The sequence below is a fragment of the Zea mays genome, chromosome 9 (genome assembly GCF_902167145.1).
Source record: "Zea mays cultivar B73 chromosome 9, Zm-B73-REFERENCE-NAM-5.0, whole genome shotgun sequence".
NCBI lineage: Eukaryota > Viridiplantae > Streptophyta > Magnoliopsida > Poales > Poaceae > Zea > Zea mays.
The window spans coordinates 143,382,248-143,453,420 of NC_050104.1; the positions used below are offsets into that span (position 1 = coordinate 143,382,248).

Here is a 71,173-nt window from a genome sequence, read left to right on the forward strand (position 1 = left end):
ATGGAGTTGGTGGAGGGCGAACTTGGGAGATTCGCTATGATAAGGGGGGAGGAGCCAACCCAAACATACAACCGGCTCAAAACCCTTGTCAACAAGATAAGAAGCTATGGAAGCACGCGATGGACGGACCACGACGTCGTCCGCCTAATGCTAAGGTCCTTTACCGTTCTTGATCGTCATTTGGTGAATAATATTCGTGAGAATCCCAGGTACACCAAAATGTCGCCCGAAGAAGTTCTTGGGAAGTTCGTAAGCGGGCGAATGATGATCAAGGAGGCAAGATACGTGGACGACGCGTTGAACGGTCCTATCCATGAGCCTCAACCCATTGCTCTCAAGGCAACAAGGAGCAAGGAGGCGCTACCAAGCAAGGTGGCGCAAGTTGAGGTGGCCGGGCTAAATAATGAGGAGATGGCCCTCATCATTAAGCGCTTCAAGACGGCGCTTAAAGGTCGCAAGGGACAGCCAAGCAAGACCAAGACAAAGGAGAAGCGCTCATGCTTCAAATGTGGTAAGATCGGTCATTTCATTGCTAACTGTCCCGATAATGAAAGTGACCAGGAAAAAGGGGACAAGAGGGAAAAGAAGAAGCATTACAAGAAGGCCAAGGGCGAGGCGCATCTAGGCAAAGAGTGGGACTCGGACTGCTCCTCCTCCGACTCCGATAATGAAGGACTCGCCGCCACCGCCTTCAACAAGTCATCTCTCTTCCCCAACGAGCGTCACACATGCCTTATGGCAAGGGAGAAGAAGGTATGTACTCAGAACTCTACCTATGCTTCTTCAAGTGAGGACGAATCTAGTGATGAGGATGAAGTAGATTACTCATGTCTGTTTAAGGGCCTGGATAGAACCAAGGTAGACGAAATTAATGAATTGATTGATGCCTTGAATGATAAGAATGTGCTTTTAGAAAAGCAAGAGGATTTGTTGTATGAAGAGCATGACAAATTTGTAGAGGCACAAAAATCTTATGCGTTAGAAGTTAAAAGAAATGAAGTGCTTTCTAGTGAACTATCTTCTTGTCATGAAACCATTGCTACTTTAAAGAGTGTTAATGATGACTTAAATGCTAAACTAGAAGTAGCTAGTAAATCTAATTCTTGTGTAGAACATGTTGAGATTTGCACTAGGTGTAAAAATTTCAATGTTGATGCTTGTAGTGATCATTTAGTTTCAATTTCTAAATTGACTGAGGAATTGGCTAGTCTTAATGCCCAACTCAAGACTAGCAAGAATGAATTTGATAAACTAAAATTTGCAAGGGATGCCTACACGATCGGTAGACACCCCTCAATTAAGGATGGACTTGGCTTCAAGAGGGAAGCCAAGAACTTAACAAGCCATAAGGCTCCCATTCCCGCTAAGGAGAAAGGGAAGGCCCCTATGGCTACTAGTGTTAAAAAGAACCATGCCTTTTTGTATCATGATAGGAGACAAACTAGAAATGCTCATAGGAGTTATAATGCGTACGATGATTTTTCTCATGCTATGTTTGCTTCTAGTTCTTCATATGTGCATGATAGAAATGTTGGTAGAAGAGATGTTGTTCATAATATGCCTAGGAGAAATGTTGTTAATATTCCTAGGAAAGTTAATGAGCCTTCTACAATATATCATGCTTTGAATGCTTCCTTTGCAATTTGTAGAAAGGATAGGAAGGTAATTGCTAGGAAATTAGGGGCAAGATGCAAGGGAGACAAAACTTGCATTTGGGTCCCTAAGAATATTTGTGCTAACCTTGTAGGACCCAACATGAGTTGGGTACCTAAGTCCCAAGCCTAAATTTGCCTTGCAGGTTTATGCATCCGGGGGTTCAAGCTGGATTATTGATAGCGGATGCACAAACCATATGACGGGGGAGAAGAAGATGTTCACCTCCTACGTCAAGAATAAGGATTCCCAAGATTCAATCATATTCGGTGATGGGAATCAAGGCAAGGTAAAAGGGTTAGGTAAAATTGCAATTTCTAATGAGCACTCTATCTCTAATGTGTTTTTAGTAGAGTCTCTAGGATATAATTTACTATCTGTTAGTCAATTATGCAATATGGGATATAACTGTCTATTTACAAATGTAGATGTGTCTGTCTTTAGAAGAAGTGATGGTTCACTAGCTTTTAAGGGTGTATTAGACGGCAAACTGTATTTAGTTGATTTTGCAAAAGAAGAAGCCGGTCTAGATGCATGCTTAATAGCTAAGACTAGCATGGGCTGGCTGTGGCATCGCCGCTTAGCACATGTGGGGATGAAGAACCTTCACAAACTTCTAAAGGGTGAACACGTGATAGGATTGACTAACGTTCAATTCGAAAAAGATAGACCTTGTGCAGCTTGTCAAGCAGGTAAACAGGTGGGAGGAGCGCATCATAGCAAGAATGTGATGACCACCTCAAGACCTCTGGAGCTGCTGCATATGGACCTCTTCGGACCCGTCGCCTATCTGAGCATAGGAGGGAGTAAGTATGGTCTAGTTATTGTTGATGACTTTTCCCGCTTCACTTGGGTGTTCTTTTTGCAGGATAAGTCTGAAACCCAAGGGACCCTCAAGCGCTTCCTCAGGAGAGCTCAAAATGAGTTTGAGCTCAAGGTAAAGAAGATAAGGAGCGACAACGGGTCCGAGTTCAAGAACCTTCAAGTGGAGGAGTTCCTTGAAGAGGAAGGGATCAAGCACGAGTTCTCCGCTCCCTACACACCACAGCAAAATGGTGTGGTAGAGAGGAAGAACAGGACGCTCATCGACATGGCGAGGACGATGCTAGGAGAGTTCAAGACCCCCGAGTACTTTTGGACGGAAGCCGTGAACACGGCTTGCCACGCCATCAACAGGGTCTACCTTCATCGCCTCCTCAAGAAGACGTCGTATGAGCTACTAACCGGTAACAAACCCAGTGTATCCTACTTTCGTGTATTTGGGAGCAAGTGCTACATTCTAGTGAAGAAGGGTAGAAATTCTAAATTTGCTCCCAAAGCTGTAGAAGGGTTTTTGTTAGGTTATGACTCAAATACAAAGGCGTATAGAGTCTTCAACAAATCATCGGGTTTGGTTGAAGTCTCTAGCGACGTTGTATTTGATGAGACTAATGGCTCTCCAAGAGAGCAAGTTGTTGATTTTGATGATGTAGATGAAGAAGATGTTCCAACGGCCGCTATGCGCACCATGGCGATTGGTGATGTGCGACCACAGGAACACTTGGAGCAAGATCAACCTTCTTCCTCAACAACGGTGCATCCCCCAACTCAAGACGATGAACAGGTTCATCAACAGGAGGCGTGTGATCAAGGGGGAGCACAAGATGATCATGTGATGGAGGAAGAAGCGCAACCGGCACCTCCAACCCAAGTTCGAGCGATGATTCAAAGGGATCATCCCGTCGACCAAATTCTGGGTGACATTAGCAAGGGAGTAACTACTCGGTCTCGATTAGTTAATTTTTGTGAGCATTACTCCTTTGTCTCTTCTATTGAGCCTTTCAGGGTAGAGGAAGCCTTGCTAGATCCGGACTGGGTGTTGGCCATGCAAGAGGAGCTCAATAACTTCAAGAGGAATGAAGTTTGGACACTGGTGCCTCGTCCGAAGCAAAATGTTGTGGGAACCTAGTGGGTGTTCCGCAACAAACAGGACGAGCACGGGGTGGTGACAAGGAACAAGGCTCGACTTGTGGCAAAAGGTTATGCCCAAGTCACAGGTTTGGACTTTGAGGAGACTTTTGCTCCTGTGGCTAGGCTAGAGTCTATTCGTATCTTGCTAGCATATGCCGCTCACCATTCTTTCAGGTTGTTCCAAATGGATGTGAAGAGCGCTTTCCTCAACGGGCCAATCAAGGAGGAGGTGTACGTGGAGCAACCCCCTGGCTTCGAGGATGAACGGTACCCTGACCATGTGTGTAAGCTCTCTAAGGCGCTCTATGGACTTAAGCAAGCCCCAAGAGCATGGTATGAATGCCTTAGAGACTTTCTAATTGTTAATGCTTTCAAGGTTGGGAAAGCCGATCCAACTCTTTTTACAAAGACATGTGATGGTGATTTGTTTGTGTGCCAAATTTATGTCGATGACATAATATTTGGTTCCACTAACCAAAAGTCTTGTGAAGAGTTTAGCAGGGTGATGACGCAGAAATTCGAGATGTCGATGATGGGCGAGTTGAACTACTTCCTTGGGTTCCAAGTGAAGCAACTCAAGGATGGCACCTTCATCTCTCAAACAAAGTACACGCAAGATCTGCTAAAGCGGTTTGGGATGAAGGACGCCAAGCCCGCAAAGACTCCGATGGGAACCGACGGACACACCGACCTCAACAAAGGAGGTAAGTCCGTTGATCAAAAAGCATACCGGTCCATGATAGGTTCTTTGCTTTATTTATGTGCTAGTAGACCGGATATTATGCTTAGCGTATGCATGTGTGCTAGATTTCAATCCGATCCTAAGGAGTGTCACTTAGTGGCGGTGAAGCGAATTCTTAGATATTTAGTTGCTACGCCTTGCTTTGGGCTCTAGTATCCAAAGGGGTCTACCTTTGACTTGGTTGGATACTCAGATTCCGACTATGCTGGATGTAAGGTCGATAGGAAGAGCACATCGGGGACGTGCCAATTCTTAGGAAGGTCCCTGGTGTCATGGAATTCTAAGAAACAAACCTCCGTTGCCCTATCCACCGCTGAGGCCGAGTATGTTGCCGCAGGACAGTGTTGCGCGCAACTACTTTGGATGAGGCAAACCCTCAGGGACTTTGGCTACAATCTGAGCAAAGTCCCACTCCTATGTGATAATGAGAGTGCTATCCGCATGGCGGAAAATCCTGTTGAGCACAGCCGCACAAAGCACATAGACATCCGGCATCACTTTTTGAGAGACCACCAGCAAAAGGGGGATATCGAAGTGTTTCATGTTAGCACCGAGAACCAGCTAGCCGATATCTTTACCAAGCCTCTAGATGAGAAGACCTTTTGCAGGCTGCGTAGTGAGCTAAATATCTTAGATTCGCGGAACTTGGATTGAATTGTAGCATACATGTGTTTATGCCTTTGATCATGTTCATTCTGCATTTTGTTGTTTATTGAGGTGCTCAAGTTGTACAAACACTCCCTGAACCTCACAAGTCCGTTGCAAAGTGATGCACATGTTTAGGGGGAGATGTGTTACAACTTGACCCTTTGAGACTAACCATATGCTTGAGTTTGCTTGATTTAGTCTCGAAGGAGGATTGAAAGGGAAAAGGTGGACTTGGACCATGAAAGACTTCCACTGCACTCCGATGAGAGGGTAACTTATTCCAAGTCCATCTAATGAACTCTTATTGCCATTTGCTCTTAATTGGAGATTTTTGGTGAGGCAATGGGGTTAAAGGGCCAAAGTTGATTCCGTTTTGGTGCTTGATGCCAAAGGGGGAGAAAATAAAGGCCAAAGCAATAAATGGATCAGCTACCACTTGAGAAATTTTGAAAATAGTGAAATAGAGCTTTTTGTTTGTCAAAACTCTCTTATTGTCTCTTTTGTCAAAAGTTGGTTTCTTGTGGGGAGAAGTAATGATTATGGGAAATAGGGGGAGTTTTTGAAATCTTTGATCAATCTCTTTTAGAATGACTCTCTTTATGCTTCAACATGTGTGTTTGACTTAGAGATAGAGATTTGAGTTTGATTTGCAAAAACAAACCAAGTGGTGGCAAAGGATGATCCATATATGCCAAAAATGAATCAAAATAGATTTGAGTTCTATTTGAAGTGATTTTGCACTTGTTCTAGTTGCTTTATGTTGTGTTGGCATAAATCACCAAAAAGGGGGAGATTGAAAGGGAAATGTGCCTTTGGGCCATTTCTAAGTATTTTGGTGATTAAGTGCCAACACAAGTGCTTAAATGTGAATCTATGCCCATGGATGAACAAAGTGCAAATCACAAGTAAAGGTATGTTTCTAAGCCTTAGTACATTGGTTTTGTGTACTAATATATTTGTCTAAGTGTTAGAAACAGAGAGAAGAAGAAAAGGAGAATGTTGGCTGTGTACAGCCAACAGGCTGTTTCGGTCTGGGGCACCGGACTGTCCGGTGGTGCACCGGACAATGTCCGGTGCGCCAGGCTGCCTCGACCGAAGACGCCGCTCTCGGGAATTTGCCGACGGCGTACGGCTAAAATTCACCGGACTGTCCGGTGTGCACCGGACTGTCCGGTGAGCCAACGGTCGGCCGAGCCAACGGTCGGCCGCGGAATCTGCGCGCGACACGTGGTCTGGCCAACGGTCGGAAGGAGGCACCGGACTGTCCGGTGTGCACCGGACTGTCCGGTGCGCCAGATCTGCAACGGTCGGCAACGGTCGGCTGCGCCTGTTAAGGAAAGAAATCGGGCACCGGACAGTGTCCGGTGTGCACCGGACTGTCCGGTGCGCCCGACGACAGAAGGCAAGGATGGCCTTCTAGATTTGTTCTCAACGGCTCCTAGCTGCCTTGGGGCTATAAATGGGACCCCTAGGCGCATGGAGGAGTAATACCAAGCATTCCTACAACATTCTTAAGCACCAAGACATCGATCTCGCGCATTCGTTTCATTGTGATAGCATATAGAGCTCTTGTGGAGTTGTGAACTCTTTGAGTTGTGTTGCGAGCTCTTGTTGCTGCTTGTGTGCGTGTTGCTCTGATCTTTTGAAGTCTTGTGTGCGTTGCTCATTCCCTCCCTTACTCCGTATTTCTTTGTGAATCTTAAGTGTAAGGGCGAGAGACTCCAAGTTGTGGAGATTCCTCGCAAACGGGATATTGAAAGGCAAAGCAAAACACCGTGGTATTCAAGTTGGTCTTTGGACCGCTTGAGAGGGGTTGATTGCAACCCTCGTCCGTTGGGACGCCACAACGTGGAGTAGGCAAGCGTTGGTCTTGGCCGAACCACGGGATAAACCATTGTGTTCTCTCTGTGTTTGATCTCTTGTGGTACTGTGTTTTGTTGAGACTCCTCTCTAGCCACTTGGCAATAATTGTGCTAACACTTAACAAGTTTTTGTGGCTATAAGTTTAAGTTTTACAGGATCACCTATTCACCCCCCCTCTAGGTGCTCTCAAGTAGGTTTGCAAGAACCGAACCTCGGTAAAACAAATCCTCGTGTCTCACTTGTTCATTCGCTTGTGATTTGTTTTGCGCCCTCTCTCGCGGACTCGTTTCTTTATTACTAACGCTAACCCCGGCTTGTAGTTGTGTTCATATTTGTAAATTTCAGTTTCGCCCTATTCACCCCCCCTCTAGGCGACTTTCAATTGGTATCAGAGGCCGGTGCTTCATTAGAGCCTAACCGCTCGAAGTGATGTCGGGAGATCACGCCAAGAAGGAGATGGAGACCGACGAAAAGCCCACTACAAGCCACGGGAGCACTTCATCGGAAGAGTCCCGCACCAAGAGGAAGGAGAAGAAGAAGATCTCCTCCAACAAAGGGAAGGAGAAGAAATCTTCTTCTCACCACAAAGAGAAGAAGGAAAAATCTTCCTCCCACAAGTCGCATCGGAAAGGAGACAAGCACAAGAGGATGAGGAAGGTGGTCTACTACGAGACCGACACTTCATCAACATCAACCTCTGACTCCGATGCGCCCTCCGTAACTTGTAAACGCCAAGAGCGTAAGAAGTTTAGTAAGATTCCCCTACATTACCCTCGCATTTCTAAACATGCACATCTACTTTCCGTCCCATTAGGCAAACCACCAACTTTTGATGGTGAAGATTATGCTAGGTGGAGTGATTTAATGCGATCCCATCTAACCTCACTCCACAAAAGTATATGGGATGTTGTTGAGTTTGGTGCACAGGTACCATCTGTAGGGGATGAAGACTATGATGAGGATGAGGTGGCCCAAATCGAGCACTTCAACTCTCAAGCAACGACAATACTCCTCGCCTCTTTAAGTAGAGAGGAGTATAACAAGGTTCAAGGGTTGAAGAGCGCCAAGGAGATTTGGGATGTTCTCAAAACCGCGCACGAGGGAGATGAGCTCACAAAGATCACCAAGCGGGAAACGATCGAGGGGGAGCTCGGTCGGTTCCGGCTTCGCAAAGGGGAGGAGCCACAACACATGTACAACCGGCTCAAGACCTTGGTGAACCAAGTGCGCAACCTCGGGAGCGTAAAGTGGGACGACCACGAGATGGTTAAGGTTATTTTAAGATCTCTTATTTTCCTTAACCCTACTCAAGTTCAATTAATTCGTGGTAATCCTAGATATACTAAAATGACCCCCGAGGAAGTAATCGGGAATTTTGTAAGTTTTGAGTGCATGATCGAAGGCTCGAGGAAGATGAACGAGCTTGATGATCCATCCACATCCGAGGCTCAACCCGTCGCATTCAAGGTGACGGAAGAAAAGAAGGAGGAGTCTACACCAAGTAGACAACCAATCGACGCCTCCAAGCTTGACAATGAGGAGATGGCGCTCGTCATCAAGAGCTTCCGCCAAATCCTCAAGCAAAGGAGAGGGAAAGACTACAAGTCCCGCTCCAAGAAGGTTTGCTACAAGTGTGGTAAGCCCGGTCATTTTATTGCTAAATGTCCTATATCAAGTGACAGTGACCGAGGCGACGACAAGAAGGGGAGAAGAAAGGAGAAGAAGAGGTACTACAAGAAGAAGGGCGGCGATGCCCATGTTTGTCGGGAGTGGGACTCCGACGAAAGCTCAAGCGACTCCTCCGACGACGAGGACGCCGCCAACATCGCCGTCACCAAGGGACTTCTCTTCCCCAACGTCGGCCACAAGTGCCTCATGGCAAAGGACGACAAAAGGAAGAAGGTAAAATCAAGATCCTCCACTAAATATGAAACCTCTAGTGATGAAAATGCTAGTGATGAGGAGGATAACTTGCGTACTCTATTTGCCAATCTTAACATGGAACAAAAGGAAAAATTAAATGAATTAATTAGTGCTATTCATGAAAAGGATGACCTTTTGGATTCCCAAGAGGATTGTCTAATTAAAGAAAACAAAAAACATGTTAAGGTTAAAAATGCTTATGCTCTAGAAGTGGAAAAATGTGAAAAATTATCTAGTGAGCTAAGCACTTGCCGTGAGATGATTGACAACCTTAGGAATGAAAATGCTAGTTTAAATGCTAAAGTTGATTCACATGTTTGCAATATCTCAATTCCCAATCCTAAAGATAATAATGATGATTTGCTTGCTAGGATTGAAGAATTAAACATTTCTCTTGCTAGCCTTAGAGTAGAAAATGAAAATTTAATTGCTAAGGCTAAAGAACTAGATGTTTGCAATGCTACCATTTCCAATCTTAGAGATAAAAATGATATTCTTCATGCTAAGATTGTTGAACTTAATTCTTGCAAACCCTCTACATCTATTGTTGAGCATGTATCTATTTGTACTAGATGTAGAGATGTTGATATTAATGCTATTCATGATCATATGGCTTTAATTAAACAACAAAATGATCATATAGCAAAACTAGATGCTAAAATTGCCGAGCACAACTTAGAAAATGAGAAATTTAAATTTGCTCGTAGCATGCTTTATAATGGGAGACGCCCGGGCATCAAGGATGACATTGGCTTCCAAAGGGGAGACAATGTCAAAATTAGTGCCCCTCCTAAAAGATTGTCCAACTTTGTTAAGGGCAAGGCTCCCATGCCTCAGGATAACGAGGGTTACATTTTGTACCCTGCCGGTTATCCCGAGGACAAAATTAGGAAAACCCATTCTAGGAAGTCTCACTCTGGTTCTAACCATGCTTTTATGTATAAGAGTGAGACATCTAGCTCTAGGCAACCAACCCGTGCTAAGTTGCCTAAGAAGAAAATTCCTAATGCATCAAATGATCATAATATTTCATTTAAAACCTTTAATGCATCTTATGTTTTGACTAACAAATCCGGCAAGGTAGTTGCCAAATATGTTGGGGGCAAGCACAAGGGCTCCAAGACTTGTGTTTGGGTACCCAAAGTTCTTGTGTCTAATGCCAAAGGACCCAAAACCATTTGGGTACCTAAAGTCAAGAACTAAACTTGTTTTGTAGGTTTATGCATCTGGGGGCTCAAGTTGGGTACTCGACAGCGGGTGCACAAACCACATGACAGGGGAGAAGAAGATGTTCTCCTCATATGAGAAAAACCAAGATCCCCAAAGAGCGATCACATTCGGGGATGGAAATCAAGGTTTGGTCAAAGGATTGGGTAAAATTGCTATATCTCCTGACCATTCCATTTCCAATGTTTTTCTTGTTGATTCTTTAGATTACAACTTGCTTTCTGTTTCTCAATTATGTCAAATGGGCTACAACTGTCTATTCACTGATGTAGGTGTCACTGTCTTTAGAAGAAGTGATGATTCAATAGCATTTAAGGGAGTGTTAGAGGGTCAGCTATACTTGGTAGATTTTGATAGAGCTGAACTCGACACTTGCTTAATTGCTAAGACTAACATGGGTTGGCTCTGGCACCGCCGACTAGCTCATGTTGGAATGAAGAACCTTCACAAGCTTCTAAAGGGAGAACACATTTTAGGATTAACAAATGTTCATTTTGAGAAAGACAGGATTTGTAGCGCATGCCAAGCAGGGAAGCAAGTTGGCACTCATCATCCGCATAAGAACATAATGACGACTGACAGGCCACTGGAGCTCCTACACATGGATCTATTCGGCCCGATTGCTTACATAAGCATCGGCGGGAGTAAGTACTGTCTAGTTATTGTGGATGATTATTCTCGCTTCACTTGGGTATTCTTTTTACAGGAAAAATCTCAAACCCAAGAGACCTTAAAGGGATTCTTGAGACGGGCTCAAAACGAGTTTGGCTTAAGGATCAAGAAAATAAGAAGCGATAACGGGACGGAGTTCAAGAACTCTCAAATCGAAGGCTTCCTTGAGGAGGAGGGCATCAAGCATGAGTTCTCTTCTCCCTACACACCTCAACAAAATGGTGTAGTGGAAAGGAAGAATAGAACTCTATTGGACATGGCAAGGACCATGCTTGATGAGTACAAGACTTCGGATCGGTTTTGGGCCGAGGCGGTCAACACCGCTTGCTACGCCATCAACCGGTTATATCTACACCGAATCCTCAAGAAGACATCATACGAACTCCTAACCGGTAAGAAGCCCAATATTTCATATTTTAGAGTCTTTGGTAGCAAATGCTTTATACTTGTTAAAAGAGGTAGAAAATCTAAATTTGCTCCTAAGACTGTAGAAGGTTTTTTACTTGGTTATGACTCAAACACAAGGGCATATAGGGTCTTTAACAAGTCCACTGGACTAGTTGAAGTCTCATGTGACGTTGTGTTTGATGAGACTAACTGCTCTCAAGTAGAGCAAGTTGTTCTTGATGAGATAGGTGAAGAAGAGGCTCCATGCATCGCGCTAAGGAACATGTCCATTGGGGAGGTGTGTCCTAAGGAATCCGAAGAGCCTCCAAATGCACAAGATCAACCATCCTCCTCCATGCAAGCATCTCCACCGACTCAAAATGAGGAAGAAGCTCAAGTTGATGAAGTAGAAGATCAAGCAAATGAGCCACCTCAAGATGATGGCATTGATCAAGGGGGAGATGCAAATGAGGAAGACAAGGAGGATGAAGAGCAAAGACCGCCACACCCAAGAGTCCACCAAGCAATCCAACGAGATCACCCCGTCGACACCATCCTCGGCGACATTCATAAGGGGGTAACTACTCGATCTCGTGTTGCACATTTATGTGAACATTACTCTTTTGTTTCCTCTATTGAGCCACACAGGATAGAGGAAGCACTTCAAGATTCGGATTGGGTGGTGGCGATGTAAGAGGAGCTCAACAACTTCACTAGAAATGAGGTATGGCATTTAGTTCCACGTCCTAACCAAAATGTTGTAGGAACCAAATGGGTCTTCCGCAACAAGCAAGATGAGCATGGTGTGGTGACAAGGAACAAAGCTCGACTTGTGGCCAAGGGATACTCCCAAGTCGAAGGTTTGGATTTCGGTGAAACCTATGCACCCGTAGCTAGGCTTGAGTCAATTCGTATATTATTAGCCTATGCTACTTACCATGGCTTTAAGCTTTATCAAATGGACGTGAAAAGTGCCTTCCTCAATGGACCGATCAAGGAAGAGGTCTATGTTGACCAACCTCCCGGCTTTGAAGACAGTGAGTACCCTAATCATGTCTATAAGATCTCTAAGGCGCTTTATGGGCTTAAGCAAGCTCCAAGAGCATGGTATGAATGCCTTAGAGATTTCCTTATTGCTAATGGCTTCAAAGTCGGTAAAGCCGATCCTACTCTATTCACTAAGACTCTTGAAAATGATTTGTTTGTATGCCAAATTTATGTTGACGATATCATATTTGGGTCTACTAATGAATCTACTTGTGAGGAATTTAGTAGGATCATGACACAGAAATTCGAGATGTCTATGATGGGGGAGTTGAAGTATTTTCTAGGATTCCAAGTTAAACAACTCCAAGAGGGCACCTTCATCAGCCAAACGAAGTACACTCAAGACATTCTAACCAAGTTTGGGATGAAGGATGCCAAACCCATCAAGACACCCATGGGAACCAATGGGCATCTCGACCTCGACACGGGAGGTAAGTCCGTGGATCAAAAGGTATACCGGTCGATGATAGGATCGTTACTCTATTTATGTGCATCTCGACCGGATATTATGCTTTCCGTATGCATGTGTGCAAGATTCCAAGCCGACCCTAAGGAAGCTCACCTTACGGCCGTGAAACGAATCTTGAGATACTTAGCTTATACTCCTAAGTTTGGGCTTTGGTATCCTAAGGGATCCACATTTGATTTAATTGGATATTTGGATGCCGATTGGGCGGGGTGCAAAATCAATAGGAAGAGCACATCGGGGACTTGCCAGTTCTTGGGAAGATCCTTGGTGTCTTGGGCTTCAAAGAAGCAAAATTCGGTCGCTCTTTCCACCGCCGAAGCCGAGTATATTGCTGCAGGCCATTGTTGCGCGCAATTACTTTGGATGAGGCAAACCCTGCGGGACTATGGTTACAAATTAACCAAAGTCCCTTTGCTATGTGATAATGAGAGTGCAATCAAAATGGCCGACAATCTCGTCGAGCATAGCCGCACTAAGCACATAGCCATTCGATATCATTTTCTTAGGGATCACCAACAAAAGGGAGATATCGAGATTTCTTACATTAATACTAAAGATCAATTAGCCGATATCTTTACCAAGCCTCTTGATGAACAATCTTTTAACAAACTTAGGCATGAGCTCAATATTCTTGATTCTAGGAACTTCTTTTGCTAGATTGCACACATAGCTCCTTTATATATATCTTTGATCATATCTCTTTCTTATGTTATGACTAATGTGTCTTCAAGTCTATTCCAAACCAAGTCATAGGTGTATTGAAAGGGAATTGGAGTCTTCGGCGAAGACAAAGGCTTCCACTACGTAACTCATCCTTCGCCGTCGCTCCAAGCAACTCTCCGTTCTAGGGGGAGAAAACATGAGCACCAAGCAAAAGGACTTCGTCTTTGGTATAATCTTAACTCATTTATTTATGACCAAAGAGGAAGATACCACTTCGAGGGCTCTAATGATTCCGTTTTTGGCGATTCATGCCAAAGGGGGAGAGAGTAAGAGCCCAAAGCAAAAGGACCGCACCACCACCAATTTCAAAAACTTAAGTGTTGAATATTTTCAATTGGTATCCTATTGTGTTCAAAAGGGGGAGAAAATAGTATTTCAAAATGGTATATCAAAACCCTCTTGAACACTAAGAGGAGAATCTCTTTTAGGGGGAGTTTTGTTTAGTCAAAGGAAAAGCATTTGAAACAGGGGGAGAAAATTTCAAATCTTGAAAATGCTTCTCAAAAATCTTATTCATTTGCCTTTGACTATTTGAAAAGATCTTTGAAATAGATTTACAAAAGAATTTGCAAAAACAAAACATGTGGTGCAAATGTGGTCCAAAATGTTATATAAGAAAGAAACAATCCATGCATATCTTGTAAGTATTTATATTGGCTCAATTCCAAGCAACCTTTACACTTACATTATGCAAACTAGTTCAATTATGCACTTCTATATTTGCTTTGGTTTGTGTTGGCATCAATCACCAAAAAGGGGGAGATTGAAAGGGAATTAGGCTTACACCTAGTCCCTAATTAATTTTGGTGGTTGAATTGCCCAACACAAACAATTGGACTAACTAGTTTGCCCAAGTGTATAGATTATACAGGTGTAAGAGGTTCACACTCAGCCAATAAAAAGACCAAGTTTTGGATTCAACAAAGGAGCATAGTGGGAACCGAAGGCCCTCTGGTCTGGGAGCACCGGACAGTGTCCGGTGCACCAGAGGACTCCAACTCGAACTCGCCACCTTCGGGAATTTCCAGAGGCACTCGCGCTATAATTCACCGGACTGTCCGGTGTTCACCGGACATGTCCGGTGCGCCAAGGAGGAGCGGCCTCAGGAACTCGCCAGCTTCGGGAAACTCCAACGGCTAGTCCGCTATAATTCACCGGACTGTCCGGTGTACACCGGACTGTCCGGTGCAACTCCGGAGCAACGGCTCCTCCGCGCCAACGGCTGCCTGCAGCGCAATTAATGCGCGCTCTGCGCGCGCAGAAGTCAGGCGCGCCCATGCTGGCACACCGGACAGCAAACAGTACCTGTCCGGTGTGCACCGGACACCCAGGCGGGCCCACAAGTCAGAAGCTCTAACGGCTAGAATCCAACGGCAGTGATGACGTGGCAGGGGGCACCGGACTGTCCGGTGCGCCATCGAACAGACAGCCTTCCAACGGCCACATTTGGTGGTTGGGGCTATAAATACCCCAACCACCCCACCATTCATTGCATCCAAGTTTTCCACTTCCTAACTACTACAAGAGCTCTAGCATTGAATTCTAGACACACCAAAGAGATCAAATCCTCTCCAAATTCCACACAACGTCATAGTGATTAGAGAGAGAGATTTGCTTGTGTTCTTTCGAGCTCTTGCGCTTGGATTGCTTTCTTCCTTCTTGATTCTTTCATTGCGATCAAACTCACTTGTAATTGAGGCAAGAGACACCAATCTTGTGGTGATCCTTGTGGGAACTTTGTGTTCCAAGTGATTGAGAAGAGAAAGCTCACTCGATCCGTGGATCGTTTGAGAGAGGGAAGGGTTGAAAGAGACCCGGCCTTTGTGGCCTCCTCAACGGGGAGTAGGTTTGCAAGAACCGAACCTCGGTAAAACAAATCCTCGTGTCTCACTTGTTCATTCGCTTGTGATTTGTTTTGCGCCCTCTCTCGCGGACTCGTTTCTTTATTACTAACGCTAACCCCGGCTTGTAGTTGTGTTCATATTTGTAAATTTCAGTTTCGCCCTATTCACCCCCCCTCTAGGCGACTTTCAGTGTGTAGGGAGCGGAGAACTCGTGCTTAATTCCTTCCTCTTCAAGGAACTCCTCCACTTGAAGGTTCTTGAACTCGGACCCGTTGTCGCTCCTTATCTTTTTCACTTTGAGCTCAAACTCATTTTGAGCTCTCCTGAGGAAGCGCTTGAGGGTCCCTTGGGTTTCAGACTTATCCTGCAAAAAGAACACCCAAGTGAAGCAGGAAAAGTCATCAACAATAACTAGACCATACTTACTTCCTCCTATACTCAGATAGGCGACGGGTCCGAAGAGGTCCATATGCAGCAGCTCCAGAGGTCTTGAGGTGGTCATCACATTCTTGCTGTGATGCGCTCCTCCCACCTGTTTACCTGCCTGACAAGCTGCAGAAGGTCTATCTTTTTCGAATTGCACGTTAGTCAAACCTATCACGTGTTCTCCCTTAAGAAGCTTGTGAAGGTTCTTCATCCCCACATGTGCTAAGCGGCGATGCCACAGCCAGCCCATGCTAGTCTTAGCTATTAAGCATGCATCTAGACCGACCTCTTCTTTTGCAAAATCAACTAAATAAAGTTTGCCGTCTAATACACCCTTAAAAGCTAGTGAACCATCACTTCTTCTAAAGACAGACACATCTACATTTGTAAAAAGACAATTATATCCCATATTGCATAGTTGACTAACAGATAGCAAATTGTATCCTAGAGACTCAACTAAAAACACATTCGAAATAGAGTGCTCATTTGAGATTGCAATTTTACCTAACCCTTTTACCTTGCCTTGATTCCCATCACCGAATATAATTGAATCTTGGGAATCCTTATTCTTGACGTAGGAGGTGAACATCTTCTTCTCCCCCGTCATATGGTTTGTGCATCCGCTGTCGATAATCCAGCTTGAACCCCCGGATGCATAAACCTGCAAGGCAAATTTAGGCTTGGGTTTTAGGTACCCAACTTATGTTGGGTCCTACAAGGTTAGCACAAATATCCTTAGGGACCCAAATGCAAGTTTTGTCTCCCTTGCATTTTGCCCCTAACTTCCTAGCAACTACTTTCCTATCCTTTCTATAAATAGCAAAGGAAGCATTTAAAGCACAATAAATTGTAGAAGGTTCATTCACTACTTTCCTAGGAGCATGAATAACATTCTTTCTAGGCATATGATGAATAGCATTTTTCCTAGACATATTTCTACCATGCATATAGGAAGAACTAGAAGCAAACATGGCATGAGAGTCAAAATCATCATAAGCATTAAAACTCCTATAAGCGTTTCTAGTTTGTCTCCTATCATGATACATAAAAGCATGGTTCTTTTGCACACTACTAGCCATAGGGGCCTTCCCTTTCTCCTTGGCGGGAATGGGAGCCTTATGGCTTGTTAAGTTCTTGGCTTCTCTCTTGAAGCCAAGTCCATCCTTAATTGAGGGGTGTCTACCAATTGTGTAGGCATCCCTTGCAAATTTTAGTTTATCGAAATCATTCTTGCTAGTCTTAAGTTGAGCATTAAGACTAGCCAATTCATCATTAAGCTTGGAAATTGAAACTAGGTGTTCACTACAAGCATCAATGTCAAAATCTTTACACCTAGTACAAATTACAACATGTTCTACACAAGAATTGGATTTATTTGCTACTTCTAATTTAGCATTTAAATCATTGTTGACACCTTTCAAAGTAGAAATAGTTTCATGACAAGTAGATAGTTCAAAAGAAAGCATTTCATTTCTTTTAACTTCTAAAGCATAGGATTTTTGTGCCTCTACAAATTTATCATGTTCTTCATACAACAAATCCTCTTGTTTCTCTAAGAGTCTATCCTTCTCATTCAAGGCATCAATCAACTCATTGATTTTACCAATTTTATTTCTATCCAATCCCTTGAACAAGCTAGAGTAATCTATTTCCTCATCGCTAGACTCATCATCACTAGAAGAATCATAAGTAGTACCGTCTCGAGTACATACCTTCTTCTCCTTTGCCATGAGGCATGTGTGACGCTCGTTGGGGAAGAGGGATGACTTGTTGAAGGCGGTGGCGGCGAGTCCTTCATTGTCGGAGTCGGAGGAGGAGCAATCTGAATCCCACTCCTTTCCGATATGTGCCTCGCCCTTGGCCTTCTTGTAATGCTTCTTCTTCTCCCTTTTGTTCCCCTTTTCCTGGTCACTTTCATTATCGGGACAGTTAGCAATGAAATGACCAATCTTACCACATTTGAAGCACGAGCGCTTCTCCTTAGTCTTGGTCTTGCTTGGCTGTCCCTTGCGACCTTTAAGCGCCGTCTTGAAGCGCTTAATGATGAGGGCCATCTCCTCATTATTTAGCCCGGCCGCCTCAACTTGCGCCACCTTGCTTGGTAGCGCTTCCTTGCTCCTCGTTGCCTTGAGAGCAATGGGTTGAGGCTCGTGGATTGGACCGTTCAACGCGTCCTCGACGTATCTCGCCTCCTTGATCATCATCCGCCCGCTTACGAATTTTCCGAGTACCTCCTCGGGCGTCATCGTCGTGTACCTGGGATTCTCACGAATATTGTTTACGAGATGAGGATCAAGAACGGTGAAGGACCTTAGCATTAGGCGGACGACGTCGTGATCCGTCCATCGCGTGCTTCCATAGCTCCTTATCTTGTTGACAAGGGTCTTGAGCTGGTTGTATGTTTGGGTTGGCTCCTCCCCCCTTATCATAGCGAATCTCCCAAGTTCGCCCTCCACCAATTCCATCTTGGTGAGCATGGTGACGTCGTTGCCCTCGTGAGAGATCTTGAGGGTGTCCCATATCTGCTTGGCATTGTCCAAGCCGCTCACCTTATTGTACTCTTCCCTGCACAAATATGCTAAGAGAACAGTAGTAGCTTGTGCATTTCTATGGATTTGTTCATTTATAAGCATAGGGCTATCCGAGCTATCAAATTTCATTCCATTCTCTACAATCTCCCATATGCTTGGATGGAGAGAGAATAAGTGACTGCGCATTTTGTGACTCCAAAATCCGTAGTCCTCCCCATCGAAGTGTGGAGGTTTGCCAAGAGGAATGGAAAGCAAATGCGAATTCGAACTATGTGGAATACGAGAATAATCAAATGAAAAGTTCGAATTGACCGTCTTCCTGTAGTCGTTGTCGTCGTCCTTTTGGGAAGAAGTAGACTCATCGCTGTCGTCGTAGTAGACGATCTCCTTGATGCGCCTTGTCTTCTTCTTCTTCCCTTCCTTTCGTCTATGACCCGAGCCGGAGTCGGTAGGCTTGTCATCTTTGGGCTCGTTGACGAAGAACTCCTTCTCCTTGTCGTTGATCACGATTCCCTTCCCCTTAGGATCCATCTCTTCGGGCGGTTAGTCCCTTTTTTGAAGAGAACGGCTCCGATACCAATTGAGAGCACCTAGAGGGGGGGGGGGGTGAATAGGTGATCCTGTAAAACTCAATACTTATAGCCACAAAAACTTGTTAAGCGTTAGCACAGTTAATGCCAAGTGGCTAGAACGAAGATCTTGCACAATATGATAATCACAAGAAGTTCAACACAGAGAAGACACAGTGATTTATCCCGTGGTTCGGCCAAGACCAACGCTTGCCTACTCCACGTTGTGGCGTCCCAACGGACGAGAGTTGCACTCAACTCCTCTCAAGTGATCCAATGATCAACTTGAATACCACAGTGTTATGCTTTTCTTTTCAATATCCCGTTTGCGAGGAATCTCCACAACTTGGAGCCTCTCGCCCTTACACTTGAGATTCACAAAGAAATACGGAGTAAGGGAGGGAAGCAACACACACAAATCCACAGCAAAATGCGCACACACACGGCCAAGAAACGAGCTCAAAAGACTATCTCAAAGTTCTCACTAGAACGGAGCTCGAATCACTGAGAATGACAAACGAATGCGCAAAGACTGAGTGTGGATGATCAAGAATGCTCTAAGGTTGCTTGTGTGTCTTCTCCATGCGCCTAGGGGTCCCTTTTATAGCCCCAAGGCAGCTAGGAGCCGTTGAGAGCAAATCTGGAAGGCCATCTTTGCCTTCTGTCGTCGGGTGCACCGGACAGTCCGGTGCACACCGGACACTGTCCGGTGCCCGATTTCTTTCCTTAACCAGCGCTGCCGACCGTTGCAGATCTGGGAGCCGTTGGCGCACCGGACATGTCCGGTGCACACCGGACAGTCCGGTGCCCCCTTCCGACCGTTGGCTCGGCCACGTGTCTCGCGCAGATCGCGCGGCCGACCGTTGGCTCACCGGACAGTCCGGTGCACACCGGACAGTCCGGTGAATTATAGCCGTACGCCGTCGGCGAATTCCCGAGAGCAGCTACTTCGCGCCGAGTCTGCCTGGTGCACCGGACACTGTCCGGTGGACAGTCCGGTGTGCCAGACAGAGCTGAGTCTTGGCTGTACACAGCCAAGTCTTTTTCCATCTCTTTTCTTTTCTTCTTCTCTCTGTTTCTAACACTTAGACAAGTATATTAGTACACAAAACCAATGTACTAAGGCTTAGAAACATACCTTTACTTGTGATTTGCACTTTGTTCATCCATAGACATAGATTCACATTTAAGCACTTGTGTTTGCACTCAATCACCAAAATACTTAGAAATGGCCCAAGGGCACATTTCCCTTTCACTAGGAGCGGTCCTTTTATAGCCCCAAGTGACCTAGGAGTCATTCGATATTCATTTGAAAGGCTCTGGTTGTCTTTTATCCGCTGGTACACCGGATACTGCACAATAGCTGATTTGTTTCCTTCTCTAGCAAAGTCGGCCGTTGGTCACTCGACACACCGGACAGTCCGGTGGCGCACCAGACAGTCAAATACGACATGGTGACCGTTGGTCGGACTGACGTGGCTTGCGCAGGTCATGCGATCGACCGTTGACTAGGCGCGCGGAGGATGGCACACTAGACAGTCCGATGATTTTTAGTCGCGACGCCCTGGCTAAGACCCGAGAGTGACTTATTCACTGGCTGAACAGTCGGTGGCACGAGGTCATCACACACCATGATGCCTAGGATGGCAGTATGGAATTCCGTGTTGGGGAATGGGTTCCCATCTCCATCCCCAGTGGGGAATTTTTCATTCCCGTCCTTGCTAACGTTCACCGCGGAGCTTTTTCTTCCATCCTAATCTCTGTCGGGGGATTTATTCCTATGGGGAATCTGTCCCCGTTAGGAAAAATGTAATATTTAAAGATAAATTCAGTTTTATTATGGGGTTTTGGCATGGCTCCAGGGCAAAATTCCAAGGAAGAGTTGGCCAGTGCCAGCCAAACACGCAAACTTTAGAGTAGTGAACTCCATGGAGTTTTGAGAGATGTAGTATATTTTTTAGAGTACCTATTTTGCCACTCTAAAATCCTTAAAAGTAACTAAGATGTGGAGTTTAAAGGTATTTACTCGCCACCGTCACTAGTTATGAGAAAACAATCTAGAGTCCACAGCGGAGTTGCTCTTAAGGCCTTGTTTGGATAGCTCTATCTTCAGAAAATTTGGTAAAGTTGGTGAAGTATGTCATTAGGTGTTCTAGGAAATCGTGAAGCTGGAGCTCAGTAAGTATTTAGAATATATTTAGATAAGTCATTTTGTTTATTATTTAAAATAATTTTTTAAACTATTTAAATTGATATTATAAACTACAGCTCCACACTGAAGTTGAACCTGAAGTCATCCCAAATACCACCAAAGTGAAGCGGAGCTATGCCAAACAAACACACCCTATATCAAATAAATACGGATTGAACAAACAAGATTAAAATTATACAAGGCATCTACTTGAAAGTTTAGTTTGCTATTTTTACTAGGCTATACATTGAGTTTTCAACATAATTTTAACACGTCAATAGACTAATTTATATCAAAGGAAATTCACAGAGAGGAACGGAGCAGGAACTAGATTTTCTGTTTTTATCCCATGAAGACTAAAGTACCTCCACAGAAATCGGAGCGGAGGATCTGAGTCCCATTGCGATCTCTACCCGCCTCCACTCGCTTGTGACCTATATGCCCCAGACCCACTGCACCATAGGCCTTCACGACGAGCCTCAACAAGCCACGCCGCAATCCCTGAGGCCATCCAGCATGCTTGCACGCATGCCGGTCGCTAATGCTGTAATGCATCAAAGTTTTGCTGTGTCGATGTGGTCGTGCTCGCATATCCATGATAATCTCTAGTACGCGTGTCTACAATACTAATCTAAATCATGTTGTCGGTCATGGATGGATGAAATGAAAACTAGCTATTTTCTTTTGTCGATACAGACTACTTTTCTTTCGTCTTTGGATTTTGTATATTAATGAACGGAAATTAGTTGGTTTGTATAGACATTCCTAATAACAGCCGACGAAAATTAGCCTGGCCAACTTATGCTAACAATTACAAACACATATTCATCTGAATCAAATATATTCGTGTTTATAAGTCTACAACTATCCATCTTCTACCTCCGTGTCGTGTTTATTTGTTGCGAGCGATCCCGGTTCCAACAGTGCAATCGGTGTACGTAGTTAAGGTATCCAGAGAGTGACCATCGATCCGGCCATCGAGGACGGCTTGAACTGTTGCGGCATAAAGAACCAAGCGGCCTTCAGCATCCAACCGGAATAATCGAGCCAATGGATTCGGCACTCCGGTACTGGCTACGTGCGTGCGTACCGGCGTCCGGCCCAGGAAGCACACAAAAAAAGGGCCCGATCGATGGTCACCGGACGAGGTTAGCATCATGGGTTCGCGTTAAACAAAACTGGTTTTATTCTTGCTAACCTGATGGTCTTCGTCTTGGTGTAGTGGGCATGATTAGCTCGCCGACTCCTCGAGTGCACGGACGCGGAGGGCAAGGCCAAATGGCCGACACGGCGGCCGCGCCACTTCTTCTTCCTCTTCTTCCTCTTACCTTCTTTGCTGTTGGCGTTTTCTGCCGGTGCTACTGGGCACGGAATCTTTGCCGCTGTTCCAATGGCTGCGGCCTGCGGGGCAATGCTGACCCGAACAGTAGTTTCCCGCCCTTCCTGCAATGTTTTCTGGGAGCTATAGCTCGTTGTTAGCAGGTGCTTTCAGTTAAGCAGCAAGATGACATGATGGCCACGTCGGCGTTACTGTGCGTGACATGATTTTATTCCGTCTCGCAGTGTCGGCGTTACTGTACTGTACGTGCGAGTCATCTCAAGCTGGAAGCGATCGATGGTTTTTTGACTCGGCCGGTCTCCTCCGCCGGCCAGTCACTCGGTTTGGCTAAGCTGTCTGGCGGGGATGTTTTGGTTGGGCCTTTTTACTCTGTGGGCCACTCGACCGGTCAGGTTTGCAACTTGTTAGCCTCGACCAGCAGAAGCTGGGCCAGCCGCTACCCAGGATTGCATTTGCTTCGGCAAAGGGTTGCCAGCTCGTCAAAACCTAAGCGTTCTGTCCACTCGCCTGGTTCTCGTCAGTCGCCAGTTCAGCCGCCAGGTCCGCTTCGTAGGACGTACGCCGAGGTTCTCAAGTCGACTGCTCTCTCTGGGAAAATGGCTAAGGAAGGCGCCGAGGGGGATGGCTGGAGAGTGATGGATCGCCGTCGTCAACAGGTACGAGGTCGTTCCTCGGGTGCTGGCATCTGGTCGCTTCGCGGTCGTGCAAACTGGGAAGCCCGTGGTCGTGGTACCTGGCGTGGCCGTGGCGGTCGGTTCGTCGCGTCTGGTTCGTCGCTGGGCCTTGATGCCAGGGTGGCTGTTGAGCGCAGTAGTGGTGTTCAGTCCGAGGCAGCTAAAAAAAGGGTGGCCGACGTTGCATCTGGGGTATCGGACATGGGGAAGAAACGCCGTGAAGAGCTTTGTTGCGAAATTTGTGAAGACAATCATGTGCCTGAGGAGTGTCCGGTATTTAATGGTCCAAAACCGCAGGCAGCTCTCTGTGGTTTTGCGGGAGGTGAATCTGGTTTTTTTCAAATTCCTACCTGGGGAGCAAAGGGGGTATTACCAAGGTCGGATGGTGTCACGGCCTTCATAACAGTGAAGGAAGGGAATGTTACTGCCGAACTCGTTAAGTCTGAACTCTCTAGACTTATTCCAGTGAAGTGGAATTGGTCGGTCCAGAAGCATGCAGATGGTTTTATAGTGACATTTCCGTGCAGAGTGGAGCTTCAACGTATGATTGCTATGAAATATGTTCATACGTTGGGAGGAGAAGGTATCTTAGTAATTCAAGAGGTTAACCAAAAAATAGAACCGATATCTTATCTGCAGAAGGCCTGGGTGAATGTGTACGGGGTTCCTTTTGAGATCCGCTCATTTCTTCCTCTGTGGGCAGTTGGTTCTATTTTGGGGGCAACTCAGAAAGTGGACATGCGCTACACTCGGAAAATGGGGGTGGTTCGAATTTTGGTTGCAGTGACGGATGTGAATCATATCCCGGAATCCGCAGAAATAGTGGTTGGTGAAGGATTATACGAGATATTCTTCAAAGTTGACAAGGTCCTTAAAGATGGTAGATGGATTGACAATAATAATACGGGTACTCGAGACAGAGATGATAAGGAACAAGGTGAAAATGATGATTTTACTGAGAATCATGAGAATGATATTTTTCAGCCAGAGGAAGCAGTAGAAGACACTGTCATGGAGGATAATTCCTTACATAGTGACCCTATGAAACCACATGATGAATCTTCAGATATGGGGATAGGGGTTCAGCACAGGAAACCGTTCATTAATGACTCAGTGACATTGGAGTCAGAAGTTTTGACTTCGGTTGAGCCAACAGTTTTGAATTTAATGACCTCTACTTGCGCTGATCAGCATTTACAGCCAGCTCCTGAGGAATATGGACTGGATTCGGTGATTTGTATTGCCGATCATGCTTCAGATGGCCTGGAATTGTCAACAGGAAGGGTTGGCGTTGATGGAAATCTCAGCAGCTTGATTGATTTGGCTCCAGACTGCTCGGTTCTTGCTAGTGGATCCATCAGTGAAGAGGGGCTGTCTGTGTCCAAAGTAAGTATTCCATCTCTGGAAGCAACAGTGCCATTTGCTGGGAGAGAGATCAACTTGGCTTTTGATGATATTAATATTCCTTCTGCGGCTGACAGCTTGCTCATCGAAAAACATAGTAAGTATGCTGCTGATTTACTTAATTACCCAAAGGTTCTAGCGGCATCTCCTTCAGTACTCAAAATACCATGTCATGTGTCTGATTTTACTGAAAATACATCATTTGAAACAGAGACACGTGAGAGTACCATTCACCTGGGACATGTTAATTATTTTACTGATGTACCCCGTTCTGTCCTCCAGGTATTATGTAAAGAATTTAATATTAAAGCCAATACAAAAAATACTGAAATGAGACAAGCACTATCCTTTAGGGCTCAATCTGACAATCAAATTCTGATGGCATTGCAGGAGGCACTTAAGTCTAATTCTCTTACTAAGAGAGTAAAGACTGAAAAACTTAATCAAGGGGGTGTCATGTTAAGTGCCAGGAGGACTAACACAGATGAAGATATATTGTCCAAAGCTCAGCGTCTGGCAGCAAAGCGTAATTTAGAAATCAGTGAGTCTTCCTTCATTTCTTTTGATCCAAAAATAATTACTTCAAAATGTGAAAAGATTGGGATTTCTCTTGGTAATACTGAAAATGAGGTGCTGCATTCTGTGGTTTCTATTAAAAATATTGAGATTGTTAGGCTCACGGTTGCTGCAAAATTACCACCGCTTAATAGGGTAAATTCTTTTAATAATGACGAGGAAACCGAGGTAGATGCTGAGTTATCCCAAATTTCTGAAAGCTGGGATGATGAAGCTGGGTTGGGTGCTTTAGATCGATGTTGTGAGCTTACTGTCGCGCCACGTAGAAAGAAAGCAAATAGAGCTTTTTTAAATGGAAAGGTTAATCGTCCTTCCAAAAAGCCTATTACACCCTCTAAAATTAGTTTAAAATGAAGGGTATTTTTTGGAATTGTAGAGGTATGGGGGATTTGGCTAAACATAATTACTTATCCCAACTCTCTAGAGAACACAGACTTGACTTTATTGCTCTCATGGAGACGGGGCGTAGCTCGTTCTCAGAATCTGCTCTGCGACATTTTAGCGGGGGTGTCGATTTTCTCTGGCACCATATGCCACCTAGAGGGAGATCAGGAGGGATGGTGTTAGGTGTGCATCCGGGTGTCTATGACATCGGAGCTATTGACGAAGGGGATTTCTATTGTAAGTTTCGACTTCGAAATAAGGAAGATGGATTCATATGGGCCCTCTTTGCTGTGTATGGTCCAGCTCAAGAAGATTTAAAGAATGATTTCTTAGCTGAAGTTGCTGGTGTGTGCGGTGCTGAAACACATCCTTTTATTATAGGGGGGGATTTTAATATCATGCGAAGAGCAGAAGAAAAAAGTAATGATAATTTCAGCTACCGGTGGCCTAATTTATTTAATGCTATCATAGCAAACTTAGAATTGCGGGAAATAGAAATGGTGGGACGACATTTTACTTGGGCAAACGGTTTGGTTCCACCCACGTTTGAAAAGCTAGATAGGGTTTTAATGAGTCCGGAGTGGGAACTTAAATTCCCTAATGTTACAGTTCGTGCGCTTGACAGATCTCGGTCTGATCACACACCATTATTATTGAATGGCAAAGTCTCCACGAGCCTGGGAAATTACTATGAGTTTAAATTTGAATTAGGATGGCTTACTAGAGAGGGATTTCATGACATGGTTACTTCGATTTGGCAAAAAGAAAATAAAGGAGAAACCGCTATACAGATATGGCAGAACAAGATTAGGGCCCTTCGGCAATATCTAAGGGGGTGGGCAAAGAATTCTGTAGGGTCAATAAAAAAAGAGAAGCAACAACTTTCAGAGCTGATTAATGATCTCGATAAAAAAGCGGAATTTACTTGCTTATCGCCTAATGAGTTGAATACTAAAGCTTTTGCTAATGATAGACTTGCCAGTATTTTGAGAGAGGAAGAAATTCGTCACTTCCAGCGGGCTAAAGTCAAACACCTCCTTGAAGGGGACGATAACACAAAATATTTCCATTTAGTGGCTAACGGCAAGCACCGGAGACAAAGGATTTATTCTTTGGAGAATGATGACGGCACATGTATTGTTGATGAGGAAGAGCTTAAAAATCACATAACAAATTACTACAAAAGTCTCTTTGGGAAGCCAAATGCATCATCAATCGAACTTGATGAATCTATTATCCATGACATACCTCAAGTTTCGGATTCAGAGAATGAAATTTTAACTGCTAATTTTACTATGGATGAAGTTAAAATGGCAGTATTCAATATGGAACATAATAAGGCTCCTGGCCCTGATGGCTTTCCAGCTGAATTTTATCAAGTTTTCTGGGAAGTTATTAAGTATGATTTGTTTGCGTTGTTTGAGGACTTTCATAAAAATTCTTTACCGGTTCACAGCTTAAATTTTGGAGTTATTACTCTAATTCCAAAGAAAGACAACGCAACTAAAATCCAGGACTACAGACCTATTTGCTTACTTAATGTTTCATTCAAAATCATTACTAAAGTTCTTACAAATCGAATAGGTCTAGTAGCAGACAGAATTGTCAGCCCCTCTCAGACAGCTTTTATGCCCGGTCGAAATATTCTTGAAGGGGTTATTATTCTTCACGAATCTATTCATGAACTACAGAGGAAAAAGTTAGATGGAGTTATTCTTAAATTAGACTTCGAGAAAGCTTACGATAAAGTGAAATGGAAGTTTCTACAGCAAGCGATGCGTATGAAGGGTTTCTCTCCATCTTGGTGCGCCTGGATCCAAACAATAGTTTCTGGAGGTCATGTTAGAGTTAAAGTAAATGATGGCGTATGTCCTTTTTTTGGTACTTACAAGGGCCTTCGTCAGGGGGATCCTTTGTCGCCAATATTATTTAATATTGTTGCTGATATGTTGGCAATTTTATTCACAAGAGCGACAGAGGATAATCAATTCAAAGGTATTGTTCCGCATTTGATTCCGGGGGGTTTATCTATCCTTCAGTATGCCGATGATAATCTCTAGTACGCGTGTATACAATACTAATCTAAATCATGTTGTCGGTCATGGATGGATGAAATGAAAACTAGCTATTTTCTTTTGTCGATACAGACTACTTTTCTTTCTTCTTTGGATTTTGTATATTAATGAACGGAAATTAGTTGGTTTGTATAGACATTCCTAATAACAGCCGACGAAAATTAGCCTGGCCAACTTATGCTAACAATTACAAACACATATTCATCTGAATCAAATATATTCGTGTTTATAAGTCTACAACTATCCATCTTCTACCTCCGTGTCGTGTTTATTTGTCGCGAGCGATCCCGGTTCCAACAGTGCAATCGGTGTACGTAGTTAAGGTATCCAGAGAGTGACCATCGATCCGGCCATCGAGGACGGCTTGAATTGTTGCGGCATAAAGGACCAAGCGGCCTTCAGCATCCAACCGGAATAATCGAGCCAATGGATTCGGCATTACGGTACGGGCTACGTGCGTACCGGCGTCCGGCCCAGGAAGCGCACAAAAAAGGGCCCGATCGATGGTCACCGGACGAGGTTAGCATCATGGGTTCGCGTTAAACAAAACTGGTTTTATTCTTGCTAACCTGATGGTCTTCGTCTTGGTTGGCATGATTAGGTCGCCGACTCCTCGAGTGCACGGACGCGGAGGGCAAGGCCAAATGGCCGACACGGCGGCCGCGCCACTTCTTCTTCCTCCTCTTCTCTTCTCTTCTTTGCTGTTGGCGTTTTCTGCCGGTGCTGCTGGGCACGGAATCTTTGCCGCTGTTCCAATGGCTGCGGCCTGCGGGGCAATGCTGACCCGAACAGTAGTTTCCCGCCCTTCCTGCAATGTTTTCTGGAAGCTATATAGATCGTGACATGATGGCCACGTCGGCGTTACTGTGCGTGACATGATTTTATTCCGTCTCGCAGTGTCGGCGTGCGAGTCATCTCAAGCTGGAAGCGATCGATGTGGGCGTGTCGTGTCCCTGCCATTCATTCATCAATTCGCTCCCAGATCCGCAGACAGGCACGGCACGCGGTGCCGATCCTCAGCGATCGTGTCACGTCGTGCTGGCGAGCAGTGAGCCAGTGACTGACTGACTGCAGAGTGAAAGTTCACGCAGTGTCCGAGTCGACGTAACGGCGGAAAAAGGTCAAACGGCAACAGGCACTTGTATCGAGAGGCTTTTCCTTTCTCGTGATAACCATAAAGGCCGAAGAAGCAAGACCGATCTCGTCTGACAATGCCATTGCAAAAATAAGAGGACTATATCCAAGTTCACCGCACATAAATATAAATACTGTTTGATTCACTGCCTAACTTACCATATTTTACCTAATTTTTTCATCTAATGTTAGTTATTCAATTCGAACGACAAACCTTAAATAAAGTGTGACATAATTTGACACGAACCAAACATACATAATCTGCTAATGGCTGCTGCTACTTATCTAAGTTCACAGCAAGATGATATAAGTTTCCAAACTAACATAAAGAAAATCTCTCTAAAAAGAAAGTAAAGAGATAGAGCAGAAGCAAATGAACTGTGAGGTATGAGGATGTGCATTCACGCTTTTCTCATCTGACATTTGGACCAGAAACCCCAGCTTTTACAGAGTGTATCCGGGGTGCATGGTCCACGCAGAAGGGAGGTTGCCGTTAGCAAGCTGCACAGCATCGTTAACACTACATTCATTTTTTTTTTGGTTCCTGTGCTCTGCAGGCTGCAGCTTATAACTCAATTTTTTTCAGCCTGTGTATGGAAGCAGTATGGCAGCAAGATCACATGAATGAACGCACCAAACATCTCCCATAAATTATTCGTAGGACGCCAGCCCCCACCTCCCTCCATGCCCGGCATGACGCATGGTCTCTCTCTCGCTTCGCTCTCCCCTCCTCTTGCCATGGTCCATGGACATGGGGCATATTTGGTTCAGTTTTTTTCTGACCAGCTTTTCTGAAAATATGGCTGTGAGGAGAATCTAGCTGTGGGGAGAATCTGAGTATCATTACGATTACGTATGGAGAAAGATAAAGTTGTTTATAGGGCTTAGGATCTAGAAAGTGACGGATTTCTACTATTACAACGACTCAACCGATTATGTGTTTATGTTGATTTTGGATGATTTTTGCCCCAACGAATTTTATAGAAGCTGCCTGAAAAGCTGAGCGTTTGGCAGTCTGTAGCAGCTTTTGTTGGCCAGAAGCTGCCAGAAGCCGAAACAAAAAGGCCCATGGCCCAGAGGTCCTCACTCCTCCATCATACGCATAGCATTACCTCAAAAAAGAATAACTTATAGGCATAGCACGCTGGCAGCTGGTACTACAAAAACAAAAGCAGGCGTCATTTTTCTTTGCCTCCCTCTCCACCTTGTTTGGCTGCCTTCTTCTTCTCCCTCCCTCCCTCCCTGTACGAGCTGAGCAGCAACGTGACTAGTTTTAATGTAGAACAAACATCACAGCGAGGGAAAAAAAAACTCTTCCCTCACTCAGAGATTCGCCACAAGACCACAACATTTTTTAGTTGTTTCACTTACTACTGAGCAAACATCACAGTTTTTTTTTTTGTTGCTATTTTCCTTCGCATCTTGTAGACAGCCCTTCCTTCAGTGTGCTACAGACAATTAGTAGGTTCATCCAGCAGAAAAACGGAATCCTCGTTTTGTTCTGGTCACTCTCGGTTCAATCTCCCAAAACGATCCCGCCTTCAGTAGCAGCAAGCTTCCCATCTTTCAAGCAAGGTGAAGATTCAGCAGCGGGGAAAAAGGTTAGGTCTCCAGCGATGGCGGCGGCGCTGGAGTGCTGGTCGGGGCGGCCGAGCACCGATGAGGAGACGGTGGAGCACGTTCTCATGAAGCCCCACGGGCGTTCAGATGACTCCCTCCCGACCTGCGCCGATTCTGCCCGCGCTGCCGGCGAGCCGACGCCGACGCCGACGCCGGCGCCCCCCAAGAAGTGGCAGCGGCTGGGCCGCAACTTTGCCGGCGCCATCGCCGCGTTCAAGAACACGCTGAACCTGGATGGCGGCGGCGGCGGCAGCGGCCTCCCCCGCGACCCATCACCGCGAGCCGAGAAGCCGCCACCGCTCCTCCTCCGTGGCCTCGCGCAGCTCTACTCCCGCGGCGCCGCCAACCAGCAGCTGCCAGAAAAGCTCGTCGCTGACCTCCGCCGCCACTTCGACGCTCTCCCCAACAGGTCAGTGTCCCAAAGTCGCCACCTTTCTGCATATTTTTCCCCCCTTCTACCACTACCCAATTCTGCAACAAAAGCGAGGTGTATATTAGTCAACAGACTTTTTTTCCTCTTTGGGTGAAATTTTGCAATTCTATAGAGAGATAAAACATTCCAGTGCCTCTATCGATGACACAAATCTGCTGCAACCCGAGATTAGTTTCGTAAGCAACTAAGAGACGGATCTCTGTTCTGCCATCTTTGTTTTTAACTTCCAGAGATCACAGACTTTCGTTACCGTGTTTATGATTAAATCAAGCACGTAATTTGATATCTAATAAGCTAAGGTGACAGTGCATCTCTCTCTGGCTCTGCTGAATGGTTGCTGACATGCAGAAATTTCGATTTTGCAGCTACGCACAGGCAGGATATGACATGAAAGATGTCCTCCTGCATGCCCGCCTTGCAGAGCAGGCGACAGGTGAGGATCAGCCTGCAGTGAACATTGAGGAAGTTCATGGCAGAGGAAGTTGTGAAGAAGGCACTGTTTTCCAGCTAACATTTGCTTGCACAGCCCCGCTCTCATGGCAGTCAATGTCAGGATCACTAGACAGCCCTTCGTTCTGTTGCAAGAAGATCCAGATCTTTGAGAAGAGAGGGCTGACACTTGGCGTCGTCATGATACTTGTGCAGACTGGGAACGAGGCGCTCTTCAAGAACCAGGTTGAGTCCGCGCTGAAATCGGTAGTAAAGAAGCAAAGAAAGAACAGTGGTGGTGTGAAGCTACCATTTGGGCTCTGCGGTTGTCAAGAAGAAGGATCAAGAAACTTCGATGAGGAGTCGATGTTTGATCCAGATGATGGTCGGGTACTCGACAATGAGCCGGCGCACAGACCACAGCTTCCCACTCCCCTACCACAGGCATCAGTCTTCGTCTCAGTAGATGAATGGCAAACCATTCGCTCCGGTGGCGAGGAGCTTGGTCGCTGGATGCTGCGTTCCGAGGAGATCGAGTTCGTTGATTGGTTTGGCGCGAATTCATTCAGGGGTGTCTATAAGGGAAAGAAGGTTTGGGTCAACAAACTGAGGGGCTGTGACATGGGGAGTGCTTACGATGTCGAGATTCGTCAGGACTTGCTGCAGTTGATGAGCTGTGGCCAAAGGAACATCCTACAGCTCCATGGCGTTTGTTTCAGTGAGAACCATGGGCTATGCATAGTAACGAGGATGATGGAAGGAGGATCGGTTCATGATATTCTTGTGCAGAGAAACAAGAGGCTGTCCCTCCGAGACACGGTTAGGATCGCTCTCGATGTCGCTGACGCAATGGCCTTCATGAACGGCTATGGCATCGCGTACCGTGATCTCAATGCTCGGAAGATCCTGCTGGACAGGCAAGGGAATGCTTGCCTTGGGGATATGGGCATTGTTACCCCTTGTAGTAATGTTGGTGAGGTCACCGAGTACGAGACATCTGGGTACCGATGGCTGGCTCCAGAGGTTAGTTTTCTTGACTTGATTTACTGAAAATTCATACTGTTGTCTATAAAGCAGTCTTTCGGAAAGTAAATGCTCAGTTGTAGCTGCTAGGGGTTCTTGCTGAACGAAGCTGCTCTATTTTTTAAACTTCTAGTTTCCATCTGCTATATATTATGGAATGACCAAGAGGTGTTACGGTGCCTTTCTTCTACAAGTTCATGTTTTCTTGTAGCACATTAGCCAGTCAGTTACAGTTTTTTTTTCTTTGTTCTTTGGCAGTCACTAACACAGTAAAAATTGTTGGAAAAGGCAATCATCTAGTCGACAACTATGCAAACAAGTTATCTACTATCTCATTTTATACCGATCTATCCTTGCTGAAAAAGTTTAGTGCCATGGTGTCAACAGATCATTGCTGGAGATCCTGAAACCGTCTCCGAGACCTGGATGAGCAACGTCTACAGCTACGGAATGGTGCTCTGGGAGATGATCACCGGAGAGGAGGCCTACTCCACCTACTCGCCAGTGCAAGCAGCTGTCGGGATCGCTGCCTGCGGGCTGAGGCCGGAGATCCCCAGAGACTGTCCTCCTTTCCTGAGGTCACTAATGAACAGGTGCTGGGACAGTTCCCCTTTGAAGCGCCCTCAGTTCTCTGAGATCACATCCATCCTACAGAGGCAGAATGTTAGATAGTTCTTTTTTGCCCCCCTCCCTCTCTTCCTTTTCCTTCTATATCATATGCTATATATCAGTTTGGCTTGGGTGTCTGCCTAATCATGCAGGAAACTGCATCTGAGAAAGTATAATATATATGCGCAGAGGCTTGTTATTTATATTATTGCTCACATCTCTTATCCCCTGAAAATATCAGTCCATCTTGAATTAGTCCACACAAGTAGACGTGGACATGAGAGGGCGTGAGGGATTTGATGCCAGGATCTAGGGGGGAATGATGAAGGACAGTGTTTAGAACAACCTGCATAGTGCTTAGAGCTTGTTTGTTTGGAATTATAATCTATCCAGATAATAAATGAGATTATATAATCTAAACAGATTATAATCCCAAACAAATAGACCCTTAGTATTAAGAGATAGGACCATGCACAGCAATGCTGAATCTACTGGAGGCGGGTCTTTGGGACAAGTCAAGATCTGTTGAGATTCCCACGGTCTGACCTGCTCAAGATTGCAACGTGGCGAAATCGGGGTCAAAATCGGGGAGCCGCTCACCTCTCATGTCCACATCTGCTTCTACTCCATCCGTGTGATTGGTTACCCGCACCATTTAATCCTGAGCCATCGTATGCATTGACTTTATGCAATCACATGTTTAGTTACCTGTATATGGTAGATGTTGGTTGCATGAGTAGATGCAAAACAATTTATTTTACATCTATTTTTCTGCATCAGCTGCTACGCCCAAAACACGCGTACCTGGCTGGCCAGGCTCGCACCCGCCCGGCTTAGCGCGGCCGGGGAACCAATCAGCCCGCATGTGTCTGCCTGCCTGTGCTCACGCCATGTGCTTCCATGGCCATGGCGACCTCCCTATAATTGGCGTCTCGTTTTTTTGGACCAGTGGCCACCTACGACTTTTGTCATGCCGCATCCTGATAAACGTCTCTGATTCCATTTTCGCCATGCCCTCCATCTGGGGGATCCTCAGTCCTTTAGAACGTGTAGATGATTGTGCCACCCACTTAGGGCTTAGTTATTATTATCCCATATGAATTAAATAAGATTAGAAAAAATATGAAAGATTTTAACTTGTTTAAAATTTAAACTCATTCAATCATATCCAATTCACATGGATTGAGAGCAAAACGATCAAACACTTATTATTTGTAGTGTGTTTTACTCCATCCTAGTCTTCATAGATGTGATGAGGTGATCTACCGGCGTGAATTCATGCCTTAAATTTGGCATGATAGTTCTATTCTTCCTATCTATTCCATGAACCAAACAACAACAACAAAAAAGAATAGTTAGACATTGTACTAAGGAGATGTTTGAATGCATTAGAGCTAATAGTTAATGGTTAAAATTAGTTGGAGACATCCAAACACATTAGCTAATAGTTCAACTATTAGCTATTTTTAGTAAATTAGTTAATAGCTAATTACAATAGCAATTTTTTAGCCAACTAATTATTAGTTCTAGTACATTCAAACAACCCTAAATCATTCACCAAACCCAACATGCTGCACCTGCCGCCGTGCATGGTGCCATCCAACCAGCTGAATACGGTGCGTAGATCTGAGGCTGTGCGCAACGCAGCCCCCTCGTCATCCCCCTCCCCTTGCATGGGGCTGTAGGGGGCACTCCACGGCCGCAGCGGTGCCCCCTACAGCGCCCCTACGCGCCGACTCCCTTCTCTCTCCCCCCAAATCTAGCGTGTTACTGTTCATCACCCTACACACTGTGTTGTGGGTCCACGAGTAATTGTTAGTAGATAAAAAATTGATAATTGATATAAAAAATGATATTTTATAGTTGTAGTGGGGTATAGGGGAGTATTTAGGGGGAACCGATGCGGGAGATGAAAAAATAGGGAGGGAAATAGGGAGAAAAAGTGATATAGGGGAAAAAATTTAGAGATAACGGTTGCGGATGGCCTGAGTGACTGAGTCCACACTTGGACACGTACTGATGAGGCGAAGGCTCCCAAAGTAGAAGCTATTGCTGTACTGTACTGCACTAGAACCTACAGGGATGCCTAACACGTGATAAAAAGACGGCATCGCGAAGGGCCACGCAGCTATCGTCTCTCGCTGAAACGCATTGACGCCTTCTCACCTCAGAACCAATCGCCCGTTCGCTGGCAAGCGCCAATCCAGCAACTGCAACACAATCACCAACTTCAGACGACATGATGTACTCCCTCCGTCCAAAACAGTGCAGGACTCCCAACAAATATAAATCTGACCAAATCTATTTGAGGAACATTATTAATATTTATAATAAAAAAACGGTACATGACTCCAGCAATTTTAAATTTGACCAAATCTATTAGAGGGAACATCACTAACATTTATAATACGAAATAAACATTATAATAAATATCATCAAATGCATAAATAGTGTTTCTTTTCTGTAAACATAATCAAACTTAGAAAAGCTCAATTGTTGAAAACCTATGCATTTTTTTTGGGACGGAGAAAGCACATTGTAGTGGTATAGCCTTGTGACAGAAACAAGGTCTAGAAAAGGATATCAGATTAATATCTTAGCACACCCAGGACAGAAATAACGGCAAGTCTGCCAAATGTATTCTGTGAACCACTAGGTGAAAACATCATCATCATCACCATTCACCATCTTAGAGCATACGGCTAAGTCACTTCAAGTTTGAAAAAAAAATATTGAGGGGGACAATTGTGGTGAATAGCTCCTTGGTGTGCTATTCATCCACCATTAAAAATTCCATGAGGACAACAAACATGGGAGATCATGAACTCGGTTTTTCAGCCTTTCTTTCCTTATTTGCAAAGATCCCTGGAAGTAAAGCTCTCAAGATCTACTCGGAAATGGGGCAGGATTCCTCAAAAGCTTGCTGCTCCTTACGGCAGAAGTCGAATTCGTTGGTGTAGTAATACATGCAACCAGCATATTCATCCATTTCCTTGGGACACTTTTGATGAAGTTCTTTCAACCTGGGAGTGTAAATATTAGTAGTCAAAGATGGCATAGGAAGGACAGAAGTGATATAAGTTTAATGGAAACCACAATGTTAAAGCAAACAATGTCGAACAAAAAAAAGGTTATACAAGGGAATATAACCTAGAAAATACATGTAGCGTTAACAAACAATGCTTAGAAAGAAGCTGTTATGAATCCTGCTGCGATGCGCATGACGGGGAGGCGTACACCACGAAGGGTGAGTTAGTAGGGTGGATCGAGTGGAGGAGCGCAGGGAATAGGGCACGCAGTGTGGCGGCTGAGGAATACGATCACCAGGGGGCGTGGGGGTCGCCACCGTGATCAAGCAGCCACCCACGCAGGTGCGACTTCTTTGATAAAAAAACCCTATTACAATCTGAGGCACCCTTATAGCTCCGGGGCCTAACAACTCAGGAGATTATTAAGGAGATAAGCTCCAGGGAACAACTCCGGAGATTATTAAGGACATAAGCTCCAGGGAGGATAAGCCTCCTTAAACTTCTCTAACACCCAGCCGCCATCTAACAAATGGTTGGGCCTAATTATTCTGGCACCTGGCATATTGCCGGCCCACAAAAGAGTCTATAACAGAAGCATACTCTACACATGCTATTCAACTAAAAAATAGCTACACCATTGGGTGGTAATCTGCACTTCATTTCAGAATTAGACAGGATAATAGGATGCCCCTCCCACAAAATACCCAAAAGAAAATGAAATTCCTGGTTGATTTTGGGATGAAAAGATAGGTCTGCATGTTATCAATTACTACATTCTAAAATATGTTGGTTTAGTTTTGTTCTAAATAAATCTTCTTTAACTTTGATTAGGTTTACCGAAAAATATATTCCATCTACAGTACCAAATAAATACAATAATACATTATCAAGACACATTTCAAGGTGGATTTAATGAAACTAACTTTATGTTGGATATTGGAGCATTTTTCTACAAACTTGGTAGAAATTAGAGAAGTTATACTTAAGACAAAACTAAAACAACCTACATTCTTTAACACATTGATTACCAAACAAGAAATAATAAAAACACATACTCAATGCCTCAACAAGTGTCGTATTGTTGAACATGCACTTCTTTGGTGCATGTTCTCCAGCTTTTAAGAATGACAGGTGGCCTATGCAACTCAATACTCCGGAATTGAGGATCTGGTAGATCTCAATAATATGTCAACACTGATAATGTACTTTTCTTTTTCTTACTTTATGTCCTGTGTAACCTATAAGCATTAACTCCCTGGTCTCAATGCCCAAGAAGAAGGAAAAGACAGCACTAATTCAACCACTTCAGGTTTCTAGTCGATAAATTGATAAACTATAAGGGGTTCATTTTGACAGGAGCCAAACAGAGTAAGATATCAAGCCAGGTAGAAATCACTAGTTCTTCATGTTATAAAAACATGTGAATATGTGATGATGTTGAATGAATTTGCGAAAGCCTTTTCTCATTCCATTTCCTCTCAATAAAATGTACTGTCTAAAAGAAAGTATAAAGTTGGTTAAGGCACCAACAGTTCCTCCATTGCGATTCATGGTGTTAACGCAGTGTCATCACCATCTTATCAATTTAAACTCAGTGTCATAAACTAGTATATCCCTGAAGGTGGATTCTTGTTGACTTCAGTGCAAATTTGCATTTCTGAGTCACTAGGGCAGACCCACTGCAGAGGTTCCCACAAGAGTGAGGTCTAGTGAAGGGATAAATTGAGGCTGAAGGGATAAACCGAGGCAAGCCTTCCCCCCACAAATGTGGAGAGGCTGCTTTGCACACGCGACCTGATGACTATGTGAGATAGCTCTCACCACTGCACCAGGCCTGCTCTTTATCCCTGAATCACTTGCTGTCATTATATTTAAATTCACTTGTTGTGGATTTTCCACAGTATAGTAGTGTACTCATGGTGACATATGATTTTCGGGCCACAGAAGAACAATCTAATCACAGGATGAGTATCAACGGTGGATAAAAATTTAACGAATGCAGCTCAGATCAATTAGGCAGAAATGTGACCTTAGCTGCAAACAGCAAGTGTCATCACGCTAATTTTCTTACTAAAGAGCAATGTGGAAAGCAATTGCAAGGAAGATCTACAAAGCAGAGAAGTTCTTAGCCTTCTACTGGAAGAAGTGGTTGTGTGGCACAACTAGGGTTTCCGGCAATTGGTTCTAGCTAGCCAAGCTTCCAGTTTGGGACAGTTGCACCAAATCAACCATTGTAAGATGATATGGTAGGTACCAGTTATATGCATTTTAGCTGTAACGACCAAGTACAGAGTTAAGGATTACAGTCTCTTGTTAGCTATAATTTTATCATCTTGGCAATGCTTTCTAAGGGCTTCACCTATTACATTTTCTCCTCCTGAAATCTATTTGATTATGGTCAATAAAATAATAGTCAAAATGAGATAAAGGAAAAACTAAAAGCAGTATGGTTCAAGCAAACGTGTACTGTTGAAAATGAGCATACCAGAAGCAGAATATGAACCTGAGACAACATTCAGATATAGAAAAGAATTTGAATATCAAGTAACAGAAATGTTACTAAGCTAAATACCAGGTTTTGTGTGCCTGTAGCCTTCCTATCATAGAACTTAAGGGGAACTCACTAAGGATATCGCAGTATTTATTGGCTGCAACTGCAAAGAAGGGCTGTTGTTTGGATGAAACCAACCTAAACAATCAAGGTACAAAAACCTTTGCTAAGTTTGATGGATGGCCCTGAATCCAAATGAGCTGTGAGCTGTCTAACAATGAACATAACCAGTTCAAAGTGCTCTAGCTAATCTGTCCAGCCCCTAGCGGGGGCTAAAGGCTACAGTAGCATCTGGCCATAGCTTGACATGTATAGGTTGCCGATTATTCTAATTTGCTAGTTCATTGGCTACAACCACGTATTAAAACCTGCCCTTATGGGCATGCTTGGGTCTTTTTAGTTTCCTTCTCGTCTTCTAAATATAATGACCCTCAGCTCTCATGCGCGTTGAAGAAAAAAAAACTAGTGCATCCTTGCAATGCAATAAAAAATCTCTAATACTGTATTATATATGAACATAATTCATAATTTTCTATCTTCGTCGAAGTTATCAAATCATGTCTCTGCATAGCATTTGCATATACTGCTGATGGTTACCCTGATAAGGGATGGCAAAAAATGCACACTAGTTACCAGATAAGCAATGCCAGGTAGCTGTTCAACTGTATCATCAGTAACCTCACAAACCGCTTCGCTAACGTACCGAAGCCTAAGGAACAGAATGATGGAAGCGAGTCCAATCGAGCAGCAGGGGATCGGACGGCGCAGGTAAGGGGAGAACGTGGCAGACGAACTCACAGGCTAAGGACGCAGCTTGTGACCTGGCGACCCTTCTCGAGGCACTTCTCAGGATTAGGGTCCTTCTTCTTGCAGTTGAGGAAGGCGACGTTCTCCGGGCGGCACCGGACTGCGATGTGCTTCGACGCTGCCATCAGCACCGACGACGTCGGGATCGGCTCCCCCAAAGCGTCTACGGGCGTGCTGCTCGCCGACATCGCTGCGTGCGTGGTGGCTTCGCCGGGGCTCCTGGTCTTGGAGATCTGGGGAAGGAAGTGGGAGAAGCCGAAGCGAGACGGCCACACCTGACGGGAAGGGAGGACGAGACGGACTGACCACTGACGGCAGGGATGAAGGTGGGGACAGGTGGTTCCTGCCTTCGTGGGCTTTACCTGGGCTCATTTGAAAGTTTTAGAGCAACCTACCAGGCCTCGAAAACCCTCGGTCTCGCGTAGAGGTAAATACTCGTCGGTTAGGAGCATTATATTCCGATACACCCATCACAAAAAATTATACGGATCCAATTATCCGTATACAATAGTGAGTATAAAATCTTACTCATACTCATGCCCGCACGGTTAATTTTACCTGTCGGGTAACCCGTACTCACTAAGAAGATCTCAAATTCTAATATTCTGATTACTCAAAATGTCAATAAATACAGAAAATAATTTCAACTTAAAATATAACAAACCATACGATTACATAACTTGATAGTTAAATAAATAATAGTCGAAGAAAGGTTTTATTTTAACCAAGATGGGCTTTATTAGATAATAATAGTGGTATTATACGGGTATATTTTACCCACGAGTATGTCGGTATGGGTAGTACCACCATATATGTCTATCCAACTGGTAGAGATTTTTGCCCAATAACATACCCACGGGTATAGAAATTATCCTATACCTACCTACATATCAGGTAAAATCAATCGTGTAGTCGAGTTTTGGGTACCCATTGTCATCCCTAATCTCGTGAGAGTCCCTATTTCTCAATTTCTAAGAAAAAAGTAGCTAAAACCAGTTTTTGACTGGTAAATATATACTGGCCTTATTTGGTTTGGTAAAATTACTGTGATTTCCACCACTTCCGGACCTATCCATGTGGTCTTTTTTTGGTTTCTACCCAATTTTAATATTTAATGATTATTTAAAAAATTCAAATATACAAATATGAGTTCAATCTATATCCAAAATTGACAGCAAAGAAAAATGAAGAGAATAATTGAATCAACTACTTTTAAAATAAAGTAGGGGTAAACTTGCTTTTGTCTAAGGAACTGGGTTTCAAACACACACATACACTTTTTTCATAAAACAGTTTACAGAAACTAGGGATGGAAACCAGTTTCTTATAAACCTTATAGGAGGTTGAAAATATACCATGTGTGCAAAATTGCATACAGGGAGTGGTATTGTACTTGTACATGTCAGGAAGGTTAACACTACAACATACCGACATGCAGGCATTCCAGCCAGGTGAGCAATAGAAAGCATGTGTGGGTTGTTTTTGCTGCAATAGCTCTTTCACGAGGCAATTGCTACTGGTATTACCTTATTCCACTGAGGTTGGAAGGGCAAATCCCTTGCGCTTTGTGCTCACCAGTCACCACACAGCCGCATGCCTTGCAAACGTTGGCTAGATCGGGCGTATTTCAAAGAGCCTCCGGACTCCGGTGGAGATGATTGCTAGAGAGCTCAACCGCACGCGATGGTAGCACACCTCGTTTCCTATGGGCCGGATTACAAACAAACTAGTGGGTTAATTAGCCTATAATCTACTAGGTGAGTGCCCGTGCGTTGCAACGGCAACATATAATATCGTAATGAATTATGTACAAATGTGTGTTTCATTGTTATAGTAATATGTTCGTGCTTTGAACATAATCATATTTGATACAAATAAAAAATATATGTGCTATACACATTTGGATCTTCTATACACATAGGTGAGTGCCCGTGCGTTGCAACGGAACCGTATAATAACACGATAACAATATATATTATAGGTATGTTCCCGTGCGTTGCGACGGAAGTAAAACATTTGTATGAAACATTGATACGGAACGACAAACATCACTATAATATGCAAATCCGTGTGGAAAACATTATCAATGTCACACAAATTATTTCTAAAAAGTTAATTTATAATTTTTAATTACAGACAAATGTGTCGACAACCGTACACTAATCAGCTAATCCTTTTTAGCGATATCGATAAGTCTCTGTTGTATATTTGCAGGGATGGCATATCGGCACGAATTATCCTCATAACTTAACAGATCAATCACAAAGTTCTTTCGAAGAGTCTTTGCATCCTACAGACAAAGACATAAGAGAACAAAACATATTATCTTGTAGAACGAGATAGCTGGAATGTAAGTTTTGAACATAAAACGAACGTACTACACTCACCCCAACAAATTTCAGTCGTCTGTCATCACCCCACATGGCCATAGCTTGTAGAACGAGGTAGCTGGTATTAAACCTATAGAATAATATTTGGGCAACTATGTTTTATACAATGATTATCATAGAAAAAATTTAAACTGCTGAGAAGGTGGTACGAAGAAAATACCCTCTTAAGTCAATTGGAACACCAGTCTGAATTGTATGTTCCCACTTAAAGATATCCTCCGCCCATCCAGAACGTTTCTTACTGTAAGCAATCTTATATTTTTTTGAGGCCATGATAATCGCTTCCGCGAACGTCTTGTATGGCATGTGTTTACACCAATCTCGAGTCGGTGTAAAGTCGATAAAAGTCACATGCTTTTTAACATGATCTATTACGAAAAGGGCGTGACATCCATTGAATTTCCATGACATAAGAACCTGCAAAATATCAGTCATTAGGATCCTACAACAGAAGTGTCCTTTATAAATACATTCGAAATGAACACATACTTACATATCTACAACCCGTGATATAATAATTCATTGATGGCCAACAATCGAGTGTTTTGGCTAATTCTTCTGTTGTAGGATCCTGATGGTACTTTGGAAGTTTACCATAACCAACCATTCTTCCATTCCTGCATCAATTAGCAAAGTTCAACTGCTAGAAGAACTGAAATAGAGAAGAATATTTAGCTACATAGGAGACTTCATCGCAGGCCCTCACATAAAATTCCAGATTACATAATATTCTTCCTAGTTTAATACCACAGTAAGGTAGTATACTCTTTCCATGTACATATAAAAAACAATAGGTATCATACTATTTAGTGATGTGCAAATCAAATTAACATGGGGAAATCAAAGAATTAGCAAAGCCTCAGTTAGGGAAACATGCAGACAACACATGAGTTGATCAAATCACATGTTTTGGTCACTGATTGGTATACTAATAGGAGTTGCTATCAGTAAAACAGAAACTGCATTACCAGGTGCCAAAGTTCATTTGTGCCAAAGTTCATTTGAGTTGCAGGACAAAGTTCTTTCAGCAAGTTTTAGAGGTCAACATTATTTCTTTCACTGGGTAGAAATTTTGCATCTATGATAAATACATTTCCAACATAAACTTTATAGTTGGACCCTCAGAATGTTGATGCTCTAGTAGCACTGGCAATCAAACCTTCTGCAGAAAATCTTTAGGTCGGAAGAGGAAAAAGGAAGAGCTCTGAAATTGAACAAGGAACGTCGTCTAGCCCAGGTAATGCTAATGCGAAATGCCCTCTTCATCTGAAGAACTCTCCTTAAAGTCACCCTATTTTCTTCAGCATCAAACAGTAATAATTAAAATAATTCTATGGATACCTCAAACCTGGACACCTAGTTCCCCTCACAGAATAAGGATTCCTGCCTGGAGCTCTAAAACTGTAGTTTCCCTCACAGAATAAGTTGCAAAACTAAGAGGCGAATCCGAGAAATTATCAACCTCTAGCAACTAAAAACATGCCTCCCAATAATATACCCACAAAGAAAGCAAATTACTTCCTGCAAAATGTATAGGTCCAACGTGGGAGAAATGTACCTGGGAGAATTGACAATGACTGGAAGAATGTGAGCTACACAATCTTGTGGCTCCAACAATTTACCAAGAGCAGCACAACCTTCAACAGCAGGAGGTATGATATCCCTTATTGCAACAATCTGCACCGAAAAATGAACTCACTTCAGAAACATCATTCTCACAGCTAGAGCCTAGAAGTCATACTTGAACTTAAAACTTAAACAGCTGAGGCACCTCGAGCTCAAGTTACTTGAACTTAAAACTTAAACCAACAGTTCAGGGCAAGTTTAAAAGCACACACTAAAAATCCGTGGTAAAAACAATGTGGTACTGTAGAAGGTTTGTTCGTTATGCAACAAGAACAACAGTACAGATTGCCACGGACATTCTAATCCGTGGTAAAAACAATGTGTTATGCAACAAGAACAACAACTGAGGCACATCTGGAATACAACCACAATTAGAATGTCCGTGGATTGATTTTGGTTGTTGCACAACACAATGAGAACTGCAAAAAACAATGTGGTACTGTAGAAGGTTTGTTCGTTGTTTACTGAGAATCAGGGACTAATGAAACATGATGCAGTTGATTAAGGAATTTAGAAGATAATAAGCACCAACTAACAACAAGAACGTATATGCCTCCATAACTCCATGGAGAACGAAATATTCAGCAAAGTCTGAAATGAAAGGGGATGGAGGAGCGCGACTGGTAAAAGTTTACGAACCTTGGTTGAATCTGTGGCTTGGGGATCAGTGGTTGAATCTGCGTCTTGGGGGAGAGATGTGGGGGATCAACTGTAGGCCTCCCCATTTGTAGTCGTAGGTGGGCAGAGGTTGCTGAGGTCGATGCAGGAATGGAAGGGGATGGAGGAGCGCGTTGATGGCAGAAGGAGATTCGGCGTGGGGAGGAACTGAGCGCGCCATCGAAGGTTTTGCCTGCGCGCGCAATCGACGGCGTGCTGATATCGCGTATGGGTCGGCGCGGATCCTCGGCCACCTTCTGCTATCGGAGACGGGGACAGTGGAGAGGAGGGTGGGGCGGATCGGCATGGGGAGGAGGGCACGCGCAGGCAACGATCCAACCTTCTGCTATTGGAGATCAACGCGCTCCTCCATCCTTCTGCTATTGGAGACGCGCAGGCATGGCGGTGCACAGATCGTCCCCAACGTCGATGTCGCGCGAAGAAAAGGAACCATGACGACAGTGCGCGGATCCTCGCCAACCTTCCACTATTGGAGACGGGCGGAGTAGAGTAGGGCGTTCATGGAAGGTTCGGGTATGGCGGACTGGAGCGGAATTTCCTTGGAGCAGCAGCGCGGGCGACGGACTGGAGCGGCGTTGATGGCGGGGAGGGCGTTGATGGAAGGTTTGCGGATGGCGAACTGAAGCGGACTTTCCTTGGAGCAGCAACGCGGGCGGCGGACTGGAGCGGCGGGGATGGCGGGATCAGTGAGGCTGAGGCGCAGAGAGCGCGGGCGTTGATGGCGGGATCAGAATTTCCTTCCTTGGAACAGCCGCGCGAGCGACGGACTGGAGCGGCGGGAATGGCGGGATCAGCGAGGCCGGGGCGGCGCAGAGAGCGCGAGCGCGAGAGGGAGCGGGCTGCAGGCAGAACCGTGCACCAAAAAAGTGTGTACGTCTACACTATGGTCTTATATAGTAGTAGAGATATAGGAACGTCAAATCAGCTCCAGATTGCTGCATTGGCCATCGATGGCGGCGAAAGGAACGCGTGCACATTTCGAACCGAAGAACAAAGCGCAGTGGTGAACATGAGCGTCAGAACGTGTAGAGCTGACCATATATGAAGATTGAAGACAGAAATAAAATTCATCGGGATAGTCATGGGCTCGTTCGTAGCTGGACTGCTGGAGGCACGACGGGGCCACACCTCAGAATACACCAACTGCAGAAATATAATGAAGCAGGGAGAATCTTCGCCTTCGTTGCTGCATTACTTTTAAAACTCGAATTGGTTGTAATCAGTCGTGCCACCAGATGCACGACACGACCATACAAAAGAAGAAAAAGAGCAAGATCCGTCGATACTCCCTTTCTCTCCCTAGCCTTTTCTTAATTCTTCCTATTCTTTCTTCTGGAGGCCGGTGCCGGCCGGTCGTCTTCAACCTTTGTTGCACATATGTGGTGCACGCTCAGCCAGCTGCTCTGAGAAGAGGTCGACTGATCTGTGCTGAAACACATCTTAACTGTCTAAGTAATGCAAGCTGCCTGACTTGTCACCTGGCAGTCTACCTTAAGCAACTCGTGCTCAATCTCCTGCGGTGCTGCCTAAAACAACTATCTGCAGTGCTCCGTCTGCTTGAGATCGTCTCATCATTCTGCCTCGCAAAAAAAATCGCAGCTGAATCAACGACGAGGACGGCGGGCGGGCGGCTGGCTAGCTCTCGGTTTCAGTTCCGGCCTTGGTGGAGGCTTTGCTGTACAGCTCCAGGGTGTCCCCGTGGGTCGGGTCCAGGCAGAGTGCGGCCTCGCAGTCCCGCAGGGCGCTCTCGCTGTCGCCCATGGAGTCGAAGAAGGCCGCGCGGAGGTGGAGCAGCTGGAGGTCCGGCTTGAAAGCTATGGCTCCCGACAGCTCCGCGATCGCCTCCTCTTCCTTGCCCTCATCCATCAAAACTGGGGGATGCAACAGAAATGCAAACATTACGCCGTGCTCGTCAAAGGAATTCTTGTCGAATCGAAAAAAAAAATCTTAACTGACAGAATTCCAGGGAGCACGAGAACTGCAAAAAACAAATCTTATACTCCTTCCATTTCAAAATGCGGTGTTTATAATCTGTTTTTTTTTAAACAAAATCTGATGCTCATGTGATATATAAGCCAGGCAGTAGACTCACCAGCTGCTCTGTATCTATAAGGATACGTCCTTGTAGGATCAAGAAGCGTCGCCGTGTCCAGGTCGCTCCTCGCAGCGTCGCGCTCACCATACTCTGACCGTTTTTCATACGCCGACGCGCTGTTGGTAGCTATCTGCACGAGCTTCGTCATCTCCTCGAACGCAGCCTTCTTCCTGTTTTTCAAGAAATGGACTCGAGCTAGACCCTGATGCGCCCGTGTGTGCTTTATGTTCAGCGCTATGCCGTAGCACTCGGCAGCCTCATCCAGCATGTTGCAGTCCACGTAGGTGCTCCCCATGTTGTTGTATGCCTGAACAAATGTAATCCCGTCAGCTGTGAGCACAAACAATTAATTAGCACAAGTCGAGAACGATCGGTTCTTACCTGCCCCTTCCGAAGGTTGTCGGACGCACAACTGTTAGCGTGTTCCAGAAGCTGCACAACGGAGAGCGAAGAATCTGTGTCAAGGCTAGAATCTCCTAAAGCGTACGCCTTCAGGAAGAAGGCCTCGAATGATCTTTGAAGCCCAATCGACTGCTGAGCCTTGGCTAATGCTTCCTCCCGATGTCCACTGTCATACAGGATCCATCCCTCGTATACAAGCCTCTCATGCTCATGGAGTGAACTGTTCCGAGCACACCGCAAACTGCGCATTGCAGCTTTCTGGCAATTTAGCCTGCAGCATGTAAGGACACGGCAAAAATGTCAAAATCTCTTAATCCAAAAAAAAACGAACAAATAAATCTCCATCCTGTTCTTTTTTTTGTTCTTCTCCCCCAATCTATATGGGATTCATAATTGCGGCATTTACTAGAAGTTTGGAAAAAGATTTGTTCTCCGTTCTCAGCACAACGGAGAGAGAGGAACAGATGCAGATGTACCTACCTTAGCAGGAGAAGCGACTGTCGAAACCGCAAGCTGCTGTTTCCGGGCTCCCTGGCGAGCATCTGCTGGACAACCGCCAGAGAGCCGATGTCATCCACCACCGACCACCGATCGTACAGCTGCATCCAGCAATCTGCCATATCCCACTGCCGCACCTGTCCTCGGAGGAGCTCAATCAGCTGCTCCCCGTGCATTCTCCCATGGAACATCATGTAAGTTGGATCCAGCGTCAGTATCGCCCTGACGTCCTGCACAGCCAACTCGCACTGCTCGAGTGCAAGGTAGAACCACGCCCGGAGCTCAAGGCAATCGGTCGCCATCTTGAAACCGACGACCTTGCTGATCTCTGCGACCGCGGACTCGGCGTTGTCCTCCTCTAACAACGTGCAGGCACGGTATTTGTACGGGAACGTCATCGTCGGGTCCAGCTCCGTCGCCGCCTGCAGATCAGCCAACTTCTCCTTGCCGACACAGTACAGGGAGCGCTCTTGGTACATCCACCCGGCGGGTTCGTCGTAGTCGCCGACGACACTGTTCATTAGCTTGTACGCGGCGTACTTGTGTCCGCGCTTGTACTTGGCGCGTGCCTCTCCGGCGAGCGAGTAGACATGGGCCTCGGCAACGGCGGCCTCGTACCACTCCTGCGCCTCCTCGAACTCGCCGCGCTGCAGCATCACGCACCCGAGCTGGTGCAGCGCCAGCTGCTTCTGCCATGGCTGCTCCGCGAACTCATTCAGCCTCTCCAACAGCATCACCGTGGTGTTCGACCTCATGTCCTGCTCCATGGCGACGTAAGAGAGGAAGTAGTACAGCGCGAAGGACGCGTTACCGGAAACGTCAAGGCGCTCTCGCCCCTGCGGGCTGCAGAGCAGGCGCGCGATGTCCAGGTGGGTGAGCGACTTGGGGAGCTCCCGCAGGAACGCCTGGAGACAGGAGGCGACGAGGAGGTGGGAGGCCTCCTCGAGGCCGATGTCGATGAGGGTTCGGGCGTCGTCGAGACCCCGCACCATGGCTGCGAGCCGGTTGTCGCAGTCCGCCTTCAGGCCCTCGCAGCAGAACTTGTTGGCGAACGCGAGGAGCTGGGAGATGATGTCGGGCGGAAAGTCGTCCACGCGGCCGTGGCGGCTGTAGGCGGACACTGCGCGCATGCCGCGCGGCGTGATTCCGTCGCGGGAGAAGTCGATCCGGTCGCGGTGTGCCTCGGCGAACCCGCCGTAGAGGAGTGTGTTGAGCGGCTTTGAGAGCGCCGCGATGCACGAGCGCTCGCACGCCACCTCCTCCTCGCCGATGATGAACCACAGGTCGTTGGTCTCCGGCTCCTCCTCCTCGCTCATCTCGGAGGCGGCGCCCAACCCCAACGTGCTGCGCCTGAGGCGGTGGGGTGGAGGGACGACGAGAGAATGCGATGGGCGGCGGCACGGGCACGGGGACGCCGGGTCCACGCTGTGGGACACGCTGGCGAAGACCGCGGCCCGGGGGCACTCGAGCATCGGTGTCGTCGCGGTGCAGGGCGCGAGCGGCGGCGGTGCTGGGTCGAGCTCGTCCTCGCGGCGCTCGTACCGGAGCCACGCGGCGAGCACGGCGCGTCGGTGTGGGTTGTCCGCGTGGACGCGCGCAGCCCGCAGCGCCCCCCGGATCAGCTGCGCGTCCCCGATCGACTGGAACAGCGCGTGCTGCTCCAGGTACGCGTCGCAGAGATCGTCGTCGCTACCCGACGTGGCGGCCGACACCCGCCGGTACGACGCGGCGAGCGCGCCGACGTGGTCGACGGGTCGCAGGCACGCGTCCAGGGCCGGCTCGAGCGCGTCGGCCACCGGAAGGCCGCACGGCAGGTGCGGTTCGGGCACGAAGGACCCCGACGTGGACGGCGCCGTGTGTGGGTAGTAGAGCGATCCGGACCGCATCGAGATGGTCTTTGGAGGAGGCGGGGGCTGGGGCTTGCCCATGCTGCTCCCGCCGGCATCCGCCGAGCCGGACGTGGAGGCTGCCCCGACGGAGCTTAAGGCGTATAATTGCGCGGCCTTGCAACCCTCGATCAGTTTCAGGCTCTTTATCGTCGTGACGAAGTTACTTGTCATGGTGAATTCCTCAGCCGGCTTGCCCCCTCCTCGTCCTTCCCTGGGCTATCGCGCGCGCGTTTGGCCAGCAGCCTGTCGCACGGCGACGATCGTGCCAGAGCGGGAGCTACCGGCGGAACGGCCGGTACGCGCGCGCGTCGCCCCCGCCCTCCCGCGCGGCCGCGCGTCCCCGCCGTGCGCCCGGGCGTGCCTGTTAATTCCGTTGGTTGCGGAGGGCGGCGGGAGTGGGCCGGGGACGCGGGGAGACGAGGCGCTTCGTTGAGCACGGAGGGGAAGGACACCGAGGAATGCGGGGGTCCGTAGCTGCTGCCGCCCTCTTCTGCAGAGCAGAAGTTCTTCTTTTGGAACTTTTAGCCAGTTTTTCATCGCTGCTGCCTGTAATCGTGGGGTTTCGCTTGAAATGGACATGGACCTCTTAGAGGAAGTAAAAAATAGTCCCTAGAAATCAAGCACTAGTTATGTAAATAATTTTTTAAATATAAATTTTAAATATTTTTAACAAAAGCTCTTCTCCATTAGTTATGTAAAACAACTCTTTATAAAATTTAATTTCACCTCTATATTTGCCAATCCTCGATGTGACTCCTGAAATCAACATGGGCGTCAATTCCATGTCAAAAAGTTGACTCCCACCATTGTTAATATTTAGATCACGACCACAAATTTTTGTACATTATATTTTAGTTCATCTATATAATATTTAGATCTTCATTATTAATGTACGGTCGACTTGTTTCTTTTATAATATTTTTAACTTTTTGTATCTAAGCCCGCTTTAAGTTTATAGCCTACTCTTTCTCTCTCATTCAACTCAGCATTTAGCCAGGTTACAGCCTTTTATTATACTTGCCCTAACACGCACCACTGCAGCACGCTGCCAATCATTAGCGGAGTGATGATCATAGGCTGAGCAATCATAAGAACTATAGCATCAGAGAAAGCATCCAAGATATCATATGAACCGGATGATCAGAACGTCTAGAAACTGAGCAGCCGAATAGGCTGTACATCAAGAGGGATCACAGCGCTAGTTACCGAAGTGAAGCCTGAATAGCTAACATTAACAGAGATACTTTTCAGGCTACAAAATCTCAACATGTGGTATCCTAAATCTGGCTAAGCTTTTCCTGTAACCTAAACCGATTTAACTTTTCAGAAGAACATCACATCAAGTGACTTGTATCTCCATGACGAGATCGTCTCTTTGAGAAAAATTATATATAGGCTGGAATTGGCTACCTTGGCCAGCCTGTTATCCAAGTCCCTCTGCAGAAGAGAACAAAGACAACAAAAATGCCAGGGAGTTGAACCTTCTGAAAGATTGAACGGTCAGACGTGATTAACTTCTCATGCATTCACACAAATAAACAGATTATGAAAAAATGGCATGCGATTATGAAATTTTGAATCATGTAACTTGCACTCTATTGGCAAGAGGCGCGACAGGGGATTTCAGCAGGGGCAAGCTTGCATAACGAGTAGTGTTTCATCAGAAAGACCACATTGCTTGTTCACTATCCTATACTACATAACAAACGATCTGAGCAACCAATTCGATGTTCACTGTGAAAATTAAGAATGCCTAGCCAAATTGAATGATCATGTGTTAGTTGGTGTTCTCATAGTGAAGTGGAAATTTCTAGCCACGATGCCTCACAATTCCAACATGAAACCAATGATTTCGAACATGAATTCCGCAATAATCGTTTCGCCGCTAGCGCAAGCACGCGTCTAACCAGAGCAATAACCATAACTCACCAACTAGATGTCGCCGGCTGCGGTTGTGGCAGCGGCGGCGCCATCGACACCGGCGGAGGCGGTGACTTCGACGTCGACGAGGAGCCGCACACGCTCGATCTCGAGATCACGCATCGCCTCCCTCTGCTTCGACGCCTCCACCCGCTCGTACGTCCCGGCAAGCCTATCCAGAGCTGCCGCCACTTCCGTGCAGCTCCTCCCGCCGCCTCCAGGGTGCTCCCCGGAGGCGGCGCTCAACGGCGACAGCGACACCGCCGTCCTCGGCCGCTTGGGCACCGGCGGCCAGTAGCGGGGCAGAGGAGCCCCGCCGCTCGCCTTCTCCTCCTCATCCTCCTCCTCCTCCTCCTCCTCCTCCTCCTCCTCCACCTTCGTCCACGTCCTCGTGGCGCCGATACGGTGCCCGAACCCGGGAGGAGCGGAGGGGGCGAGGTGCAGCAGCGTGCGGAGGCGGTCGAGACACCCCGAGAACGGCGGCGTCGTCGGCCGGGCTCCCTTAGCCCTGGAGCGCTCGGCCCTGAGCAGCTTCTTGAGATAATCCAGGCGGTTCTTGCACTGGTCGACGGTGCGCGGGGCCCGCCCGGCCGCGGCGCGGCGGGAGGTGACGGCGTCGGCGCACGCCCGCCAGTCAGCGGGGCGGAGCGCGCCGCCGCACTCGCGGAGGTGGCGCGCGCCCCACGCGTCGAGCAGCGTGGACGTCTCCCCGTCGCTCCACGGCTCGGTCGTCCACGCCGCCGGCGGGTGGCGGCGCGACGGCGCCATCCGCGCGTTGAACGGGCGGGCGGGCGGGCGGACGGAGAGAGAATGGATCGAGCGGGAGGTGCGGTCGTGACTCGTGAGGAGCGTATGATGTTTGCGCTGGGCGCTGCTGCTCGATCGATCGGCCAACGGGCCAAGAGTAATTTACCAACGTAACATGTTCAAGAGACTCTTTATTTTTCTCTCTATTTGACCCTATTTATCTTTTTTATAAAAATTATAATAACATCTCCACTCTAACAGATTATCTATAGTTAGTTGGCTAGCCTAATTAGTGAGCAAGCTAATTTAGAGAATCAGATAGTATTGTAAGTCAGATAGCTAATCTGTTGTAGAGTTATTTTACTATTGAGTAGCTAATATTTGGCTTGGTAAGCCATTTAGCTAGTCTCTTGGAGATGCTCTAAGACTCCCAAGGTCGTACTTTTCTCTTCCAACATCGACCCTTGCAGCTTTCAAAGATAGAGCCATTGGTAATTTTACCATCAGACTCACAAATCATATACATAAGTGATTCCACCAGTCATAAACACGAGATGACATAATAACATATATAGATGGCCAAACGGGTCGGGCTTGCTCGACCCGGCAAGACCCATGTTCGGCATGGCCCGTCAGGGCTGGCTAGTGAACCGTGTCGTGCCAGACGGGTCCACGTGATGCGGTAGCGGCCCAAGCCGCCGTGCCAGACGGGCCCACGTGACGCGGTAGCGCCTAGGCATGGCCCGTCGGCCTGCTATCCGTGCCAGGACGACCCGGTAGCACGTTGACCTATCTGAGTATATTGTATAACTAGGTAAGTGCTCGTGCGTTGCAACGGAAACATATAATACCATGATAACATATGTATAAATGTGTACTATATTGTTATGAGAAAATATTTCGTAACCCGTTTGTGATCCTAGCCATGCATAGATTTTGTTATTTTAATCTAGTTATTTCACCACTACATAGTGCAATGTTGTGCGTTGCAACGGTATACAAATTATTCGATAAGATGTTGGTGCAAAACGAATACATGAAAACAAACAAGATAATCATCGACCTCAATATCTAAACAATTCTTTGGCAACAATTAATCACCACTACTATAAAGCATCATCTACCAAAACCTACATAGTTGTCTATTACATCCCTATCTACAATTCCATAATTACATAGTCCATTTGTTTCCTCCCACTTACAACCAACAATAATATAATCAAACTTCCTTTCACAATCTCTATGCCAACACCATTAACCTAGTGGTTTTCTTCGATATCACAAACTACAAAGGAAGGTTGGACCATTAACCCAGTTACTTTCTCCGATACCACAATCTGAAAAGGAAGGTTGGACGACGCGATTGATGTCTTCAGACGAGGGGTAGCATCGAAGCCGAAGCACGAGCAGAAAGTCGTAGTGTGGTCTATGACAAGGAGCGATGATAAAATGTAATACCCAATTTGTAAAAGATCATATATAAAAGGGAAAAGTTATCTCCTTTAGGTATATGTGTACTTTGTATCTACTTATCATCACATATGAATAGCATATTTAAAGACAAGTAACTAATAAAAAGTTGTACCACTAAACTATGCATCATGCTGGATGTTTATTTTGTGTGCATTTTGTGACAACATAAAATAATTTGAAGAAGAAATATATCAACTTCCCAAAATAGAATTTAGAAGATAAAAGGAGGTTTTGGAATTTAGAAAGGAGAAAGGAATATTATGAAACACCAAAATAAATACATAAATAAATAAATTGACCCCAAATTGATGTATTCAAATAGAATAATTAATTTGAGCACAAATCTTGTGGAGAAATCTTAATTCAAGTTTTAGATTTGGAAAATAAAAAGGGAGAACAAAAACAGAAAATAAAAGGATAAAAGAAAAGGGGGGATTGGCGTAATGGGCCCGATCCCACGTATGCGGCCCATCCGGGGGGGGGGATTCTCGCGCGGCCCAGGTACCTAACGCCAGCCCAAGTCGCATCCGCGCCGGCGGGTGGGGCCCTCTCGTCAGTCGCTCCCTCTGCTGCTCTCTTGCTCTCTCTGGTTGGTGGTACCCGGGTGTCAGCAACGGCTTCTCCACCTCCGCGCACATGTCGGATCTCCTCCCTTCGTGCGCATGTGTCGCCGCAGGAATCGGGTGCCGCTCCCCTTAGCTCGCCGACCTCGTGAAGGATTTAAGGCAGTCGCATGCCTTTGTACCCTAGACCATAAGACCCGGCCGCATCCCCTCCTCTCCTCCCCAATTCCGCGCGCGCCGCCATTGTGGGAGTGTGCCGCCGTCGGGTAGACTCCCTTCTGGTCGTCCTCTGGCCTTGGACCTGAGATCGGGAGCTCCTTCGGAACCCAAGGAAGGTAGTCGTGGCCAAGCCATTCGGGGATTGCCGTCAACGCCGTCGGAATTCCTCGCCGCTGTGACATTGCCGTGGCCGGCCCGCTCTGCGCCGTGGCCAGCCCCTCTCTGGCGCTCAACCACGGTAATCCCAACCATCATTCTCCTCGCCATGTCCTTCTCAACATCTAGCACTGGTCAATTTTGGGATCGGGAGGTGTTGGTGGCCGGATTTTGCCCTCGCCGGCGAGCTGGCCGCTGCGGGAGCCGCGTACCGTCGCCTGGGGGCGCTCGGGTTGGGGAGAAGGGCGCAGACCGTCGATCCCACGGTCGACGGATCGGATCAGCCCACGCGTACCCGTTCGGTAGGTTGTATCCTGCGCGTCGATCTGCGATCGTAGGGCTGTCACGCCATCAGTGTTATTTAGAGTCTGGACCGTTGGATTGTGATCGAACGATCTAGGGCGCTTGCTGGTTTATAATGGACGAGATCTGATCCTGGCCATTGGTTCTGATCGTGCGGTCTGGAGCGCACGATACCCCTTCGGGCTGGCATATTTACACTTGAAACCCTCTGGTTCTAATAAAAATAACCCGCCATCCACAGGGATTGTTCCCTGTGTCTTGGAAACACTTACACCGAGACCCCTGCTGTTTTCTGTTAATGAGGCCCAGTCCAGAACCCATTTAATTTGAATAAATGAAATAGAAAATGGATTTTTAATATGAAAATAATTACTAGAACTCGATAAATTCATAGAAAATTCATACTTGCTCCAAATTAATCCATTCCACTTTCTAAATTTTTATAATTTAATTCTCTATCACTTAGAGCCTCTGTTTTATCATGACAACAGTAAGAAAATTAATCTCACACTTAATCTTATTTAAAACACATAAAACCTTTGAAAAGGCATAACTCAAATTCTATAAGTCCAAAAATTATGATTCTTGTTCCTAGAATTTTATTTTAATGTGTAGATCATTATTATTCAGTTTATTCTTATGTTTGGTGTGATGTTAATTTTGCCCATACCATGTTTGTTTGTATTGCTACGACTAGCGTGAGGTCACGAGTCACCTGAAGATCATCCTGGTACCTGGAATCTCAAGTCCCAGGCAAGTTGTGCCCTTGATCACTTCTTTTTACCTACTCATGTTCTGATTAATCATAATGATCTGCATAGGTTAATTTTGATGGGACCCAATAGGTTACCCTAGTTTGTCTATCTTTATACCTTGTTTACCACTGAACTTTCTGGGCAGTACTTGCTAGTGCTTTATGTGGTTTTGGGTATGAAGATACATTATTCATGATCACACTTTTATTATCTGTTTATTATCACTGTTCATGATAAGATCATTATGTTAATTGGAACATGGAGAACCACCCGGGAAAACAGTGCTACCACAAGGGTTTAATGGGACGCCCTTGGCTGATTAATTAGGAAAGCTAGTGGAAGACTACCTTACCCGAAAGGGGCAAGGGCAGTAGGGGAGTGGTCAGTGTAGGGAGGCCCTCGGGAGGATTTTGCTGCGATGGCGGTCCTGCAAGGGATTCCTGCATTGGAGCTTCCTATAAACTGTAGCGGGTTTTCTGAAGCTAGTGGAACTTTGTAAAGGCCTCGTAGTGTTACCCTGCCTCGCCTCCTCGGTAGAGGTGTATGGGAAGTCGCGATCCCTTGGCAGATGGGTAACATGACTTGTGGGTAAAGATGCGCAACCTCTGCAGAGTGTAAAACTGGTATACTAGCCGTGCTCACGGTCATGAGCGGCTCGGACACTCACATGATTAAATTATGGAACTTAAACTCAATTTGTCATATGCATTGCATCGCAGGTGAGGTTGTTACTTTTGTTCTACTACTTAATTGGGTTGGTATTTACTTATACTTAGTAATTGCTAATAAAATTTTGACCAACTTTAAAAGCAATACTCAGCTTCAACCATCCTCTTTGGTAAGCCTTACACTTCACGTGAGCTCCCACCTTTGGCGAGTTCATGCACATTATTCCCCACAACTTGTTGAGCGATGAACGTATGTGAGCTCACTCTTGCTGTCTCACACCCCCCCACAGGTCAAGAACAGGTACCACAGGATGAGACGCGTGGAGGATGCCGCGATGTGTTCGTGAGAGGTCTAGGTCGTCGTCTCCCAGTCAACTTTGGTTTGCTGGACCGTTGTCTCCTTATAATGTAATTATTTATTTTGTACAGAACTCCTATTATATAGTAAAGATGTGACATTCGATCCTGTGCCATGATTCATCATATGTGTGAGACTTGGTCCCAGCACACCTGGTGATTATGTTCGCGCCCGGGTCTTGGTGCCCCGAAATCCGGGTGTGACAGAAGTGGTATCAGAGGAATGTTGACTGTAAGACGAAACCTAGATAGAACTGGACAATCATTCTTTACTTACCCTTGCTACTCTGATTCTTTTCTAAACTTTTCTTAATCTTTTCTCATCTATTTCCGCTTTACTCTGATTATTCTTACCTTTTCATTCTAAAGACAAATGTGGATTTCACACTTTGAAATCCTGTGTCTAAAGTGACTTTAGGAATAGGAGACCTACTCTTAGGAACAAAAACAAAACTATTTTTATAGGTATTTGTATGCTTGAATGTTTGTTCTTATGATACTTGTTTGATTTGGATCTTTGATTGAGTGTGATTAGTTGTGGAGTAATGTCCACAATCACATCTGCATATACATATAAAAAACGGTTATAAAAATATCTAAATGAACTAGGTTATCCCTCATCAAAGAATCTAGCCTAGCAAAATCCATCTTATCTTGAAAAAGTCTATCCTACACTCATAAGATCCATCTTATCCTAAAAAAATAGATTCTCATCTTATCTTGAAAAGATTTATCTTATCCTAATAGATCTATCTGACCTCAAAAGATTCTACCTTATCCTTATGGATTCATCTTACCCCAATAAGCATATTTATCCCACGCTAGTGTAACAACCATGATCTAGCCTAAAATAAATAAGATCTTATCTAGTCAAACTAGTCACACCAATCTAACCTAGATCTGATCTAATCTAAAGTGACTTATCAAACATGTTAGATAATACCGATGAAATAGATTAGACTCTACTCCTATAGAACGGGTCTTAACTTAGTTCACCCTGCACTAAATTAAGAATGACAGATCGACTTGGCCATATGCAACTACCTTAACCATCCAATAGTTGCATAACCCCACAATTTTAACCTAGCAAGAGATTCTAACCTACCTACACCATACAATCCATCCTACTCACATATGTCCTTAACTCGGATGACAACTCCAAGAAATAAAAGGCCAAAGAAGACCAACCATGTCAAAGAAGGATAAGCATCAACTCAAGACTTCAAAGATCAAGTTGAATCGCCAGCGGAATCAAGATCCATAGTTTAGGATGAAGTCTTTCCTTATTATACCCTTGCCACAACCTCTACTTGCCATAACCGTACCTGACCTAATGAATATCTAGGCATACAATATTCATATCATCTACTAACTGTTAAAAAAAAACTTGAACAAAACTTTGATTCCCAAAACCAAATGAGAAACTAAAATTCTAGACCAAAACTATTATATCCCTTTTCTTATAAATCTCGAGGACGAGATTATTTTTAAGGGGGGTAGGATTTGTAATACCCAATTTGTAAAAGATCATATATAAAAGGGAAAAGTTATCTCCTTTAGGTATATGTGTACTTTGTATCTACTTATCATCACATATGAATAGCATATTTAAAGACAAGTAACTAATAAAAAGTTGTACCACTAAACTATGCATCATGCTGGATGTTTATTTTGTGTGCATTTTGTGACAACATAAAATAATTTGAAGAAGAAATATATCAACTTCCCAAAATAGAATTTAGAAGATAAAAGGAGGTTTTGGAATTTAGAAAGGAGAAAGGAATATTATGAAACACCAAAATAAATACATAAATAAATAAATTGATCCCAAATTGATGTATTCAAATAGAATAATTAATTTGAGCACAAATCTTGTGGAGAAATCTTAATTCAAGTTTTAGATTTGGAAAATAAAAAGGGAGAACAAAAACAGAAAATAAAAGGATAAAAGAAAAGGGGGGATTGGCGTAATGGGCCCGATCCCACGTATGCGGCCCATCGGGGGGGGGATTCTCGCGCGGCCCAGGTACCTAACGCCAGCCCAAGTCGCATCCGCGCCGGCGGGTGGGGCCCTCTCGTCAGTCGCTCCCTCTGCTGCTCTCTTGCTCTCTCTGGTTGGTGGTACCCGGGTGTCAACAACGGCTTCTCCACCTCCGCGCACATGTCGGATCTCCTCCCTTCGTGCGCATGTGTCGCCGCAGGAATCGGGTGCCGCTCCCCTTAGCTCGCCGACCTCGGGAAGGATTTAAGGCAGTCGCATGCCTTTGTACCCTAGACCATAAGACCCGGCCGCATCCCCTCCTCTCCTCCCCAATTCCGCGCGCGCCGCCATTGTGGGAGTGTGCCGTCGTCGGGTAGACTCCCTTCTGGTCGTCCTCTGGCCTTGGACCTGAGATCGGGAGCTCCTTCGGAACCCAAGGAAGGTAGTCGTGGCCAAGCCATTCGGGGATTGCCGTCAACGCCGTCGGAATTCCTCGCCGCTGTGACATTGTCGTGGCCGGCCCGCTCTGCGCCGTGGCCAGCCCCTCTCTGGCGCTCAACCACGGTAATCCCAACCATCATTCTCCTCGCCATGTCCTTCTCAACATCTAGCACTGGTCAATTTTGGGATCGGGAGGTGTTGGTGGCCGGATTTTGCCCTCGCCGGCGAGCTGGCCGCTGCGGGAGCCGCGTACCGTCGCCTGGGGGCGCTCGGGTTGGGGAGAAGGGCGCGGACCGTCGATCCCACGGTCGACGGATCGGATCAGCCCACGCGTACCCGTTCGGTAGGTTGTATCCTGCGCGTCGATCTGCGATCGTAGGGCTGTTACGCCATCAGTGTTATTTAGAGTCTGGACCGTTGGATTGTGATCGAACGATCTAGGGCGCTTGCTGGTTTATAATGGGCGAGATCTGATCCTGGCCATTGGTTCTGATCGTGCGATCTGGAGCGCATGAAACCCCTTCGGGCTGGCATATTTACACTTGAAACCCTCTGGTTCTAATAAAAATAACCCGCCATCCACATGGATTGTTCCCTGTGTCTTGGAAACACTTACACCGAGACCCCTGCTGTTTTCTGTTAATGAGGCCCAGTCCAGAACCCATTTAATTTGAATAAATGAAATAGAAAATGGATTTTTAATATGAAAATAAATACTAGAACTTGATAAATTCATAGAAAATTCATACTTGCTCCAAATTAATCCATTCCACTTTCTAAATTTTTATAATTTAATTCTCTATCACTTAGAGCCTCTGTTTTATCATGACAACAGTAAGAAAATTAATCTCACACTTAATCTTATTTAAAACACATAAAACCTTTGAAAAGGCATAACTCAAATTCTATAAGTCCAAAAATTATGATTCCTGTTCCTAGAATTTTATTTTAATGTGTAGATCATTATTATTCAGTTTATTCTTATGTTTGGTGTGATGTTAATTTTGCCCATACCATGTTTGTTTGTATTGCTACGACTAGCGTGAGGTCACGAGTCACCTGAAGATCATCCTGGTACCTGGAATCTCAAGTCCCAGGCAAGTTGTGCCCTTGATCACTTCTTTTTACCTACTCATGTTCTGATTAATCATAATGATCTGCATAGGTTAATTTTGATGGGACCCAATAGGTTACCCTAGTTTGTCTATCTTTATACCTTGTTTACCACTGAACTTTCTGGGTAGTACTTGCTAGTGCTTTATGTGGTTTTGGGTATGAAGATACATTATTCATGATCACACTTTTATTATCTGTTTATTATCACTGTTCATGATAAGATCATTATGTTAATTGGAACATGGAGAACCACCCGAGAAAACAGTGCTACCACAAGGGTTTAATGGGACGCCCTTGGCCGATTAATTAGGAAAGCTAGTGGAAGACTACCTTACCCGAAAGGGGCAAGGGCAGTAGGGGAGTGGTCAGTGTAGGGAGGCCCTCGGGAGGATTTTGCTGCGATGGCGGTCCTGCAAGGGATTCCTGCATTGGAGCTTCCTATAAACTGTAGCGGGTTTTCTGAAGCTAGTGGAACTTTGTAAAGGCCTCGTAGTGTTACCCTGCCTCGCCTCCTCGGTAGAGGTGTATGGGAAGTCGCGATCCCTTGGCAGATGGGTAACATGACTTGTGGGTAAAGATGCGCAACCTCTGCAGAGTGTAAAACTGGTATACTAGCCGTGCTCACGGTCATGAGCGGCTCGGACACTCACATGATTAAATTATGGAACTTAAACTCAATTTGTCATATGCATTGCATCGCAGGTGAGGTTGTTACTTTTGTTCTACTACTTAATTGGGTTGGTATTTACTTATACTTAGTAATTGCTAATAAAATTTTGACCAACTTTAAAAGCAATGCTCAGCTTCAACCATCCTCTTTGGTAAGCCTTACACTTCACGTGAGCTCCCACCTTTGGCGAGTTCATGCACATTATTCCCCACAACTTGTTGAGCGATGAACGTATGTGAGCTCACTCTTGCTGTCTCACACCCCCCCACAGGTCAAGAACAGGTACCACAGGATGAGGCGCGTGGAGGATGCCGCGATGTGTTCGTGAGAGGTCTAGGTCGTCATCTCCCAGTCAACTTTGGTTTGCTGGACCGTTGTCTCCTTATAATGTAATTATTTATTTTGTACAGAACTCCTATTATATAGTAAAGATGTGACATTCGGTCCTGTGCCATGATTCATCATATGTGTGAGACTTGGTCCCAGCACACCTGGTGATTATGTTCGCGCCCGGGTCTTGGTGCCCCGAAATCCGGGTGTGACATAAAATATATTGATATGCCAAAACACTAATTGTTATTATATACTTTTGTTCGCATCACTAAAAGTAGATGTTTACATACCTTAAAAGATATATATAAAGTTGTACCTGTGCTTTGTCATTGATAAAAAAATAATAAATATGTAGCGATATTAATCAACATCTCAAATAAAAACATGTTGATTCCATAATAGGACAGTGTATTATATAAGATTTAACAAGAAAATTTAATGTAGCAACCCTAGTTCACTAATAATTATTCAGATTACCAATAATATCTCTATCTATGAGTGCGGGTCGCATGGTGTTGTGCTAATCGGGAACAACGCAAGTGCTTTACTCTCTCGAGAAACCAATCAACACAGCCAAATCCTTGCCACCGCCTAATCCACTCATGTTAAAGAACTATTATAAAATCACAAAGCCATTCCTAAGAGAGAGAAAATAGACAAAGAATGTTAGTCCTCACGGTCCATAAGCATGCCCATTAGGAGTATGAAAACGTGTGTAAATACATAAACACATCTATTATTAAAGCAAGCAAGGGGTGTATCCTGGAGGCCGTTAGTGAAGCAAGTGCTGTTGAAATTATCAATCTCAAGGATAGCCTAAATGAATGGGTCACTAAAGTGGGCGATGGTGGTAGTGGAACCACAGCGAGTCAAATAGTGTTTTATCAATTCAATGCTTATTTGGCTACTACAAAAACACAAGAAACACTTCTCCCTACAATAAATTTAAAGCTTGTGATTTTTGTCTGATTGAAATAGTCAATAACTGACCATTTTGGAGATGACCATTCTCTGTCCCAAACACTCTACATTTTTAAGCATCTGCAATAGTTTGGTTAATGTTTTAAATTTGTCTTAATTGGTTATAATTTTTATATCCTAATGTTGTAAAGCTAAAATGATTATGCTCATATCGATAATAGTTTTGTCATATAAATGGCATGTGTTATATCCACTCTCTGTTTTCTTGGACGAAATTGCATCAACATCTCACATACTGATTGCTAATCTTTACATGTCTGAATGGAATAGTAGGGTGCTAGTACAATAGTAGTACATTTTTTAAAAAAATAAACATAATACAATAGTACTACTTGCTAGAGTAGAACTATAAGACTATATGGCACAGAAGTGTCTTACAGTTCTTCATCTTTGCTTATGTAGATTTAAGTGACGCAAACTGTAGCTGGTGTTTTGATGAGAAAGTTATGATTCAGTCACTCTACAAGGTGAATGTACTTCTCGACTGTAACTCAATTCGCTCTATTTAGTCATGTGGAACTTGTCTAGTCTACCACTTCAGTTTTCTGGAACTTATCAATTCAATGTTTATTTGGCTACTACAAAAACACAAGCCAACGCTCTAATATACAACAATTTAAGAGATCCAATAATTAAACAAACTATAGCAGTGTACTAAGAAATGCAAACAATACATAATAAACATAGCATTTGCATTGTGAAATTATTGTTGCTGTATAGAAATCATAAATAGAATTCGCCTCCACTTAAACATTTGCAATGTGAAATTATATTGATGATCACCCTATTGTCTATGTTTCAGGAGAAGCACTGCTGGTGCAAATTTTTCCTAGAGACCGGAGTTAGGGTATTACCAACTAAAATTTGAGAACAAAGCATAGTAAAAGAGATCAGAGAAGACTTCAATTTAAGTTGTAAGAGCAACACTGGACATGCTTCAGATAAGAACTCAAATTAAGTCACACACAGATACATTGAGATAGATGATACAAATTGATTGTGACATACTAATAATAAGCAGTGGTCAAAGTGGACCTAAACAGATTAATTGAACTGGGTTGGGATGAGAATTGTACCTACGACGTCCTAGTGGTGAGGTGTGAGGACTCGTTGTCCTCCTCGCTCTTTTGCGTGCGCACTCCTCCTCTGGCTCTAGCCATCCCGCGTCCACACGTATGCCTCCTCTCTCTTTGGACCGCAACAAGCTTCTCCTCAACAGGAACTCTTTCGGCTCCAGCGTCCGCACGCGCTTAGACAAAAAATCGATAATCAGAGAAGCCAGGAGTGAAACTGGGTGTAGCTGGGCAGTGTCGACGAAGTGCCGCATGCTCACCATTTATCATCCTCGGTTGCATTATCGTGTTAGTCACCGAAATATGTAGTTTTTAGAAAAGCAAATGATAAAGCTAAACATAATAAAATAATCAAGGCTAATCCAGAAAATGGCTACAATTGCTTAGCATTGTTTTGTGCTAAAGGAAATTGCTCATAGCGTCTTGTTGAGATTGGCAACATCATTACTGAAAAGGCATAAATGAGAACATAAAAGTAATTAGCATATTAGATGTGGTGAGTAGTATGAGCACCGCAGATTCTATGTGATTTGACTATGTTATTCCTTCACTAAGACAAATAATTCCAAGTGGAGATATTGTGCAGATTCATTTTTATTCACAGTTCTTAAGTAGTACTTATAATTTACACTATATTATTTGTACCTGTTGCCTATCAAAACAGGTCTAATATTTTGCAGGACAAAGCAAGCATGTAGGAAAGCTTTGCATAAAGTAGGAAAACATCACGGATAAACAAAAAAAAGGCAGGCAGTAAAAAATAAAGAGACTGTAGTACATATTCCATAAAGATGGAATGAAAATTAACCTTTATTTTTTATTGAAACCAAATCGAGCACCAAGGTAAAATGCAACATAAAGTAACCATGCATCACTGTGCACAACAACCATGGACAACCACTTTTTTTCCTGGATTCCATCTCTTGCAAAGTTTATGCCTAATGTTGGTTCTAGGAGCTCAGGAGACACCTTTTTAGCAGGTAAAGTTACTTCCTAGCTCTCATTAGGAAGCTCATACCGGCACAAGTTTTCTACTTCTGCAAAAGAGAACACTTGGTCATGCTAAGTCAAAGAAATATATATGTGGTAATTATTAATAACATGGTCAGTTATCTAAAAATGATTAGAACTTAGACATAGTTTAACTCAGTTATCTAAAAATGTTCACTTCACATTTACATTCAAATAAGACAAATAAACAGGTAACCTTCCAAGGACACTTGAGTAAACACCATATCAAGATAATCATTATCTCCCTAAAAATAAGAAATGTTAAATAATAATTTAACAAAGGCTTCAACATCTACAATCACAGTTTACACAGACCCTCCAAATATGATGGATGAAAGGGAATTAGGCTTTCACCTATTTTTTAATTGATTTTGGTGGTTGAATTGCCCAACACAAATAATTGGACTAACTAGTTTGCTCTAGTCTATAAGTTATACAGGTGCCAAAGGTTCACACTTAGCCAATAAAAAGACCAAGAAATGAGTTCAACAAAAAGAGCAAGGGGTAACCGAAGGCAGCCCTGGTCTGGCGCACCGGACTGTCCGGTGTGCCACCGGACAGTGTCCGGTGCACCAGGGGACTCCAAGCCAAACTTCGCACCTTCGGGAATTTTCAGAGGCGCTTCGCTATAATTCACCGGACATGTCCGGTGCTCCAGAGGAGAGCGACTCTAAACTCGCCAGCTTCGGATTTCCGCTCCGCTATAATTCACCGGACATGTCTGGTGCACACCGGACTGTCCGGTGAGCCAGCGGAGCAACGACTACTTCGCGCCAACGGTCGTCTGCAACGCATTAAATGCGCGCCAGCGCGCGCAGAGGAGCAGAGCATGCGCTGGTGGCACACCGGACAGTCTACAGGACTTGTTCGGTGCACCACCGGATAGCCAGGCGAGCCCACACGTCAGAGCTCCAAAGGTCGGAACCCAACGGCCTCGTGACGTGGCTGGCGCACCGGACTGTGTCCGGTGGTGCACCGGACTGTCCGGTGCGCCATGCGACAGCAGCCTCCACCAAACGGCTAGTTTGGTGGTTGGGGTTATAAATACCCCCCAACCACCCCACATTCAAGTCATCCAAGTTCTTGAGAGCACCTAGAGGGGGGTGAATAGGTGATCCTAGGAAACTTAAAAACTTAAGCCACAAAACTTTGATTAAGCGTTAGCACAGTTAATGCCAAGTGGCTAGAGAGGAGTCTCAACAAAACACAATACCATAAGAGATCAAACACAGAGATGACACAGTGGTTTATCCCGTGGTTCAGCCAAGACCAACGCTTGCCTACTCCACGTTGTGGCGTCCCAACGGACGAGGGTTGCAATCAACCCCTCTCAAGCGGTCCAAAGACCAACTTGAATACCACGATGTTTTGCTTTGCCTTTCAATATCCCGTTTGCGAGGAATCTCCACAACTTGGAGCCTCTCGCCCTTACACTTGAGATTCACAAAGAAATACGGAGTAAGGGAGGAACTAGCAACGTACACAAGACTCAAAATCAGAGCAACAGCACGCACACAAGTCGCAACAAGAGCTCGCAACACAACTCAATGAGTTCACAACTCAACAAGAGCTCTAGATGCTATCACAATGAACCAAATGCGTGGAATCGATGTCTTGGTGCTTAGGAACGTTGTAGGAATGCTTGGTGTACTCCTCCATGCGCCTAGGGGTCCCTTTTATAGCCCCAAGGCAGCTAGGAGCCGTTGAGAGCAAATCTGGAAGGCTGATCTTGCCTTCTGTCGACTGGTGCACCGGACAGTCCGGTGCACACCGGACAGTCCGGTGCACACCGGACAGTCCGGTGCCCGATTTCTTTCCTTAAACGGCGCAGCCGACCGTTGGCCGCCAGAGAGCCGTTGGCGCACCGGACATGTCCGGTGCCCCCTTCCGACCGTTGGCCCGGCCACGTGTCGCGCGCAGATTCCGCGGCCGACCGTTGGCTCACCGGATAGTCCGGTGCACACCGGACAGTCCGGTGAATTTTAGCCGTACGCCGTCGGCGAATTCCCGAGAGCGGCCACTTCACGCCGAGTCAGCCTGGCGCACCGGACACTGTCCGGTGCACCACCGGACAGTCCGGTGTGCCAGACTGAGCTGAGTCTTGGCTGTACACAGCCAAGCCTTTTTCACCTCTTTTTCTTTTCTTCTTCTTTCTGTTTCTAACACTTAGACAAGTATATTAGTACACAACACCAATGTACTAAGGCTTAGAAACATACTTTTACTCTTGATTTGCACTTTGTCCATCCATGAGCATAAATTCACATTTAAGCACTTGTGTTGGCACTCAATCACCAAAATACTTAGAAATGGCCCAAGGGCACATTTCCCTTTCAATCTCCCCCTTTTTGGTGATTTATGCCAACACAACATAAAGCAATTAGAACAAGTGCAATATCACTTCAAATAAAACTCAAATTTATTTTGATTCAATTTTGGCATATATGGATCATCCTTTGCCACCACTTGGTTTGTTTTTGCAAATCAAACTCAAATCTCTATCTCTAAGTCAAACACACATGTTGAAGCATAAAGAGAGTCATTCCAAAAGAGATTGATCAAAGATTTCAAAAACTCCCCCTATTTCCCATAATCAACACTTCTCCCCACAAGATGCCAACTTTTGACAAAAGAGACAATGCAAGAGTTTTGACAAAACAAAAAGCTCTATTTTACTATTTTCAAAATTTCTCAAGTGGTAGCTGATCCATTTATTGCTTTGGCCTTTATTTTCTCCCCCTTTGGCATCAAGCACCAAAACGGGATCAATCTTGGCCCTATAACCCCATTGCCTCACCAAAATCTTCAATTACGAGCAAATGGCAATAAGAGTTCATGAGATGAACTTGGAATAAGTTACCCTCTCATCGAGTGCAGTGGAAGTCTTTCATGGTCCAAGTCCACCTTTTCCCTTTCAATTCTCCTTCGAGACTAAATCAAGCAAACTCAAGCATATGGTTAGTCTCAAAGGGTCAAATTGTAACACAACTCCCCCTAAAAATGTGCATCACTGACATAAGGACTTGTGAGGTCCAGGGAATGTTTGTACAACTTGATCACCACAATAAGCAACAAAATGCAGAATGAACATGATCAAAGGCATAAACACATGTATGCTACAATTCAATCCAAGTTCCGCGAATCTAAGACATTTAGCTCACTACGCAGCCTGCAAAAGGTCTTCTCATCTAGAGGTTTGGTAAAGATATCGGCTAGCTGGTTCTCGGTGCTAACATGAAACACTTCGATATCTCCCTTTTGCTGGTGGTCTCGCAGAAACTGATGCCGGATGTCAATGTGCTTTGTGCGGCTGTGTTCAACTGGATTTTCCGCCATGCGGATAGCACTCTCATTGTCACATAGGAGTGGGACTTTGCTCAGATTGTAGCCAAAGTCCCGGAGGGTTTGCCTCATCCAAAGTAGTTGCGCGCAACACTGTCCTGCGGCAACATACTCGGCCTCAGCGGTGGATAGGGCAACGGAAGTTTGTTTCTTAGAGTTCCACGACACCAGGGACCTTCCTAAGAATTGGCACGTCCCCGATGTACTCTTCCTATCGACCTTATATGCAGCATAGTCGGAGCCTGAGTATCCAACCAAGTCAAAGGTAGACCCCTTTGGATACCAGAGCCCGAAGCAAGGCGTAGCAACCAAATATCTAAGAATTCGCTTCACCGCCACTAAGTGACACTCCTTAGGATCGGATTGAAATCTAGCACACATGCATACGCTAAGCATAATATCCGGTCTACTAGCACATAAATAAAGTAAAGACCCTATCATTGACCGGTATGCTTTTTGATCAACGGACTTACCTCCTTTGTTGAGGTCGGTGTGTCCGTCGGTCCCCATCGGAGTCTTTGCGGGCTTGGCGTCCTTCATCCCAAACCGCTTCAGCAAGTCTTGCGTGTACTTTGTTTGGGAGATGAAGGTGCCGTCCTTGAGTTGCTTCACTTGAAACCCAAGGAAGTAGTTCAACTCGCCCATCATCGACATCTCGAATTTCTGCGTCATTACCCTGCTAAACTCTTCACAAGACTTTTGGTTAGTAGAACCAAATATTATGTCATCGACATAAATTTGGCACACAAACAAATCACCATCACATGTCTTTGTAAAGAGAGTTGGATCGGCTTTCCCAACCTTGAAAGCATTAGCAATTAAAAAGTCTCTAAGGCATTCATACCATGCTCTTGGGGCTTGCTTAAGTCCATAGAGCGCCTTAGAGAGCTTACACACGTGGTCGGGGTACCGTTCATCCTCGAAGCCAGGGGGTTGCTCCACGTACACCTCCTCCTTGATTGGCCCGTTGAGGAAAGCGCTCTTCACATCCATTTGGAACAACCTGAAAGAATGGTGAGAGGCATATGCTAGCAAGATACGAATTGATTCTAGCCTAGCCACAGGAGCAAAAGTCTCCTCAAAGTCCAAACCTGTGACTTGGGCATAACCTTTTGCCACAAGTCGAGCCTTGTTCCTCGTCACCACCCTGTGCTCGTCCTATTTGTTGCGGAACACCCACTTGGTTCCCACAACATTTTGCTTGGGACGAGGCACCAGTGTCCAAACTTCATTGCGCTTGAAGTTGTTGAGTTCCTCCTGCATGGCCAACACCCAATCCGGATCTAGCAAGGCCTCCTCTACCTTAAAAGGCTCAATAGAAGAGACAAAGGAGTAATGCTCACAAAAATTAACTAATCGAGATCGAGTAGTTACTCCCTTGCTAATGTCACCCAAAATTTGGTCGACGGGATAATCCCTTTGAATCACCGCTCGAACTTGGGTTGGAGGTGCCGATTGCGCTTCTTCCTCTTCAACTTGAACATCCTGTGCTCCCCCTTGATCATGCGCCTCCACTTGAGGTACCTGTTCGTCATCTTGGGTTGGGGGATGCACCATAGTTGAGGAAGACAGTTGATCTTGCTCCAATTGTTCCCGAGGCCGTACATCTCCAATCGTCATGGTGCGTATCGCGGCCGTTGGAACGTCTTCGTCATCTACATCATCAAGATCAACAACTTGCTCTCTTGGAGAGCCATTAGTTTCATCAAATACAACGTCGCTAGAGACTTCAACCAAACCCGATGATTTGTTGAAGACTCTATACGCCTTTGTATTTGAGTCATAACCTAACAAAAACCCTTCTACAGCTTTGGGAGCAAACTTAGAATTTCTAACCTTCTTCACTAGAATGTAGCACTTGCTCCCAAATACTCGAAAGTAAGATACATTGGGTTTGTTACCGGTTAGTAGCTCATACGAGGTCTTCTTGAGGAGACGATGAAGGTAGACCTGGTTGATGGCGTGGCAAGCCGTGTTCACGGCTTCCGACCAAAAACGCTCGGGAGTCTTGAATTCTCCAAGCATCGTCCTCGCCATATCGATTAGCGTCCTGTTCTTCCTCTCTACCACACCATTTTGCTGTGGTGTGTAGGGAGCGGAGAACTCGTGCTTGATCCCTTCCTCCTCAAGGAACTCCTCCACTTGAAGGTTCTTGAACTCGGACCCGTTGTCGCTCCTTATCTTTTTCACCTTGAGCTCAAACTCATTTTGAGCTCTCCTGAGGAAGCGCTTGAGGGTCCCTTGGGTTTCAGACTTATCCTGCAAAAAGAACACCCAAGTGAAGCGGGAAAAGTCATCAACAATAACTAAACCATACTTACTTCCTCCTATGCTTAGATAGGCGACGGGTCCGAAGAGGTCCATATGTAGCAGCTCCAGGGGTCTTGATGTGGTCATCACATTCTTGCTGTGATGTGCTCCTCCCACCTGTTTACCTGCCTGACAAGCTGCACAAGGTCTATCTTTTTCGAATTGTACGTTAGTCAAACCTATCACGTGTTCTCCCTTTAGAAGCTTGTGAAGGTTCTTCATCCCCACATGTGCTAAGCGGCGATGCCACAGCCAGCCCATGCTAGTCTTAGCAATTAAGCATGCATCTAGATCGGCCTCTTCTTTTGCAAAATCAACTAAGTAAAGCTTGCCGTCTAATACACCCTTAAAGGCTAGTGAACCATCACTTCTTCTAAAGACAGACACATCTACATTTGTAAAAAGACAATTATATCCCATATTGCATAGTTGACTAACAGATAGCAAATTGTAACCAAGAGACTTAACTAAAAACACATTGGAGATAGAGTGCTCATTAGAAATTGCAATTTTACCTAACCCTTTTACCTTGCCTTGATTCCCATCACCGAATATAATTGAATCTTGGGAATCCTTATTCTTGACGTAGGAGGTGAACATCTTCTTCTCCCCCGTCATATGGTTTGTGCATCCGCTGTCGATAATCCAGCTTGAACCCCCGGATGCATAAACCTGCAAGGCAAATTTAGGCTTGGGTCTTAGGTACCCAACTCATGTTGGGTCCTACAAGGTTAGTGCAAATATCCTTAGGGACCCAAATGCAAGTTTTGTCTCCCTTGCATTTTGCCCCTAACTTCCTAGCAACTATTTTCCTATCCTTTCTACAAATAGCAAAGGAAGCATTTAAAGCATGATAAATTGTAGAGGGTTCATTCATTACTTTCCTAGGAACATTAACAACATTTCTCCTACCAACATTTCTATCATGCACATAAGAAGAACTAGAAGCAAACATGTCATGAGAATCAAAAGCATCATATGCGTTACATCTCCTATAAGCATTTCTAGATTGTCTCCTATCATGGTACATAAAGGCATGGTTCTTTTGCACACTACTAGCCATAGGGGCCTTCCCTTTCTCCTTGGCAGAGATGGGAGCCTTATGGCTTGTCAAGTTCTTGGCTTCCTTCTTGTAGCCAAGTCCATCCTTAATTGAGGGGTGTCTACCAATTGTGTAGGCATCCCTTGCAAATTTTAGCTTATCAAAATTACTCTTGCTAGTCTTAAGTTGAGCATTAAGACTAGCCAATTCATCATTAAGTTTGGAAATTGAAACTAGGTGTTCACTACAAGCATCAATGTCAAAATCTTTACACCTATTGCACGTTTCAACAATTTCTACACAAGATGTTGATTTACTAGCTATTTCTAACTTAGCATTCAAATCATCATTAACACTTTTTAACTTAGAGATGGATTCATGACAAGTAGATAATTCACTAGAGAGCATTTCATTCCTTTTAATTTCTAGAGCAAGAGAATTTTGTGCACTAACAAATTTATCATGCTCCTCATATAAAAGATCCTCTTGTTTTTCTAGTAATCTATTCTTGTCATTCAAAGCATCAATCAACTCATTAATCTTATTAATTTTAGATCTATCTAATCCCTTGAATAAGCATGAGTAATCTATCTCATCATCATCACTAGACTCATCCTCACTTGAAGAAGCATAAGTACTAGTATCATGAGTGCTTACTTTCTTCTCCCTTGCCATGAGGCAAGTGTGACGCTTGTTGGGGAAGAGGGATGACTTGTTGAAGGCGGTGGCGGCGAATCCTTCATTGTCGGAGTCGGAGGAGGAGCAATCCGAATCCCACTCCTTTCCGATATGTGCCTCGCCCTTGGCCTTCTTGTAATGCTTCTTCTTCTCCCTTTTGTTCCCCTTTTCCTGGTCACTTTCATTATCGGGACAGTTAGCAATGAAATGACCAATCTTACCACATTTGAAGCACGAGCGCTTCTTCTTTGTCTTGGTCTTGCTTGGCTGTCCCTTGCGACCTTTAAGCGCCGTCTTGAAGCGCTTAATGATGAGGGCCATCTCCTCATTATTTAGCCCGGCCGCCTCAACTTGCGCCACCTTGCTCGGTAGCGCCTCCTTGCTCCTTGTTGCCTTGAGAGCAATGGGTTGAGGCTCATGAATAGGACCGTTCAATGCGTCGTCCACATATCTTGCCTCCTTGATCATCATTCGCCCGCTTACGAACTTCCCCAGAATTTCTTC

The 71,173-nt window shown here is 45.2% G+C and overlaps 5 protein-coding genes across 6 annotated transcripts; 2 read left to right on the plus strand and 3 right to left on the minus strand.

Moving 5' to 3' along the window:
- Positions 1–22,604: 22,604 nt before the first annotated feature.
- Positions 22,605–29,160, plus strand: LOC103639263 (uncharacterized). Of its 2 annotated transcripts, none has more exons than XM_008662023.4 (4): positions 22,605–24,379; positions 24,494–24,564; positions 24,673–24,823; positions 28,215–29,160. In XM_008662023.4, the coding sequence occupies exons 1-4, from the start codon at positions 22,801–22,803 to the stop codon at positions 28,367–28,369; spliced, it is 1,956 nt and encodes a 651-aa protein (XP_008660245.1). In that variant the 5' UTR covers positions 22,605–22,800; the 3' UTR covers positions 28,370–29,160. The 2 variants fall into 2 exon arrangements, with proteins under 2 accessions (XP_008660245.1, XP_008660244.1); XM_008662022.4 differs by lacking the exon at positions 28,215–29,160 and adding an exon at positions 26,827–28,171.
- Positions 29,161–29,713: 553 nt separating this feature from the next.
- On the plus strand, positions 29,714–32,767 carry LOC100280156 (putative protein kinase superfamily protein). The gene is given in 3 exon segments (NM_001153088.1): positions 29,714–30,480; positions 30,870–31,956; positions 32,344–32,767. Coding segments are annotated over 3 exon segments (1,785 nt in total). The 5' UTR covers positions 29,714–30,067; the 3' UTR covers positions 32,629–32,767.
- A 2,337-nt stretch (positions 32,768–35,104) lies between these two features.
- Positions 35,105–39,355, minus strand: LOC100382870 (NADH dehydrogenase [ubiquinone] 1 alpha subcomplex subunit 8-B). The gene is made up of 2 exons (XM_020544104.1): positions 38,944–39,355; positions 35,105–35,588 (listed from the first exon to the last, which is right to left on the minus strand). The coding sequence occupies exons 1-2, from the start codon at positions 39,138–39,140 to the stop codon at positions 35,453–35,455; spliced, it is 333 nt and encodes a 110-aa protein (XP_020399693.1). The 5' UTR covers positions 39,141–39,355; the 3' UTR covers positions 35,105–35,452.
- A 5,466-nt stretch (positions 39,356–44,821) lies between these two features.
- LOC100273523 (uncharacterized) lies at positions 44,822–47,723 on the minus strand. The gene is made up of 4 exons (NM_001147941.1): positions 46,624–47,723; positions 46,123–46,414; positions 45,739–46,048; positions 44,822–45,517 (listed from the first exon to the last, which is right to left on the minus strand). Exons 1-4 carry the CDS (start codon positions 47,631–47,633, stop codon positions 45,282–45,284), a joined length of 1,848 nt encoding a protein of 615 aa, NP_001141413.1. The 5' UTR covers positions 47,634–47,723; the 3' UTR covers positions 44,822–45,281.
- Positions 47,724–49,615: 1,892 nt separating this feature from the next.
- Positions 49,616–51,316, minus strand: LOC103639264 (uncharacterized). The gene is made up of 2 exons (XM_008662027.4): positions 50,460–51,316; positions 49,616–49,967 (listed from the first exon to the last, which is right to left on the minus strand). The coding sequence occupies exon 1, from the start codon at positions 51,216–51,218 to the stop codon at positions 50,463–50,465; it is 756 nt and encodes a 251-aa protein (XP_008660249.1). The 5' UTR covers positions 51,219–51,316; the 3' UTR covers positions 49,616–49,967; positions 50,460–50,462.
- Positions 51,317–71,173: the final 19,857 nt, after the last annotated feature.

Bases quoted from the DNA above. Each gene is read 5' to 3' on its own strand.
- LOC103639263 (XM_008662022.4), top strand. From the start codon at position 22,801: ATGGCTAAGGAAGGCGCCGAGGGGGATGGCTGGAGAGTGATGGATCGC. The intron at 24,565-24,672 runs GTATTATGTAAA...ATGGCATTGCAG, and splicing joins TACCCCGTTCTGTCCTCCAG to GAGGCACTTAAGTCTAATTC. The intron at 24,824-26,826 runs GTGAGTCTTCCT...CAAATCGAATAG, and splicing joins AAAGCGTAATTTAGAAATCA to GTCTAGTAGCAGACAGAATT.
- LOC100382870 (XM_020544104.1), bottom strand. From the start codon at position 39,140: ATGTCGGCGAGCAGCACGCCCGTAGACGCTTTGGGGGAGCCGATCCCG. The intron at 35,589-38,943 runs GTGAGTTCGTCT...TTACACTCCCAG, and splicing joins ACAAGCTGCGTCCTTAGCCT to GTTGAAAGAACTTCATCAAA.
- LOC100273523 (NM_001147941.1), bottom strand. From the start codon at position 47,633: ATGGTGCGGGGTCTCGACGACGCCCGAACCCTCATCGACATCGGCCTC. The intron at 46,049-46,122 runs GTAAGAACCGAT...ACATTTGTTCAG, and splicing joins ACAACCTTCGGAAGGGGCAG to GCATACAACAACATGGGGAG. The intron at 45,518-45,738 runs GTGAGTCTACTG...TGCATCCCCCAG, and splicing joins TTATAGATACAGAGCAGCTG to TTTTGATGGATGAGGGCAAG.
- LOC103639264 (XM_008662027.4), bottom strand. From the start codon at position 51,218: ATGGCGCCGTCGCGCCGCCACCCGCCGGCGGCGTGGACGACCGAGCCG.